The 72,089-nt window shown below is 40.9% G+C and overlaps 1 protein-coding gene and 1 long non-coding RNA gene across 2 annotated transcripts; both read right to left on the bottom strand.

Annotated features, from left to right (window-relative positions):
- Positions 1–6,952: 6,952 nt before the first annotated feature.
- Positions 6,953–23,540, bottom strand: LOC125903639 (uncharacterized). The gene is made up of 4 exons (XR_007451325.1): positions 23,368–23,540; positions 9,701–9,905; positions 9,334–9,459; positions 6,953–7,091 (listed from the first exon to the last, which is right to left on the bottom strand). It is a non-coding gene; the product is annotated as an uncharacterized LOC125903639 (long non-coding RNA).
- Positions 23,541–61,597: 38,057 nt separating this feature from the next.
- Positions 61,598–64,634, bottom strand: LOC125903536 (transmembrane protein 121). The gene is made up of 2 exons (XM_049600514.1): positions 63,592–64,634; positions 61,598–63,307 (listed from the first exon to the last, which is right to left on the bottom strand). The coding sequence occupies exon 2, from the start codon at positions 63,100–63,102 to the stop codon at positions 62,152–62,154; it is 951 nt and encodes a 316-aa protein (XP_049456471.1). The 5' UTR covers positions 63,103–63,307; positions 63,592–64,634; the 3' UTR covers positions 61,598–62,151.
- Between the last annotated feature and the right edge of the window lie 7,455 nt (positions 64,635–72,089).

Genomic DNA, 72,089 nt, shown 5'->3' on the forward strand with positions numbered 1-72,089 from the left:
TTGTTCTTCATACAGAAACTCAGAATATGGATTAACATTAAACCAACAAACCATTATCGTATCATAGAGAGAAACAAAAGACCAACAACAAAGTGTAACAAAACATACAGAAATACGCATGGTGGATCAATTTGTAGGAATAAAGGTTTATTTTTCCAGATGAGAAAATCATGGTATTAAGTATAAATGGTATGCATTTAAAAATTCATACCGTACACTCACACACAGCAAAACAAAAGAGACATTTTTGTTGATTTTTCTTAACTTGCAGCTCGATGTGTTTCTTTGTAACAACATCTGACGGACTCCTGGTGTCTGGTCTTCTTCTTTTTTGTGCCCTCTTTCCAGCAAATGTGACTTCCTCTGGGTCGGTCTCACCCACATCACCGGATTCCTTGTTTTTAGGGCTTTGTTGTGTGAAGCTGCTGGTTCAGGCTGACCCTTTTCCTGAATGAGGAGATGCTCACTTCCGTCTCCCCCACTCTCTTCCTGTTAGATTTTACCACAGATGGATGATGAGAGGCAGGGCAGAAAGACAGGAACGGGGGTTGAGCAGAGCTCACCTGCACCAGCTGCCTCCTGCTTACTGAGGAGTTTATAGATGAGCTGCAGTGCCCCCTCCTCCTCCCGGCTGGCCATCAGGTGTTTCTATAGGGTGCATATCTCCAGAAAGTACTCTTGGAGATGAAAGAATTATCAGACAAAGCACTGGTTATGAGATAACATAAAGCAGTGAGATAAGTATGTTTTCATTATTTATCAAGGAGGGCTGTGTGATTAGATGGCCTCCATTTATCTGCAGGTCACATCAGGTAATTTTAAAGGAAACCAAGATAGCTTCTTTATTAAAATACAATATTCTAAACCAACACTCAATCATGAGAGGAAAGAAAACCAAGGTCATAATAACAGAAAGCTGTGGAATAGGCTGAGTGCATGAAAACTAAAACTTACGTGCAGTGGCCGATAAAAAGAGACATCCACTTAAAAATGTGGAGAAAAGATACACATAAAAAAAACCCTTCATTGTTTGTTGTCATAATAGTCATAGGTGGTCGAGGGCTTGATGATAGAAGGACTTAAGCTCTTTCAAACTTCTTTAGGTATTCACTGGCTGCATTTTATAGCGCTTTACAATTTGCCTCTCATTCACACACACACCAAGGACGCTCCTACTTGTGGACACCAAAATGTTCCATCATTTACTGATGATTTACTGTGTGAATACACGCACATACATGAAAGACTTGTTACTGTTGCCCAAAATGCTGGGAGTCATCCACAGGACCAGTGCAGAGTCTGATTAAAGGACACCGCTCACTGTAGAGAAAGAAAAGTAAATCTCTCAACAGAAGTGGGCAGAATCACTTGAAAAAGCTTTTCCAGAAATCTCTATTCCATCTGAATTACATTGTCTAAATGTAAAGACTGAGTGTTTAAAAGGGCTCAGAAACACTTGATGATTCACTCTAGAGTGCAGAGCCACATAGCTTGATCCCTGGGATTTTGGTGTAAGGAGAGGACATAGAATTGATGATCATGTTGGAGTGGTTCAATGGCACAAATTCAGCTTTTGAAGATTTGTGTCATTTGAAAGTTTCAACATTGCATAGGGTCAGTAAACAGACCACAAAGGCTGCAACACAGCAGCATTGGAAGCTACATCTTTTATCAATTTTTAAATTTGACTGGTATGAACTGTTCCACAATACTGCAAGGTCAACAACAAAAACCACAATGACTAACCCAGACTGCAGTAATAAATTAAACAAAAACTCTAAGAAATAATATGCAGCTCAAAAGAAGGGCATAGGTTTGCACATCCTGCCAAAATATGAACCAGTTTGGGAGCTTCTTCATTATTCGGCACCTTCTCTGTCAGTTTCTATGAATTTTATGAAATATTATCTGTTCTGGCATTGTGCTCACTAAAGGGTGTTCTTTAACACTTTTTTAACATTTAGTCTGCATTCCTGACCTTTAAAAATAACTTTTTGTCATATTTGCAGGCGGCATGGTGGTGCAATGGTTAGCATTGTCACCTCACAGCAAGAGGGTTCCTGGTTCGAACCCAGGTTGGGGGAGCCCTTCTGTGCAGAGTTTGCATGTCAGTGTGGGTTTTCTCCGCATATCCCAGCTTCCTCCGGCAGTCCAGGCCAGTCAGCCCTGTGATAGTCTGCTGACCTGTCCAGGGTGTACCCCTCCTTTCGCCCATTGTCAGCTGAGAATGGGAAAGTTTGCTCTGGCTTCACTTGACTGTCTCCAACAAGCTCACAAATGCTCTCATTTTACAGCTAAACAGTACACTAAAATATCTTCCGCAGTTATTTTTGCAAAAGTTACAAACTGTACTTTTAATGTGTTATCTATTATCTCTATTGCAGCTCACTATATTTTGGTATTACTCAGTTTATCCCGACTTCAATTTTAGCAAGGTCTAAAAAAAGAGGGAGAACATTACCTCCATTCTTGGCTCCCTACACTGGCTTCCTATTAGCTACAGGATAAATTTCAAAAATCTCACCCCCTCTTACATCATAGAGCTCCTCTCCCCATATCACAGTGTAAGAGACCTGAGATTGTCTGACCAAAGACTTAAGTCTGTCCAGAGATCCAGGACTAAGTGTTATGGGGACAGGGCCTTCTCTATCACTGCCCCAAAACTCTAAATTCTCCTCCTCCCACCACTTGCGTCTCCCCCACCACTGAGATTTTCAAGTGTCACCTTTAAACACACTTTTACTCAGTAGTCTTTAATTATGCATAGTGTTATTGTCATTATTGTTGTTACTGTCACAATGTGGTGACAGTATAAAAACAAGGATGCAGTTTTTTGCTATAGGTGCAATAATTTATTGCTATTATCAGTCAAAGTTTTGTGTCTCTCTTCTTTATTGTTTTTGTTTTTCTCTGTGCTGTCAGAGCTATTCGGATCAGCTGTTTGTGTTTAAAGTGCTATATAAATAAAGCTAACTTGACTTGGCTTTTACCTAATCCATGATGTACACGTGTTACTTTATGCTGTCTTTTATTATTTAAAAAAAAAACTGTAAACATAAATCATGAGTCAATTTTATTCTTATTATTAGTGAAAATTCAACACTTCAACCACTTTCTCGTGGTTCATGAATGAGACTCCCAGTCTGTATTATTCTGTTTCTGGTTCTGCAGAGCCTGGCTGTAAACTAGTTAACATATTTCTGTGGCATTCCAAAAGGTCACAGTAAACCCACAGCAACAATGTGTTTCCAGTGGAAATATGGAAAAGAATTAAGGAAAGGTCACATTCAGCAACACCACTGATTAACTTTTCTGATTAGTATGTTAAAGTGTTTTTGGTCCCGAATTAAACTGCAGAAGTTTGGATGTGTGCAGGAAAAGCAGCGATGGGGGACTGCACGCAGATAAAGGCAAAGAAAAAGGCCTACTCCACCTCCCTGTGTCCATGCTGAGCTGATGCAGATGGTCATTTTCGCCAGCTGCCATGTGGCCACATAATGCGTCCTGCCACATCGTCCACAGTCACAGTCAGACAGAGGACAGCTGGTCCCAGCTTGCACTGCATCGACCGCTGTATGAGCACTGCTCCGGCCTGATGTGCACATGCTGAGGAATCACATCTGTGCTGACTCACAATACCTCCACACATCTCTGTATGCATCCATGTGAATGAGCCAGTGCATGTGTTTGATAAATTTCCCTTGATATACAATATGTCATCTGCATCTGTGAAATGTTAAAGTTTACCTGAAACCCCCCCATTAAATTGTACGTTAAATGTCACCTTTGTAGCAAAAACCGAAGCAAATCCTCTGTATTTCAGAGAGCAGTCGTGGCGTACACGGGAAATGTTAACACGCTATCACAGTAGGAATATCTTGCTTGACACATGCTGCACAGCTGACACGCTCACCATTGAAGGAATTCATCAAGAATTCAAAAAAAAAATCTTTCATCCCAGAATTAGCTCGAGGGAGATGAATTAATGTGACGATCATCTCTTTAAAATAAATCAAAACATTTCTAAAATTATCTTAGATATTAATTATGTATTGCCAGCTTTAATCTGATGTGTGGTCATAGATTTTGAATCATAGATGATGTGCGCAGAGGACACTGCCTGCATAATCAGCTGCTGCTTTCACGTCACAGGCTCTTGCAAACTGTTACAATCTGGTTCATTAGAAGTAAATCTGACGCCTTTTTTTACTCACCTACCAGACAAGTCCACTGAAGTTAAGCCCCTGGGTTTTGATTCAAACTAAAACAACTGTCCATAATGTGCTGTAACTTAAACATGCATTCTTGCAGCATATAGAGGTGTGGAGACAAGTCCAGGTTTTGATTCAAACTTTGTCAAAACAGCTTGCTGCATACAGAAGATATTTACATGCAACTCCTGATAACGCATATAGAGGTGTGAAGCTGATTGTTGTTCATTAAAGGCAGCTCCATTTATTTTTTGTCTTTTGAGGATTTTATATCATTATCTACAGTTTGAAAGATGTAGTTTTCAAATTGATTTTCTTATCCAGGTTTGTGGAGACATTTGTCAAAAAGCTTGCTGCATACAGAAGATATTTGGACTGCTGCAACTCCTGATAACGTCAACATTATCTGAAGCTGAGGTTATTGTTGTTCATTAAAGGGCAGCTCCATTTATTTTTTGTCTTTTTGAGGATTTTATATCATTTTGCAGCTTCCTCATGTTTTCAAATCCAAAAGTTTAATTTTAGTCGAAGCACAGAAGTTTTAGCTCCAGAATGCCATTTTCCCATGTGACCTGACATAGGCTTCTGCATAATGTTCATTCATTCATTCTTCTTCTAACCGCTTCATCCTCTTGAGGGTCGCGGGGGGGCTGGAGCCTATCCCAGCTGACAACATGGGTACACCCTGGACAGGTCGCCAGACTATCGCAGGGCTGACACATAGAGACAAACAACCATTCACGCTCACATTCACACCTATGGACAATTTAGAGTTACCAATTAACCTAGTCCCCAATCTGCATGTCTTTGGACTGTGGGAGGAAGCCGGAGTGCCCGGAGAGAACCCATGCTGACACGGGGAGAACATGCAGACTCTGCACAGAAGGGCTCCCACGCCCGGGATCGAACCGGCAACCCTCTTGCTGTGAGGCGAGAGTGCTAACCACCACACCACCGTGCCGCCCCCTTCTTTGAAAATTGTGTGTTCCAAATTAGCTATCTGCTAACCAGCATGGACAACCAGCAATGTGCTGCTGAGGACACCATGTTAGTTCAGTTACAAAAGTCACTCAGTAACACAAACTAACTAATGACCAAGGCAGCATAAAGTCGCTTGGGCACTGGTTTGCGGCGCTGGAAAACAATGAAAAAAAGGCGTCCTTTAATGTTGACATGGTACGCGGCTGGTTGCCATTATAGTTTAATGGCAACCAGCAGCATCAGGGGAAATGCGGCAGGACAAGGACGAAAGTTAGAGCGGCGAAAGTCCGACATGGGCAGGTGAGGTGGTGGATGGGTCCAACAAACAGCCTTTCACCCGAGAGAGCGGTGTTAACGTCCCCTAAGATTAAAAAGCCAATCGCTGTTCTTTTTTCCAAAACCTAACCAAGTGCTTTTGTTGTCTAAACCTAAGCATGCGTGTTTGTTGTATAAGGGAAAAAAAGTCAATTTGCAGTGTTGTACCCACTTAGTGCATATATTTTGAAAGAGACTGTATGTAAACGGTAAATTTCCTGTGAAAACGGAAGTGTATTTTATAAAGAAGACAATGCATATAACAGGTAGAACTTGACACGGTGTCCCAGAATGTTAGCCAACGCACAGGGTATGTTTCATGTTGTATGTGGACATGGAAAGTCAATGACAAGACATTAATATGTGACGAGATCGGAGTGAGAATGTGCTGACCAGGGCCAGTACTGGCCTACGTAACTTTCTGTTTACATACGGTTAAGTACCTAATATCATTCATAGGGTGCTAATTAGGATATCATGCAAACCATTGTCTGAGGATACAATGAGGTAATACAATGATTATATCTCTCTAATTATGTTGAAATATAAGAATAGCATGACTAAATATTAGCTTTATTGTACAGTACAAATGTACTGTAACTAGTCCATACCCATTGAGTGCACAGTTGCCCACGTACAGTTTCACATGGTGTGTGTTTGGGATACAGGTCATAGGAAATTGCAGGTTAAATAGTCAACTGAAGCCACTAAGAAGAGCAATGTATTCAGACAGAGTTTTTGTGAATTTGATAGTACGATTGCTTTATTGAATGTACAGTAGTACCATTGCCAATAGTGGGATAGTTAGTGGGCTAAAACTGTACATTAGTAGTTGAGGTAGCACGTTGAAAGGCAGATAGTTAAAGTCATAGCCTTATAGAAGCTCAGTTTTAGTAAGTTTTCCAACTTTTGCCAAGAGGGAACTTTAGATATTGGTCCCTAGACTATTATGATTACTGAGTTTCATGCAGATCGGTCAAACTTCCTAGGAAGAGATCGATTTTAAGTGTTTTTCAAAAAATTCAGTTCGCATCCTCCCATGACCCTCTACCACTGTGCCAAATTTCACATGGATTGAGCAAGTCAGTGAGGAGAAAAATGTGGAAAAGACGCGCACACACACACACACACACACACACACACACACAGAGTTTTTGTCATTATATAGTATACTAGAGATACAGTAGATACTGTAATACTCCAGTGGGTCTGCAGATTCACAATTTCACACCCAGTAATGTAAGGGCAAAAGACAACACAATGCTAAAAAGGGTTAAAACACATTTTTATTATTTACACATATATTAAAATCGAAGTTAATCTAATGCAGGGGAGGGGGGGGACAGTCAGTTCTTTGATTCCAAAGGGGTTGGGGGATTTCAGCTTTTACTCGCCGAGGGGAGGAGAGCAGGCCAAGGTCTGCTTTTGCTACTTGTTGGTTGTGTCTGTCCTTCATTGTCACATGTAACCATTACGTGATGGCTGACTTCAGACTGCTGCCATACACTAGGCCGGCATCACTCTTCAGCCTTTCTGGAGGTGCAACTTAGCCTTAAGGCTGCAACATATCTGGGAGACCTTGGCCTGCAGATTAAAAGCACACAGAGAATGAGAGAGGGCATTCACATAGTTAACTTTACGTACACACAATTGTAAAATCCCTTTCACTTAAACATGGACATAACTGCAGATTAAAAACACACAGAGAGTGAAAGAGAGAGAGCAATGTTTGCAGCCTGCAGCTTTAATACCCCAGGGAGTGAAGCACCTGAATCACACCTGTCCTCAATCAGTAACTGCCCCACAGCCATTGGCTCACAGCAAGTGATCTCCCTCCACCCACATACACAGACAACCCCATTGCACACACAAACCACATCCAATCAGTGCCTCTGGACTACAGATCAGGTAAGATGAAGGTGCCGATACAGTCTACCCTTTTACAGAAAGTTTTAATAATAATAAAATAGCACCATCCTCCACCTCCAAAGTCCAATCTTCCATGCTAACACTTTAATAAGTCTCCATTTGAAATACCCGCAAAAGAACGCAGATGGAGCTGGCCTTTAAGTCTGGCACCAAAAAGAGACAAGGGGAAAAACTAAAGTGTGAACTGAAATGAAACAAGGAAGTATGTTATAAAAACTCCACCAAAGCAAACCCACCCAGTCGTGTTCCTCAGGGCTAAACTTTAATATTTTCATTTTGAAGACACATTTTCATTTTCAAAGCCAATACTGTAATGTGCATGTACGCTCTGTGCTTGAAGAAAATAACTGGCCTGTAGTCTGTATTTGTTATCAAAAAAGAAAACCTGAAAGGCAGACAAACACAACAAATTAGCCACTGTCTTCCAGCCACTGGGAGTGTGTTTAAACTGTCTCATTATATGTGTGAAATACAAACTCAGGATAAAAAGTTGCAACTGGCTTTTGTTTGCTTTGCTCTGGTGTTGCAGACTTTTGCTTGTGGGAGAAGAAATTAAAACAAAAATAAGTTTCGACCAAACTCGATGGCTGAAATCACTAATAAGAGATGGCTGTAGAGGCAAACAGAAAAACAAAGGCGCTCGAAGACGTCACCTGTCTCTCACACTCTTCGTGTAAGCATCTAATCTAAAACAATTTCTTTTAAAACTCTACAAAGATACACTAACACTGTTACGCATCATCAGTTTCCAATGTTAAATGCATTCTGGGAGTTATTTTGTGATGAGGTGTTGTATTTTTTTTTTCTTATTATGAATCTGCTTTCCCTCAACCTGCCTCGGCCATTTCAATTCAATTAGTGATCTTCATTCCCAGCATGCCTCTGAAAAAGCCACAGGGAATAGAGGTGAACTTAATCCATTTAGAGATACAGTGAACGCTGGTGGATTTTTAATGATTGTGAGGCAGAAAGTAAAAAAAAAAAAACAAAAAACAGGAAAAAAGTCCCTGTTATATTTGAGCATGTCGAAGTTCCGTCACATAAGGACATTCATGGTTGCAACTAAATTATTTCTTAATGTTAAATGTATCCCTCAGTATGCAATTTATGCTGTGATTATTTTACCCCAATTATTTACTGTAAGGGAGAGGATAATTGGCACTTGGAATCATGTCATTTCTAACAAAGTAAAAAAAAAAGGATATGGATCAAATCTAAAATGATGACAAGAACAATTACTCTACCCACCTGCTCACATAACCCACAGCTGCATGCAGCGAGCTCCAGCTGTTCTCAGAGCAGTGAAAAGTGAAAGGCAGTAAGAAACTACTAACGAGCGGACGAAAAGCAGCCAGACTGAGAGAAACTGAGAACATCTGTAAATCAAAAAACTTTATACCAAATGAAGTCTTTGAAACTCTTCCCTGATTAGGTGCGACATGTGGATAGAGCCAACAGAGTGTCAGTGTCTGACAGGACAGACTACAGCAGGACTGCTCATACCACATGTATGTAATCTCTGATTTTAAAAGGTCTTTGAATTACACTTAGCCGTCTCCTCTCACAGAGAAACCTTCATAGAAAGATGAAAAGTCTTAAAGCTCAGCTTACTGTCCTCAGAGACCGTACCAACCTAACCAAAGTCTTCTCATTCAAGAAAATATTGAGAGATATTTAATAAATGAATGAATAAATGAATGAGTGAGTGACTAAGTAAAAGAGTGTGAACTGAATTAATGAGGCGCTCTGCATCTTAAAAAGCATAAGGCAGCGCTGCAGTCCTCCCCTCACCCCTTATTTCTATAAGATTTTCCAAGTATAACTCTGGTTTCCTCCGACAGTCTTTCTCTGAAGTTTTGGCCACCATTCCCGCCAGTAATAATGACATTGCACTCACCAAGTTAATAGCTGGGATCTGGGAACACAGCCATGTTGATAAAAAGAAGCCCAACCGAGCAGAAACCACAAGCAGTCCGACAATCAGCCAGGTTGTAAGAAAAATCCCTCGATAAGCAAAACTTATCTGGATGGAAAACAAAAGTAAAAGATTTAATGTTTACCCCAGCTGTGATCATGCATCACAGTTTACATACTGACTTTGTAATTTAGCTTTGACCTGCCAAACTAGCTACAGTTATTACTGACAGCTCAGATGTACACACTTTTGGTTGCACCACCTGTTTAGAAAATCTGGCAAAAGTCTGACCATTTGACCATGAGGACTTGGTGATAGTATGCCACTGTGTTGCCAGATCAGCACTTACAGTAACTTGGTTTTTGTTACTCAGCCCAGCTGTGTCAACAGTGTCCTTCAGGGGAGCTCCAGTAGCTTGCCTGGTAGAGTGTACTGACTCCTCAGCAGCGGCACAGGTTTAATTTTGACTCGTGGCACTGCATGAACGCATGTCATCCCCTTCCCCCATCCCTCCATGTCTATCTCTGTTATCAAATATGAACAGAAAAAGCCTCCTGGAAAAGAGAAAAAAAAAGCACCTTTCAGTAACTCCACATTCAAAATGTGTTGAAATAGGAAATGGATGAGACATTAACTATGTTTACATGCACAAAATATTCTGTTTTTTGCCCTTATTTTGAAAAAGGTGATACTCCTACTGAGCTGAGGTGTTTACACGGCTAATGAAAATAAATAGTACACCAATATTCTCATTTACATGCAGCTGTGCAAGCTCCGATTTATGTGCCCTAACATGTCGTTTATCACGTCAAAATATGGAAATGAGGAACGGCTGGAGCTACTTGTGCCATTTTGCTTCTTTGCATCATTATGGAAGTTTTTTTCAGGTGGCGGGCTTGTTTGACACCCTTGTTGTTTCCTTTAACCAACTACTTGGAAAGGTCTTTGTTGCGATATTTGTGCATAATCCACAGAAGTTCATTCTATCTAAGTGTTAAATTAGTGATTTGCTTTTCTTTTATATCAGACAAGATAAGGTTTGTTTTTTTTACCTTGACATGTTTCGACGAGTGTCTCCCGTCTTACCACCCGTCGAAACATGTCAAGGTAAAAAAAAAAAAACCCTTATCTTGTTTCATATAAAAGAAAAGAAAAACACTGATATTTGTGCATATCCAGAAACCTCTTGATTACAGTATGCACCTAATGAATCTGATGAACCTCTTGATATCCAAGTCTTTCACAATTTTTAAGGTGTTCCACCTTCCAACCACAAAACTGAGTTTTTCTTTTGTCAACCCCGTCTCACTCTGAAGTCGTCGAAATCCAGTGCTTGGGCAGTGACTTGTGGCATCAGACACCAACAACGATACGTGGGCAGTTGCTATTATAGTTTAACCGTCCCAGGCGGTGTCAGGGGGAATAAGGTTGCGGAAGTCCTAGTGGGGCAGGTGGGAGGGGTCGTGGACGGATCCAACAAACTGTGACTTTCACCCGAAAGAGCAATGTTCATAAGAGCCAAACTCTGTTTTTTTCCCTAAATCTAGCCACGTGCTTTTGTTGCCTAAACGCAACCACATGCGTTATTTGTTGAAGGAAAAAAACATCATTTTGTGGTGTTGTACCGACGTAGTACAGTAAATTTTCTTTGCAAACGGAAGTGTATTTTGAAAGAAGACAATGCATGTAACAGGCAGAACTTGACACAGTGTCCCAGAACATCAGCAACCAATGCACCCAAGGTACCTTGCACATTGTATCTGGACGTGGGAAGTCCATGACCAAAAGTCGATATGTGACAAGGTCGCAGTGAGAATATGTTGCTTTTGAGTATGCTTCTCTATCCCAGCCATGCATGCATGTACAACGTATCCATGACAATACTCAGAGCTGACCATAAAAACCCCAGTTAAGACATACGTTCTAAATGCACATACAGGTCCAAAGAATGCTCCAAAAACCTGAATAATACCAGCATATCCCACATGTCTTAATCTGAAAATGCTACATTGAGAAAAAGGCCTGATTCGGAATATCCAAACAAAACATGATGTTTACATGACCTGTATCAAATACAGAATACTGTCATATTTGGAATAATAGCAGAATATTAATGAACATGTAAATGTTGTCATTGCAGTTTAACAGACAGTCAACAGTTTGAAAATGTTAACTGACCAACAACAGCTAGATATGTAGCAGCCATCTTCAACCTCATGTGCTAAGCTATATCCCGCACCATTTTGTCAATGTAACACAAAGACCTAAAAATAATATCACCAGATTAACCTTCTTCAAAGACAGCAAACAAGCCAGCCCCCCAAGTGTCAAAGTGCCTGTAGTGGTGCACTTCTTGAATTTGTAACTTTAATCCAATAGCTGATTTTTTAATTGTAATCCCTGCAGTAATCACATTACTGGAACAGGTTGCGTTACTGTTGTTGAATTATTTTTAGGACAATATTGACTCAATATTGTTTGACATCACGAACTTCCACTTGCAACTAACCTGAGCTGAATAATTGAGTGTTTAATGGCTGACGTATCTGTCTTTGGAAGAACAAATGGACTTTGGAAATTGGGAAGATTATCACCTGAGGCTTCCGCACTCACAACACTGTTCACAGTCGAGTGATGAAATTCAAGTGAATGATTGTTTCTGAGTGAGACTGTGTGAAAGCTTTCGTGAGGCAAACAAAGAGATTCATGTAACAAAGAGAGCACAGCGGTTGAAGCTGTTATTCGCACTCCAGCAGGTCTTCCTCTGATATCACAGGGCTCCAGACTCAAAGCAGCAGACACTATGGTTTCAGCCAAAGCAACAATGAGCAGCAGACTAATGAACACTGAGCAGAAGGTGATAAACTCCCTTAAGACTTGTATTAGAAGTATTGGTTCCAACTGAATTTTAAATTCAATGCTCTGCGGCTTTCATTCAATGTGATTAACAACTTGGACTAAGGCTCATACCAGACTATCACAATATTGCTCAAGATGGAAGAACTAAAAACAACAAAAAGCTGTTTTATGATCTTGGACATTTATCAGCATAATGTAGCTGAGCGGAAAATAGTCTGTTTTTCAGAGCATTTGAAATAATAGTACAAGATCTTGGTAAATATGCTGATTTGTTTTTCTCTTCTGTTTGTAAGATAAGAAATTGTAACTCTTGGAAAGACAGTAAATAAATCTAATTCTCTGGAACGCTCAAAATACACGGGTCAAGAATTAATAAATGGTATTTTATTAAACATGAGATAAAGTACCTCATGTTGATGAACAAGCTGGAGCTGAAAGTTAACTTTGCTTAAGACTGGAACAGCTAGTCTGTCTTTGACTGAAGTTATAAAATTCACCTACCAGCTCCTCTAAAACTAAGTTATTAACTCAGTGTGTCTAATTTGTTTGATTCATGCACCAACAGGAATCTGTGGTTTATGGGAGTTACACGCTGGAAGTATTCTTGATGATCAAAAGATGATCTGCAACCAAGCGACCGGCTGTTGTTTGCCAAGAAATAGTTAGAGCACAGCATGCAACTTCTGCTAAAATGGTTGCTTTTATGTTACTGCTTATCAACGGTTGAAAGAAATGAAATGCATTGTGTTAATAACTGAGAGGTGTTGGTAGGAATATTTACTCTGGAGATGCCAGCTGTTCCCTCCTCCCTTGAGTCTGCCCGATGCTCCCTTGTTGATGGAAACCAATCTAATTCCCCCTGAGCAATGTTCAAATATTCAAATTTGAAAAAGGCCCCATGTTGCCTCAACATAAAAAGAAAAATAGTCCACAATTAGATTAGCATTAAAGATTTTATTAAAACTGCGTTAACAACAAAAAGTAAAACCGAAACAACAGGAACACTGATAACAATCTCAGGCATAGTCCAAAAACCTGTCCACACAAGCACTGTTATAAAAATCTCCTTTCAAATTCCAAAAACACAAAAAACAAAATTTGAGCACTATTAAGAGCATACCGAACCAACAGGTGATTTTACCACAACCCTAAAGCTAGGCAAAGAAGATGATGTTGGCCAACCAGCACCCTGAAAAAAAGCTATTTCTGGAAGGCTACCAGGGGTGACAACCATGCCTCTCTGCTCCATACTGGAATATACTAGAAGAGTAACTGTACATTTATATGTCATTTTGTAAAAACTCCTGTCATGAGAGTTTAAAGCCAGCAGTTTTTCTGCCATGTCTGCCATTGCACAAAATGTTGCCTCAAGCAGGATTTATACTTGTGTGGCAGCACTATGCAGAGCCTACACCGTAGCCTTTGCATGTGGCCTTCGCCATTGTGAACATTTATACTTGTGCAGTGGTGTGTCTGTGTCACTCTGCAGTTACACCTCCAAAACACTAGTTGGTTGGTGGTTGAGGTTTCTATGAAGTGCTGTTAAGATTAGTTGATTCAAAATACAACTAAAACACATGAAATATGTCTTAATAGACAATTTCAAACACAAGTACACAAATCAGCTTCACTATAACTCACAGCATTCACAGACAAACACTTGTGTTCATCTGGACACATTTTCCCCACAAATACAACATGCTAACGTTATTAGCACAAGTCTATGACATTTTATATTGTTTGAATTAGCCTAGCAGCTAGCGGACATTTCCTCTACTCATATGAAGCCAGGGACAACAGCAACATTTAACAAAGGTAACGTTACAAAATTCAGCTCCATTACAACTCACAAAGTGCACTGACAAAACAACTGTCTTATACAAAACACGTTTTCTAAAAACGGTATTAGCACAAGCCTGTGGCATTTGACATTGTATAAATTAGCCTAGCGATTAGTGGAGATTTCCTCAGCCCATATGAAGCCAGGATAAATCACACACACAAGACTTAAAATGCTATTTTTGTGGGGGCTTTTTGTCTTCACAATTTATTGTTTCGTATCTATAAAATAAAAGTAAATAAAAGCTTTGTATCCACTGAGGGAAATGGTTTCAGCTATTAAAAATAGCCAGGAGGACTGCATCGCCCTGACACATAGTTACATTTCTGGGGAGGTGCATGTCAGGCTACGGCCTAGGGTGCGGTGAAGGCTCTGCGTTGACATAGAGCCTACAGTGTCAATTCGACACAGAAGTATAAATCCTGCATCCTTTGTACCTCACAAAAGATACAACGCCACACACACTGACGTGACAAGCTGAAAACTGAGTTCTCCCTGTCCACATGTCAAAACTGAAAACTGAGTTGCTAAAAATCTTGTTGCTGGACAGAGTTTTACAAAAGGTTAGGTTGTAGTGACCCAGAACGTGTGGATGGAAGGCCAAAAGACAGAAAAAGCTACATCTTGAAATATAACCATGTACATGTGAACTAGGCTTCAAACAAGATGAAGAAGAACAACTGAGAGACACAGCATAGCTGCTGTTTATACTCTGTCTGACTATGAGTGCACAGAGGGAACAATGGGTGAGGGAACATAGACGTGCTCCCCTTTATGCTAGCTAGGCCAGTCGTTAATCTCCCACCTTCAACTCTTGTTCATGCACAGACAAGAACGTGATATTATCTAATTTTAGAAAAGATGTGAGTAAATGTTTTTCCTCAAAAATTTTACTATTTGTTTAAATAGCCATATATTAATTGCCAATTAGAGTTACCTGTCACTTTACAAAAAATATATTTACAATGATAAATAGCAATTCAGAGGCCCAGTGAATGCAACAGCACACAATGTGCTTTAATATAATGTCTGACTCATTTTGCAGCACAGGCTAGATTCAATTTCTTGGTACTTCTTATCTTTCTCATCAGAGAAAACATTAAGATACTCTCCTTTTCCTTCTCTATCTGTCCCTTTCTTCTTGTGTTTCTTTACCTCTCCCTTCAAGCCTCCTCAGTATCCCTCTGTCTGTGCTCCACAGTGGCAAAATGGCTTCATTTTCTTGCCCTCAGAAGCCAAAGGGAATCGATCGTGTGACTAAGAATCCCTCTCCACCACAACTCTCTCACACGACTTAACGTCCGTAATTTAATCAAAGGGACAGCCTGATTACGTTATGCGTGAAATGCCGTGGTTTATGGGCTTACAGTTTGGGCTGTGCTCATTGTGCTGGGAGCAGGGGTCGTAAATAACCTATTTTCTTTTGTGTCTATATTCCTGAATGTTACTATTTAGTGCTGGCACCCAAGCAATTTCAGCTGTGACCTTTAAGGCTTACCTTGTCAGTTTCAGAGTCATTTCAGATAGCTTTCGTCTACTGTAGCAGGAGGGCAGGAAAACATTTGAAGAGAAAATTCAGGTGATGTGTACTCAAGGTTTTGCATATATTGCTTACTTTTGTTTTACACCGTTGGGTGCTTGTGGTGTTGATGGATAAATGCAATTAAATGTGAAACCTTGTGTGCTGTGCGGTCCAATTATTAATCACATTAGTCGTGGAGCTGCATCATTTAAGCACAAATAATTTAATTTGAGTTTCTCAGTCATGGATTTCATTCCAAACTTAATCAGGGTCTGAGCGATCACCTAGTGTCTCTCCAACTTGCCAGCATCCCCCGTGTTTAATCGGTTAATGGACCTTCCAGTGCGTGCTGATTTAAATATCAGCACAGAGTGTTGGAAAATAAATAAATATTACACGTTAAGCTTTCTTTATCATCTAGGATTAGACTTGCATTGCTGCATGTACTGTATTGTGTTGAGGAATGATTTGGAAAGTGGAACATAAATAAATTAGGTGATTAACATCAACATCCCAAGGTGCTGCTTTGCCAACAATGTGCAGGAAAAAAAAAATCAAATGATATGATCAGCACAAATTGACTAATTAATCCAAAACGAAATTAATTCTTAAAAATCCCTCCACGTTATGATACTCGTAAAAAGTAAAAGCAAACCCATAATGAATTTATATTAGGTCTCAGTGGCTGTGATGTGAGTGGTGTGTAATTGAGTGTTGCTTGCCAGCTCTGCTTTAAGGTTCGATTAATAAATATCAATTTTGTATCCTTAATTTATGATGTCCAAATAGCTGCTAGCGATTCTGGTCAGGCACCAGGACTGTGAGTGGCCAAATGGGTTTGAGAAAAGCAATGCGATTACAAACAGTTCAATATTGGCATTTCAAACTCACAAGCGCGCCGTCTCCAGTCAGAGGCTTCCTCATGAAAAAGATTAGATTCCTGAAATACACTGGGGACCTGTGAAGGTGAATCTTACTGATGCACTTGAATGAATTTATTTAAAACTTGTTGACTTTTCTTCCTCAGGATTCTTTGTAAAGAACAGCTCTTATTTTGTTATAGGCCTAACACCTTATTGCTCTAGCGTTCTTAACTGTATCTCACAGTGTCTCCGATATTGAGGTTTTGCATGAAGGTGACAGTTTGATGATTTTATTAAATCACTTTTTCATATCCATCTTGTGGTGCAGATGTTAAAACTGCAGTAGGCAGTTTAGTTTGGCTTCATTGGGCAAAAATCTCATAGAAAACTCTCAGCACATTGTGATTCAAGTTGACTGAGAGACAACTAGAGTTCTGCACCTCCTCTTGGCTGTGTTTTCAAGCTTAGAAAATTTTGGCTGTGACGAGAGATTTTGGCCAATGGCAGGTCATTTCAGAGAGAGGGCGATCCTTTTTTCAGTTGCATGTGCACCAGTGTTGTCAACTTTTCTTCTTACAAGATTTCTTTTTCTGACAGTCTTTGTGATTTTTCAACACATTCTCACTCCGACCTCATCACATATGGACATTTGGTCATGGACTTTCCATGTCCAGATTTGACGTGCAAGCTACCCTGGGTGCATTGGTTGTCAACGTTCTGGGACACTGTGTCAAGTTTTTCACAGGAAATTCAACCTTTACATATAGTCTCTTTCAAAATAAACGCACTACGTCAGTACAACAACGCAAATTTCTGTTTGTTTTCCTCCAACAATAAACACCCATGACCCTTGGCGCCTTAACTTTCGACCATGTCCTGCCTTGTTTCACCCTGATGCTGCCGAGCGCCATTAAACTATAACAGCAACCAGCTGTGTATCATAGAGAAGTTAAAAGATGGCTTTAGTCACTGCCCAAGCTCTGGATCTCGACAACTTCGGAGTGAGACTGGGTTGGATTTATTTTTTGTTTTTTCGAAAATGCAACTAGTGACACATTTAGCAACTTAAGGGTGTATTTTTAATCCTGTTTTTTTTTTTTAATTGGGTGGGGCCTTTTCCAGATTTCTTTCTACTTGCTTTATCTTTGCAAAAATGGCTGCTGACATGCTGCCATCACAAGTTTTCTGCATTCACGGCAAGCACCTTGAAAACAAGCAGAGGTGGGTGTTATGCCTAAAAATAACAAACATGACGTAAAGCTCATTTTCCTCCCTCAGAAATTCAATGGTTATTTCTATTCAGATTACCTTCCTTCAACAGTCACTTTAAAAGCGTCCCCATGTGTGCAGAAGTGCTTTTTTAAACATACAGCCATGCGTTCCACACTCACTTAATGCCTGCTGATAATGGGCCATACACCCCAAGGGATAAAAGGTGGAAATGGCTCCGCTTTTCAGGGTAACCGCAACATGCAAGAGAGACATGAAGAGGGATAAACTGTGAGTTTCCGGAGGAGCATATATTGCGAGAAGGCTTCCAATGTTGAAAATTGACTTTGAGTGATTGGAGCCATTGTAACTCAGCTGGGCCTCCAAATGGACCTCATAATGTCATACATCCCAGCAGGACACAATCACCTGGCAACACGTTGATTGATAGCAGCAGGCGGCACTCCAGCGCATCAGCTCAGGCAGATTTATCCATCATTGGAATTTGGATTTGATAAGGTGGTTGATAGGAGAAAATACCATTAGAGTACAGGGGGATGCAGCTGGGTGGGCCGCCGGAGGGAAGGCTCAAATGAGAGACAATGAGAAATCCAGAATGGGTTTATTAAGAATGGCTGATATTGATGAATATCTTGTGGGAAAATGTCAAATACGTAAGAGTACACTGGAATGGACATGATGTCTGGAGAGGCTGATGATGTGTCGTCTACAATGTGCAGTCCATTCTCCAGATTTTGCTTTTGTCACACATCTATAATCTCTCAATCATATTCACCGGCTTTATTGCATAAGAAGAAGAAGAGTGCTCACTGTGCAGAAATCTGCTGAGGTTTGTCTGCCTCCAGGGCTGTTTGCTGTGGAGGGTGACAACTTAAATGGCTGATATAAAACCTGACACAACTAATCTATCATACATCCCCTGCCTGTCTGCTTGAAATTCCTCTTTTTAAAGGATGGTTTATCGTGCAGCCATAAGTCATGGTGTACAATTTTGCTGGCTGTGGCCTTGTGTGTTTACAAGATTGCATGTGTCGTCTCGATTTAGAATATCTGTAAAACGGACATATCTGATCCTGTTTTGACATGCAATCTCGATGTTTGGATTACCCAGTAGAAGAGGAAATAACATCACTAGGTTTATTTATTTATGTCTTAACATGGGGAACACATGACAGATGACAGATCGACATGTCATGGGTAGCATGTCAAAACATCTGGAAAATTTGAAAAAAAAAATCACAGGTTGGTCAGTATATAGATAAATGGCTTTGTACACTTTGTAAATGTCTGAAAACCTTCTATTTTATATGTGTCATTGGAATGTTTCTAATGTGACATAATATATTAGCTGACTTGGCCATCAGGCCATGGAAGGATTGTGGGTAGCGTATCACTTAGGCAAGACGCCTGCCGAGCTGTAGACCACTGCAGACTACTGTTCGAAATCAACAAACAGCAATACTATTTTTTTTCTGGTGACCCTTTGTGGTGTTTGTGGCACTAAACCTGGAGTTTTTTTTACCAACACATTGTGGCATTTCCCAGGGATGTTTGATCCATGGAACTGGGGCATTTCCCAGTGGCGTTTGTGACACTAATCCTGGGTGTTCTTTATGGAACCTTGGGGTTTTTAGCAGTACCTTGAGGCATTTTCTGGAGGTCTTTGTGCCACCGAACTTGGATGTTTTTTACAGACACATCAGAGTGTTTCCGAGCAGCATTTGTGGCACACTACCTGGGTATTTTTTTATCGAGCCTAGGTGTTTTTAGCAGCCCATTGCGACATTCCTCAGCAACATTTGTGCCACCAACTCTGGGTGTTTTTCACCAACAGATCATATCTTTTCCCAACTGTGTTTGAGCCACCAAACCTCTGTGTTTTTCATTGATCTATCCCTGGTTTTCCACCAGCTTTTGTGCCAGACACATTCTCACTCCGACCTCGTCACAAATTGACATTTGGTCATGGACTTTCCACATCCACATACAACATGCAAGGTACCCTGGGTGCGTTGGTTGTTGATGCTCTGGGATACCATGTCAAGTTGTCTTCTTTTAAAATACACTTCCGTTACACACAGTCTCTTTCAAAAGAAACGTGCTACATCAGAACAACACCACGAATTGACCTTTTTTTTTTCCTTCAATAAAAACACATGGTTGGGTTCAGGCAACAAAAAGAGGGGGGTTAGGTTTAGAAAAAAAGAACAGGGTTTGGATTTATAATCTAATAGTATACGCAAACACCACTCTCCTGGGTGAAAGCTGGTGTTTGTTGGACAAATCCACCACCCCTCCTGCATGCTCCAGAGGACTTTCGCTGCCTTAACTTTCGCCCTTATTTCGCCGTGTTTCCCCCTGATGCCGCCAGGTACCGTTAAACGATAACAGGCACGGGCCGCGTATCACACCGACCGTAAAAGCGCCGTTTTTTGTTTGTTTCAAATGTCGCAAGTCACTGCCGAAGTGCCGGATTTTGACGACTTCAGAGTGAGACCATGCTCTTATGCCACCAAATGTGGTTGTTTTGAGCCACAACATGATTTTCAAGTGTTTTTTGTACCTAAACCTAACCACACCTACACCACAGTGTTGTTAAGAAACCTTCTGTTTCAATGTATCTGCTACAAACAATATACAAATGTAACATAGTCGTCGTTTACAGAAGTGTACAACATGTTTTCTGGCGATCAGGTTGAAAAAGTCTCCCTCAGTTCCCTGTAAAGGCAACAGTGATGCTAATAATCCCTTAACATCCATTAAGGAAGAAAAGGGCAACCAGGTTCTTTATAACAGCTTATTGAAAGCTGGCTGAATAAAGCAAGTGAAGTTTTATTGAAAATCACTGCAATAGTATCAAAGGCAGCACCTTACTGTATCTGTTAAAAAGCCTCAAATTGTCATTGCACTGAAATAATTCACTCCCTGCCACCCAAATGACACTTAAGGCCAGTTGTTTTCTTTGTTTTCCCTGCTGCCTTCGACAAACCCATTAAAACAAGTTAATCATCCGTTTTTATACCACAAAGCATCAATTAATCATGTCCATCTCTTCCTTTTACTCCTTTACAGCCCCATTAAACCATATACTCAAGCGCCTGTCATTAGAATACTCTGAAGCAAGAAACACAGAAAAATGAAGAGATGCTCATTTAAAATTAGTCTGGGTCACGATCTAGCCTGATAACTTAAGAGCAACTGACTGTTAGGTTACATAAATCTCCCAAATTGAATCACAATTTTTTTCATTGTACAGCTGCCGTACTCCAGTTTGAAAGTATTGACTCATTTTGTATTTTGCTCATTGATGTGTTGGATACTTTATTGTCCCCCAAGGAAAGTTGTTTGGGATTCCCAGCACTGCTGATCCACTATAATCACATATGGCACACACGCAGCATTGAATCATTAAGAGAAAGAAATGGACAAATTGTACATCACACATCTGTTTTTCACTTCATGTATGGTAGCATTTGCACTTCACAGCGTGTATCAGCATTCCCAAATCTGTGCATGCTGCAAAAATGCGCCTCAGCAGTGAGTGCACAACAGACACCACTCCTGTATAAAGATGTCAGGGCAGCCACAACCAGTCACTGTCACTGCCCTCACAACACGACTGTCAGCACAACGCTGAAACCTCTTGTCTGCATAATGCAACACCCACCGCCCTGTCAAACACAACTAACCTTGTCAGGTAATGTGCATTACCATGGTTACAGCGGTTTGATACTGCTTGTGTCTCTGCGATCCATGAATGGAGCACAGGAAACCTTTGTCGTAACACTGATTAACATTTAAGATGCTCTGTTTTCACCCTCTGATGAGTTCATCTCCCCAGTCCGCTTTGAAACGATACTTGTAGTATAAGTAATAGACTGTTTTCTTATTCCTTCTCTTCTTGTCTGAGCACCAAATGATGCATCTGATCATCGGGCTGAGGTTTAATGGGAAAAGAAGATAAATATAGACTATTTTTTTAAGTGAACATTAAACTTTGACACTGCAGTGATTTCATCAACCTCTTTCATTTCTCGAAATAATTTAATTCTCCTCACATTTGGTGTAGAGAAATAAACTTTGACTAATGATGAACAATTACCATGATGATTCCACAGATAGTGTGCATGTTTGTTCATTTTTCAAAAAAAGATACAACTGTTTTTGACATATTTGTGGAGACTGGGTGGGCAGTTTCCATGGCAGTGCCTGGTGTTGCAAGTGGTGCTATTAATATCTGTACTGTGCTACAGACTGGAACATGTTATAATCACAAATCATATGGAGCTTTGATATTTCTCCCTTATTTTCAAGCGTTGGTTTTGAGCCTTTAGTTATTTTGCTGCCAGTCCCCTTTCGACATCCACCATTTCATGTGTTTAAGTTTGTATTCAACTCCAAAAGTGGAGGCTAGGCTAACTAGCTTCCACTTTCTGTGTGGCATATAAACTTTATTGAAAGTGAAAGTTAATTAACCTAACATGCAAAGAATGTAACAGAGTAGGGTTTTACTTTTTGGCTCGTTTATTGTCAGGTGTGCCTGTCCTACCTGACTTCCGTGTTTGTGGCGTTATCCACAGTTGTGTGTCTCTTCACGGTCAGGTTTTCTAGCTAATGTAAGGTATGCATTCTTGCTGACCTGCTGAGCTGCATGTTCATAGTGTGTCTGTTATGGTGTTATATCTGCCTACGCTCCTTGTGTTTTGTAGTGTAGCTGGCTCATTTTTTTGGCAGTAGATTCAGAGAGTCCGCTTCGAGTCTTTGCTTAATGCAGCTTTGCTGTTTGTAGAGGTATGCTGGTTCAGGTGGCTTCTGTTTGGCCTGCAGCTAAGTGTAACTCTTTTCTTGGTCTCTGTTCTGTTTAATATTAAACCAGACATGGCCTGGTGGTTCTCATACTCCCGCTGTCTGGGAAGCTGCGTTTCCACTCTGTGGTACGTATATGCAAAGCTGCATTGGCTTGCTTATTCAAGTGTAACTCCCAGTTGGTTACTTAAGTGTTTCTGTGCACTTTGTAGGCACTTCTATGTCAGGCTGTGCATCGTTGTTTCACAGTCCTGGCTTCCACTTTCTGGTGTAATTGCTGTTTTGTCTCTCTCTTCACGTCTTTTGTGTCTATGTGGTTTTGTCTCTACTGCTGTGCATTTAGACTGGCGGCCATTTTTAAAGAAACATTGTTAAAATAAATTAGAATTTGTATTTTTGGAATCCCATCTTCTGTTAAAGTGAATTTATACCTGTGTGACCTTTTGAGTCCTCAAGTGGTTACATCTCTGGTAATATCCTTGGGATGAAATCAGAGTCCTGCACGGGTCCAGTTTTCAAGATCCGCCCCGACCCGGCGACGTACAAACCTGGACCCGAACCGCAAACCCGCGCATCAGGCCAATTAGTACCACAACCCGGTCCAACCCGTTGAAACACGACCTGCAGCCCGATCTGTAACCCGGATTTACAGTAATCATTTTGGGTCATATTGGCTGAATATTGAACAGCATATCGCCACAGTTAAGGTGCCAGTAAGTAAACAACAACCTGAATGAAGCAGCTCTCACAATAAAAACCTGACTTCAGCTCCATCATCAACCCTCTGTGTTCTTCTCCCATACGAGTGTAAAAGCACTCGTTTGTTACGTTTAATGCTTTTAAACTTTTAATCTATGTAAAGGAACTTTACATGTATAGCCTAATAATAGACTTACTTTCAGTCCAGAGCGACGTTCAGCAGTTACGAGCCATCACGTGTTTTTAGAATCCATCGAGGAGAGAAGTAATCCATCAGGGAAACACTTCAGAAACATTATAAAGTGATAGTTGTACGTTTTATCCATTTATTTCTCAAATACCTAAATAATTTGGAAGTGGCGCTTGTTAGATGGTGGCAGCCATGTTGATTCTGTTGTCCAATCACAAATTGTGTTATTAGCTGGTGAAACGTGTGTAAACTGCTGAACCAATGACCGCTGCGAAATAGCGGAGGCGATCCTCAGAGAGTAAATAATGACCAAGATAGCTATCAGTAGTTTACCGAACTAATGACTGATGTGTTTATCTAAAACCCGCGAACCGACCCGCATGCTATTTTTTCCACCCAGATCCGAACCCGGGAAAAAATGTTTTTTAAAAACCACCCGCAAATCAGCTGTTTTTGCAGGTACCTGGAGTGCAGGACTCTGGATGAAATTCCCCGAGATGCCATTTTCAAAAATACTACAAAACAGATAACCTCCCCTCCTGCTACAGAAAAAAATTCCACTTGATATCACTTCACACATTATTACAACCAGTGGCATCTCTGTAACTTTATAATTTGGCACACCAAAACCAAAAGCCATAACTGAATTTCCCTATACTGTAGTTGAAAACTATGGCAATTTGGAGCATTGTTTAGCCATCTTCCTGACAAGCTATGCTGATATGGTTGGTATATCAATGGATGCTTTAGGTTGTCTAGCTCCACAAGACACTAGCCTTCTACCATCACTGACTTAAAAAATGAGTCCACCGCAGCCTTCAGACCACATGATATCAGCCCAATTATAGTCCGAGCCAGCCATCGTATAGTGTCAGTTTGGATGGTGAATGACAGTGAGTGTCTTTCACAGTAATCAATTGTTTTATTAAAGAGGCAACAGATAGGATTTGGGTTTTGTCAGCAGTGTTGCTCGCACTGCTGCAAAGACCAAATTGACCGTGGGGATCAGAGATAATCAATAAAATGTAGGCTGTAAAGCCACCAGTATACCTCTATGTATATGTAGAATGAGAAGGTGTGCGGACACTAAACTAAATAAATGAGAAAAGAGACCGAGCAACAATTATTAGATTTATCCGAAGAAAAAAACAAATAGTAATGCAAATAATTATAGCAGAATGCACAGTACCAGTACAAACAGCTCACAGTAAATTATACCAATATGCACAGTATCAGTACAAACAACAGTGGACACGTAAGGGATAATGTATAGTGAGCTGGTGACTGTTGAAAAATAACTCCCGACAGGGGAATGGAACCCCGACACACAGTGGAGTTATTTTTCAACAGTCACCGGCTCACTATACATTATCCCGCTTAGAACATGGCTTACTACTAAAACATTCAAATGTTACAACTGGCATCAATATTATTAAACTGCTGGCAGAGTGTATTGACAGAGGAGAGGCGTTCACCAGACAAACGGGAGTGGAGGAGAGGATTTTACTCCACTTGTCCCGGTTGAAGAGGCTGGGTGCCCAGTAGCTGCGGCAGCGGCGGTGGCGGGGGGGTGGGGGTAATCACTGTCCAAGGGCTGCCGTAGAATGGCAACGAGGATGTCAGCCGACCAACACTCACTACCCGGTCCCTGGTTGCAGCAATTTGCGATGCTGGCCAGCTAGAAATTGACTAGCAGCCAGTACAGTACAGTCCTCTCTCATCTAGCTAACATTTAGCCGTGTTACTTACTGATCCATTAGAAAGAAAGCTAGCTGGACATCAGTTTTGAAGCCTCTTTGGTCACGGAGCTCCCTCCATCTCTCGAACGCCTGACTGAGGTTTACTCTTGTTTTTCCTCTTCTTTTATCACTCTCCTTTTTGTGCATCCTCGCCTCCTCAGACAGAGGGGCTTGTTTTCTTTTGGGAGGCCGTTTTTTACTTATCTCCAAACTTTGTCCGTCTGCCATTGTGCTCCTGACTCAACTATCTCATGCCCAACTCCTCATAAGGACCAGCTCCAGTCCCTGATTGGCTGACTGACCAGTTTGGCAATACATGACGCGTTTCCTGCCGTAAAGCAGATTTTTTTCCACGAAAATTCGTCAACGGTGGCAGAAGCTTATTACAAAGATTGCAAAGCCATTAAATAACCTATGTAAACGTCTGATTTTACTGTGTATACTACCCTGTGCAACCCACATTATTTTCATAATGATATATATAGGCAAAAATGCTGTCTGTTGCTTCTTTAAGTGTAGAGTATATAATAGACAATCACTTACTACATCCTGGCAGAAAATCTGTCATGTTTGATTTTTGTTTTGTTTTTGTCTTCAGTGACACTGTCAGTTTGACCAGTAGGAACACAGATCAATCTGCTGCCATGGACAACTGCACGGCAACACCACCTCAGCTTCATTAAAATTACTCTCTGGCCTACCACGACTGAGTAAAAAAGGAAAAATGCTTTCGTGTGATAACAGAGGCACTTCAGCAACCCACTGAGTACTGCCATTATTATCAAGCTAGCAAAGAATGTAAATTCTTCTTCTTCATTCTTCCCCCAGCCCCCTTATTTCAAAAGCTGCAGAATCATTAGTGGCTCCTGTACACACAGAGTTGTTTTTGTTCTGCATTATAAAAAGGAGGGGGCCAAGCTAGCATTAGCATTCTCTGTTTCATGGGTCCAGTTTTGGTGATGGCATATATTCAGACTGTCAAAACTCAGCAGGGTAGTCCTGTGATTCCATTCCCAACACAGAGCAACTAATGTATGGAGTGATGGAGTAATGTAGGCAGCGTTCATCACAGATTGGGTTAAGAAACAGCTAACAAAGTGAACCTTCCAGCTGCTTCAAAGTCAGTGTGGCCATTGGAATGGAAGTGATAAACTATTTCTATGCCAACTCTAGCATCATTGATGCATTAATTGCAATTGCAAATGTAAGGCATTTTTTTATTTTCTTGAATTGCAGCTATTTTCACCGCTGCTTGTATTTCAGAGGCTATAGATGGCTGAGTTTTAAAGCTAAAGTGATTATACTGGTATCATATGAAATTAGAGGTCCTAAGGAATGCAGTGGTATCGACTGTTATGGTAGCTCCTCAGTAAAGGGGATAAATAACGCACCAAAGTTAAGCTAAAGTCAGGCGAGGAAAATACAATAACATTTTCACAGAGGTCCCTTGACCTCTCACCTCAAGTTATCTGAATAAAAATGGGTTCTGTGGGTAACTACAAGTCCCCTCTTTATCAACTTCATTATAGTCCCATAAAATTTTGGGCACAAACTGTACACATTTTCATGCAATGTTTATTACAGATTTATGACTGGTAAAACTTGACACACAGTGCTGAGCTGCATCTCAAATTAATCTCCAGGTTTCCAGCTTTCAGATTATACATACCACTTCTATGTAGCATACTGTTTACCCGCTATCTCCCCCATAAAGATCCACTGTTTCCTCCCAAATAAGACAAAAATGGGTCTACAGTATGTGGGTCTCAGAGGGTTGATTGCATGCTGCTATTTTGTCTCTTTGACCATATGTGTGTGTGTGTGTGTGTGTGTGTGTGTGTGTGTGTGCGCGCGTGCATGTTGGGACAGCATCAGTGTCTGCCGCAGCCGGAGCATGGCAGAGCATTTGATAAATCTCTGTAGCTCACAACAGACTCAAAGTAAAGTTGCCAGCATGTGATCGTCTTCAATCTTTCACTGCTCAGGTCAAATACATCTCACAGTCTCTCCCTGCCATCACCGGCCTCCATTTCTCTCTGAATTTCATATTTGTTCCATTTCCCCATGGTGCCTGTTTTCTTGTATTTCTCAAGAGTGAAGCCATCACGTTTTCTCATCCACACATGATGTTACACAGCGAGCGTCAAGCCTTTGTGCTGAAAGGAAATTTCGTACAGAACTCAGATACAGCGTAACAGTAAAGCATCTTTTTTCTATCAACACAATTTTACATTTGTGTTTAGCATCAAGTCTATTTATTTATTCGCTGTCAGTCTAAAACAGATTTTTACATGCACAGCCACCAGTTAAACTGTAATGGGGTTTGTGATGAAGGAATGAAATTGTAATCACATGGAAGCAGACAGGAAATGGAGTTATGATGAGCAATAGAAAAATAATGAAGAACACAAAATGTGATCTGTCTTTTAAATGTTCTCTTGCAGCAGCGTAGTAATTGATTAAAGATTTGTAACTTTGGTTTTTAAAGCAATGAAAAAGATGCCACTAAAGAATATTCATCTGATGGGAGTACAACTAAAAACACATTAATTTCTTAAAATCATTACATTAATGAATTATTTAAAGGAACATTAAGAGTAATGAGATCCAGTAAACCAGTCTAAAACACTGTGTTTTAATGAGATATTTGGGTGCAATAACTTTTATAGAATACATATAGTATATCTCTTTTTTTATGTGGAAGGTTTATTTTGTTGCATTTAGTTTTTGGTCTTTACTCAGATTCACACGAAGCAATTTAAAAAAGCAGCTCAAATTAACACTGAGCTTATTTGTCGGACAGATTTTTGGTAACCTGTCTTCCTGCCAGGTTAGATGTCTGTGGAGAATTTAAACAAAATTAGATTCCGGCTAAGCATGATGGATGCGTGTGCTCTCTGGGGTGTTTACTAGTAAACATCACATTAGAAAATCAATATGAACATCATACCAGATTGTGGTTCGCCCTTAGTTCATGTAGTTATGCTGTTAGGCTTTCAAACAAGGCTGATTACAGTGTTTTCAGAGCCCGAGGCAGAATTTGATCCAAGGTACCCCAACCTCCAAATGCACACGACTGTTTTTAAACAAAGGAATCCTTTCATCATACATATCCTATTTGTAGTGGTATCTTTACCCACGTCAGACCCGACCATCTGCCGGCCTCTGCAGAGCATCTGAGGAAAGAGGGTTTTGACTAGTCTGACTGCAGGCAGCTGAGGACTCGCTTTGTTTTTCTGAGCCGTGAGCTCCTGTTGGTTTTTTGCAGCTCTTCACAGTTCACAGCGTCCTGGAGTAAATGTAGTTTGAGTCACATTCGGGGGGAATAGATTCAGCCCACAAGTATGACACTCAAACATTTTAAAACAAAAGCACTGTGGATCTGAGCAGCAGGTCTGTACATGCAGGCATCGCTATAGAGATTACATAAAGTGTGACGGAACATTTTTTTAACCTCTTGTCGTTTCAAATGGTTTCTCTCTGTTAATAGTGCTTTGGGCCTTTTGCTTCCTGTATTATGAGCTAACTGAATGTGGCCAAAGGGTGTTTTAATGTCTCTGGCAGGAGCAGTCTGGATTTTACAGTATTTTCGCATAATGGCTGAATCCATTATGAAATGTATTTGTCTTCCTAAGTTAGTTACCTTTAATAATTTAAATAAGCCTAAGTACAAAGCCACGACAGGCATCACAAACACAAAAGCATCCCAGAAGAAATGCATTTAACACCAGAGAACACTGAAAGAAAACAAAATCTCTCTCACACACAGTCACACACAAACCAGAATTATTGTCAGTGTGGTTTATATTCCTCTGCGAGCCACGTCTTACACTTTATTTAAGTTTATAAACTGTGCATTCTGTATCTTTATATAATGTGGTTTCTCATGCATGTCTCATGTGTCATTATGTGGTTTCTTTATTAAACTAGATATACAGCCTCATGGCTGTGTGCCTCCGCAAACCAGCCAAGTTGCAGTTTCAGTTTACATCCATGTCTGTGCACACTCATATGTAGCCATGACAGTAGACAATGCCTCAAATATATATCCAACCAAATGTCTCCTTCTCTGTAACTGAGTTATGATATTGACCAAAAAAGTGTTTTTGCAGAGCATTATGATGTCACGTTGACATTGACCTTTGACCTTTTGGATATAAAATATTATCACCTCATCATTTTAGAGTAATGGCAAAAAACATGTTTTATGAGGTCACAGTGACCTTTTGACGTTTGACCACCAGATTCTAATCAGTTCATCCTTGAGTCCAAGGGACTGAGATATTGTGTTTACAAGAATGAGACACAATGACACAGTGCCCCTGACCATTGAACATCAGATCCTAATCAAGTCCAAGTGAATGTTTGTGCCCAATTTGAGGAAATTCCCTCAAGGCATTCTTGAGATATCACGTTCATGAGAATGAGACAAAGCAGGTCACAATTATCTTGACCTTTTTCCCCACCAAAATCTAATTAATACATCTTTAAGGCCAAGTGAATTTGTGTGACTTACCTTTGACCACCAAATTTTAATCAAGTCATTGTCCAAGTGGACATTTGTGCCAAATTTAAAGGAATGTCCTCAAGGCATTCTCAAAATATCGTGTTCACGAGAAGGGGACATATGTACAAATGGACAGCCATGGTGATCACTGGCGTTGAGCCATAAAAATGTGAAACTAGTTTTCTATGGGAACAATTTGTTAGATAAATAATTAGCGGCAGTTTGGGTTTTTAAATGTTACTTGAGGAAAAAACGAGGCAAATGAATTGGCTGGCCTCTATCCAGCACATTTAAGAACTCTTTGTTATATTTGTTAGAAGTGCACAAATCTTAGGTCACCGTTTACTGTCATCTTTTTAAGAAACGGTCACAGATGATGTAAACACCCTCATTAAACCCAAGGTTGGCTGCTGCCCTGCTTTTAGTTCACAGATGTTTTTACTATGCATCACTTTATTGTTATCATTACAAAGTTATTATTTACAAGAGTTTGTAGGCCTCGGAGCAAACTCTGAGCACTCCGAGTAGAGAGAATGAGTGCTGAACTACAGTGTGAGTCATGGCCTCAGTTTGGCCCACAGCACTGATTCAGAATTTGGCACGGGACCTGTGCACAAACTTATCAATAAGAGGCTGCAGATTGCCAGCTCAGAACTTTCTTTCCCAGCTGAGTTTTTATCTCAATTATTCAGGTATGGCTTGTGATTCCCCCTAAATCTCTGGCAGCTGAATTCAAGGAAAGGCCAAGTGGGATAATGAGTAAGGAGCTAGGCGCTCTGAAGCTACCAACACTATTATTACTTATTCTGCCTTGACCATGGGCAGTGCAGCTTAATTTTCTTTCGATTTCTGAATGTTTTGTAGAAAGTTTGCCCGCTTGGATGTTCACAGAAATGTGGGGGGATTAGTAATCCCATGCCGTCTCTCCCATATTTTTTTTTTAAAGTGCTGTGTCTCTCAGGGACATGTAGCCTTGACAGGCACAGAGGGGCAGACAGGATCCTCAGAGGACATGCCCTTTTATGTCAGTGGGAGCTGGGGATGGAGAGAGATGCAGGCATGGAGGGAAGTGCGGGGCGGTTTTGCAGGGAGGTGGGGAGCCACGCTACGGCAAGCCAAGCTAAATCTCCACCCTACTTTGTATGCATGCCTATGCTCGCCGGCTATGCATAGTGCAGGAGGAAGGCAGAATTTGTCACCCAGCTCAGGAAATTATTCAGAATTAGTCAGACATGTTTGATATCCTGGGATGCACCTGTCATTAATATGGTGTATTTACATACAGGATTTGAAGGGAGAAGAGAGAAAAAATAGAGGAATGCACTTAATATTTTCTAAATGAAGCACCATTGAGAAAATATAGTAATCCCAGTAAATTTCAGAGACGTGAAACTGTTACTTCTTCCTGCTCCCTTTGTGGCTTGTGGGTGAATAAAAATATGTTCCACAAATTTGATTAATAAAGAGCGACCACAAAATTATCACAGACATCCAACAGTGATGAGGCGTTTTGGCACTTGTTGCTTGTAATTTCAAAATGCTACTCAGGGTCCCTAATCTATTTATTTTCTGCAAATTCACTCATTAATGCCTGTAAGTGATCCATATATCTGATAGAAATTCATGATACGAGAGCAATTTGCATGATTGCAATGTCAACACTGAGGTCCAGCCACTGGTTATGAATATTTATGAGGATGCATAATTGTCAAGGTAACCTCACAGACTAGGCTCACACGTCTACTGTGAATACCACCTTTGAATGCAAGACTTGGCTTCGTTTCTGTGGCTCAGTTCAAAGGTAACCGAGGGAGAGGCGCTGAGTATGTGGCAATAAATAACTGGAATGGAGGGGTATGGTACAGCTGGAGACCATTTTCAATTATTTATTGGTCAATAACATCATATAATGAAAAAGGTACTTGTTATCAAAAAAAGAGCAGTGCTTTACCCCTTCAGTCCCACTGGCTGGGTGAGGTGTGATGGTAAGGGAAGGTGGGAGGAAGAGACCAATGCAAGTGTATGCCCCCCTACCCCCCAGACCCCCCGCCCCCGCCTCTCAAAATGTTTACTTTCCAAAGTGAAAATGTGTCCCTTAGAACTCACATGATAGACCAATCCTGTGGACAATAGAGTCCACACCAGACAGTCTGCAGCACTGTCAAAAGAGACTTTGTTGCTCTTCAACAGATAATGGGAGACCCGAGGCAGCACCCAGGGTGCACGTTTGCTGATAATCACACAGTTTCTACTCCAGAGCTGTTATCACTGTAAAGTTCAATATATGTTGGATGAACAAAAACTCATCGAAACATTTAGTCCATTAAGTCAGAATCCCTTTTTTTTCTCATTGGAGTTGCTGTAGCATTTAACACTCAATAACTGTACAAGACAGATTAGTGCTGTGGTCTCTGGATAAAGCAAATGAATGTGCTCGCATTGTTGCTTATATTTGAACTGCAATGCATTACATTCTGTGAACTGCTCTGTATTCTGTGTTGTTTAACCTTGACTGTACATCAAGTCTGTGTTGTTAGCCTCACTGCCAGCAAGGCTCGAGTGATAGTAATGTCAGTCTGTTGGTCGCTCGCTCCACTTTTTGAAATATCTCAACAATGACTGAATGGATGTTATGTTCATGCACTTCTCAAAAGGAGTTGAAAGAAGTGGTGACCTCCCGCATCATAAGGTCAGATCATGTACATAAAACTAACAATATTCCCAGCAGCCTTAGCTGTTGCTATTTTAACTCAACGCACCACTGGGCTTAAAAACTTTGAGCATACTTCAATACGGCTTCTATACGCACTGCAATTGGTATGTGTTTCACATATGCTAAATAGACAACTGCGTAGTGACTTCTCAACAACAAGAAGAGCTCCTTTGTTATTTCCCCATCAATATATTTTTTTAATCGTTAACTTGTCATGAATACTTTCACACAGAACACAATTTCACACAGAACACAAATATGCTGCAAAAAAGAGGTATAATTCTTTTAATTTTAAATTGAGGTCAATTTTTATGAGCTCTCGCACAGCGAATAAATCAACCAGTCGCGTCGTAGTGTTACGACAGTGGCAGACCTATTGATCAACTGTGTTTTTAAGCATCTTGTATAATGACAAATTATCAGAAAATTAATATCACAAATCCTCATACGAGATCCTGAAATATGTCCACAAACAGCTGTGGTAGTGCTCAAGCTGTTGTAAGAGGCGGTGGTACTATCCCCAGCCTTCTCTACTCTATAAAATGGGATGTACACAAAATTTTCAGGTCATAATGACTGGATGATTTTGTATTCATAGATTTTTTTTTTCTGAATAATTACAAATGGAATCTAATCAAACTTTATACTGAACAAGTGTTAAATATTAGCGGGCGAGTATTTTGCATTTTTGTGTCGTTCAGTCATCACGCCACTGATGAGTAAAGGCTTTAAATATTACAGTACACTGTACATGAAACAAGTGTCTACTTTGCTATTTCTAGCACATGTGCACTTGTCGGTGCACTTGTAGTGTATACAGGGGCTGCACGTCCTTGCTGAGCTTGGTAGACATGAGCACGTAAAAACATTTACATCACAATGTCACAACCACAAAATGGCCTCTAAGTACAGCCTCACAGAGCCATAAAACCTATATGCTACGTCTTTAATGATAGCGTAGGTAAGGAAAAACAGACTGCAATTGTGGTTGCAACCAATTTATTTTACTGAAGACAGAAATAAAGATACACAACAACACACACACTGCATATTACAATATAAACTTGTCCATCCGGCTCGAGGGTCCAGTGCTTTCAGGAGCGGGTTAAACACTGAGTACCCTGCTTTATGTAAAATGCTGCTTCAGAGGCTTTCCACCCCAACCAGATTACAGTTCTCTGAAAAAACAATGAATACTTAATGTGGTCATGTTTAAAGGAATTGAACATTGTAGAAAAATAATATCAACCAGCAGCGTCAGTACAAAACAATCTGTATCAGACCTCTATCTGAAAATAATATTGGTGGAACCCTATTGCTAAGGCACTGTCAAGACATTTGATTTGTAAATGGTTTGTTAGGCAGGGGATAACTTAACCACCTTCCTTCATAGCTCCCACTTTAATTTGGTGTAGTGATGTCAGCATTACTACACAGGAGCAGAAATGTATTGAAATGCATATGTAATGACAGTGAGTAGTAAACTGAATGTGGAAATACTGAAACATATAGTTGAGACACACTTATTTTTCCTAAGACATCTCAGGCTGTACATGTAAATGTTTGTACTTTGTCACACTGAAAGAAAAGGAAACATTTAAATAAAAATAACAAGAATTATTGTTATTTATAAGTGCAATGGTTATGCAATGGTTTTACTGGTCTAGCCCACTGGAGATCAAACTGGGCTGTATGTGGCTCATGAACTAAAACAAGTTTGGCAGCCCTGGTCTAAACCCTGCTGTGTTAGTGTAAATCAATGAAACAAGCCAGAGTTTGGTTATGAATAAAGATCAGCTTGTGGCCTTGACTATGTTACCACGAAAGAGCACAAACAAACTTCTCATTAGAATTCCTTACTGGCCAGAATCTTTCAGACATATAAATGGGGAAAAAATACATTTTTATTTACACCGAAATTACTGTATCCAGTGCTGTTTTTTAATGTCAGTTGAACCTCAAACGTTAATGACCTGCCATAGCCACAGCTAATGGTAACAAGCTTCTGAAGACTTATCTGCACACCAGAGCACTCATATATGAAACCTTTGAAAACATGTTTATGTTAACCCCCCGAAACCCATCAAAATGTCAACTTAATTTATTTACTATGCAAAAACATAGAGCATCATGCTAATCCACAGCAGTAGCAGTAACTGAACTGCCATCTTTTAGCTTTGAAAGTCCCACGTATACATATAAATGAGAGATAGCAGCAAACCGATATGTGAAAGATGTATATGTATGCAGATAAACTCTCCATCGAATATGACAGAGAGAAATGCGGTTAACTAGTTGCCTGATTGGCTCTCCTTTCTCACGGGCTGATTATGGTCTGCAGTAATAGTTTGATTTTGAAAGTAACCTTGGAGCAAATCCATCTACACTCAGCACGGTGAGATTGCATGCTTACGAAACTAATACAAGTTTCTTGACTGACATAAGAATCTGCAAAGCAATACTGCGATCACTTTTATATTGTACAAGTTTGCTGTATAATTGCCTCGCCTTGCAGAACATGATGGAGACTGTTTTTCTTTTTCAGCTGGTAATGCCGCTTTATCATCGGGACAATGTGTTCCATCACAGCAACCTACTTGCAATGAATTCGTGACAGAGACGATACACAAATTGTTACAAAGCAGAGAGATATATTTCTTGTTAAACTGTTGATTAATTAATTTCCCGCGGGGAACAACAGATAAGAGTTCCTCTTCCTCTTGAGTGCTTCAAGCAGTTTTATTATATACAGATAGGGGCTCGGTTGATACTTTTTAAACTGGCACTGCAGAAGACATTTAGCATTTGCTGTTTATTATACTTTAAGATGACCTTTGCTGCTCTGTTTCTCTATGTTGCATTGTTTACTGGAGACAGTATAGGTGAATAGGGTAAAAATATTCTAATTAATAAATACCACCATGAAACTTCCCCAGCTGATTACTTACAGCAAGACAGATATTTTTCATACTACAAGTTTTCTGAAATGTCGTATGCAAATTAGGCATAATCTAATTCAATATGTGCTTTTTGCATACATTTGCAGAGCAGAAATCTGCCCTCAAATAAACAGCTAAATGTGTATTTTGGATGTTTTCTTTCCACTAGTCTGAAAGAGGACATGTCATGGAAGCCAAATAGCCCAGAATCTCAAAGTTGACCAGTGCATAAAAAAAAAAGAAAAAAGTTTTTGCTTGATGTGTCTTGCCTTTACTCGAGATAAAATCCAATATCATTCAGGATCTGTTATGCTGTGCAAAATGAATTCTAATGAACCCCTCAATTATACTTTTACCTTGATGCATTGTTTCCATTTTCTGTATGGACAAACATCATTATTAGACAAAGCACGGGAAGCTATATAAACACTTGTATCCTCCTGTTTTTTGTTTTTTTTTTGTTTTGTTTTTTATTTTTTAAATGTTTGGCACACACCAAAAACTGCTTACCAACAACAAACCCAGTATTGCCTCATGCATTTTCTTAATGCTCAATTTGGCTGCAAAGCCTCAACTATAATTACACAGGAAGCACTGACAAATATGTGGATATGCCTTGTTGAATTGACCAGTGTTTACTCTGGTCCGACTCCTAAAATATTTACAGCCAATGAATATGAAAGCAGGAGACGTGTCCATCTCTCTCTCGCTCCCCCGTGTCGCGAAGACTTGTTGTAATGTAAAACTGTATCACTGAAGGGAGAAAACAAAGCAAGGTTATGGTCAAATGTAAAGTGGTGCAGGGTGCTTAATGTCGGGACATTAGTCTCTGTCAGAGCTTGGTTAGAGGGAGTTGTGTGCAAGGCTGTGCTATCTGGAGAGGATCCAGCCATGTCAGCAGGGTGAGAACAGGCTCATTTACCTCCAGTCAGATGCTGCCTTACATCACAGGGCCTCACTTAAAGCTCTGGAGGGCTTAGACTCTGTTGACTCTTCCTACGTCTGACCAATTAGCAGATTTAGACTGTGGACACAGAGGATTAAATATATAGGATAAATAAACAGAATTTTTTTATCAGTGTCATATTTCCATAAAGAGCCAAGAAACAGTGGACACTGAGGGGCAGCCATGGCAGAAGTTGTTTGTCTTTCACAGAATTGCTGGAGGATCTGGGACTGAAAGATTAGGCCACCACCAAGAATTCCTTCATGTTGCATCACACACTCAGGACAGATAATATGTCCTCTCAGATTTTTCAGAATTTATTTTCTATTCACACATGATGTTTTATTCATGATATAGCTGTCACTTGTCAGCCAGAGTTCACCTCCTTCAGACAGATTTGTGTGCAACTGCGCTGCCACGTTGCTTGAAGGGATTCTACTGTTCTCGCCCGAAAAAATATGTTCTGGTGTCATGCAAATGTTCTGATTTACATCATCTGGAGGCCATAAACTGACGTACTCCTTAGTGTCAGGCTGAATACCTCAGGTGACGCGGCGCCATTCATCACAATCAATTGTGTGATGATTTATTTATTTATTTAACCTTAATTCACCCATGTACAAGTCACGTCCAGATTGAAATGTCTTGTTCAAGAAATGATTGGCCGAGAACGCAGCATGAAGACTGAAAAAAAGTGACACTGTTATTGTTATACCCAGTGTGTTTGAACTGGGGGAACTGTTTTCATAATTATTTGCATAATTAATTAAGTAATGAAGAGTAATGGAGGTAATTTTACCAAACTGTACTGCCTAAGACCTTCAATGTTACTTCCATCTCCACCAACAGCATCTCAATTATAACATGTCATAGGATAACGATTTGTCAGACACGTCCTGAAAAACAGAGAAGACAGAGCCATTGAGGCAGTCAAACTTTAATTTCTACTTTCAAACACTTCACTGTTGGCATGTTTACGCTGGACTCCAGTACACCATTATTTTGGCATCTCTTTTTAAAAGTGGCCACTGAGAACAATCCGTGAATCTCAGTTTTCAGGCTTATATTGTGTCTGTGCAGCGGGTGTGCTTTTACTTTAGAAAGTGCTTGAGAAGAGGGAAGCAAGTTGGCAATTATTACAATTCCTGTGTGATAATGGTGAGTTTGTTCTTAAGAGACTGTAATCATACTCTCCTCATGGCTGACAGTTTTACCCTTGCTGCCTATTTAGTATGTATGCAAATGAATAAAACATTATATTACAGCATTTTAGCAAAAATGGTGCTTAAACCTTTTCTCCGAACACTACGGAGATGCAATCCTCTAATTAATGTTGTTTGGATGTTACCGAATAAATTAATTATGACAGAGCTCTTGGGAAAACTGAGACTCCCTGTTTCCACTGGAGTCATTCAGATGTAATGTTGGGCTTTTTCCTGAGAACCGCAGAGTCAAGTACTGTGGAAATCATCAGCATGTCTGTAGCACATTATTAACTGCACTTAGGGCTTTGTGAAAAGCACCATTATGCCACAAAAGTCTTCACACAGTCAAAAGCAAAACACTGTATGACTTTTTTAGACTGCAGGCAAATAGAGTGTGCCAGGGCTGACGTCAAAACCCGGAAGTTTAGCATCGCGCTGGTTCCTGGAAGAGAAAGTGAATGTGATTTTTGCATTGCATTTTGGATTATGTCAGAAAATAAGCTCCGTGGCTAACACAAGTTTATGATACTTACAGGCTTTGTTCAGCAAGATAATCTTCACATATGAACACCTTTCATACCGCATTTGAAGCTTAAATGCGATCGCCAGAAGTAAAAAGCTAACGTTAGGCTTTAACGGACTACTTGACTACTCCACGGTCGCATGACTCTTGACGTCACCGCCACTTAGCTTTCAACTGATTTCGTCCGCTTTATTTTAAAAACATTGTATAATGGGGAAATCGAACTGTTCAAGCTAAATAAGAAGCTGTGATGGCAGACTGCCAGCACTCTCGCCTGTTCGGGGGTGATGACGTTTAATGTCCCCGACAGAGTTTGTAGTCATATTGAGCAACTTGTTAGCAACCGCCTTTTTTACGACACGTAAAAGCTTCAAAATTCATAAGTATGGTATTCACTGATGTGTTTTATGTCTTAGAAATCCCATTCAAAAAACGTGTTGACTTTTAGACGAGAGAACTGGAAGTGCTAAAAGCGCTAACGGAGTTCCGGGTTTACTGGCACACTCTATTGTCTACTTCAGATGATGGTGCTGTGCATGGTTAAGGAGCTGTATGCGGCATTCAAAGTAAGCTATGATTCAGAATTTGAGCTGGGATTGTCTACCATGCTCTTAACATGGAGGTGGCTGAGCCAGCAGCTAGCAGCTTACAGTGCTAACAGCAAGAACAGTGCTAACAGAGCTAATGGTGTTAATGTTGGGAACCGGAGAGTTTGGCGTTAAGCTTCTGCGCTGCCATGGGCCAGGATGGCATTATCAGCGGTAACCGCCATGCATCCGGACAGTCTACAACGACAAAGAACAAAGAAGATGAGATTGCAACACACACAGAGGGACTGTGACTTCATTCTCATCTCAAGACACCGTTACCCCACTATATCTTTAGGATACAGGTCCAAAACTAGAGCTGCTGCAATCAGTGTTTTTATATTAACAGTGGTAAAAGGTATCGCTGTAGTGACCAACCCACAATGAATCAACATCTCCTCTACAGAGCTTCTTTCAGCTCATTGTTTTCTGGCACGCAACTTTATTGTTTTGGTTCACTCTCACCACGTATAGCATCTTTTACAGGCACTGCCGAATGTTCTGATGGCCCAAAGTTCCAAAGCACTGTTGGTCCAAATAATGCCCCATTTCCAACAGTCCGTTATCCCAAAAACAAATGGTCATTGCTCTGAAGCCAGCCTCATCCGCCCCAGCAGTCAGCAGCCTCAGAGTCAGCAGCCACCACTCCAGTGTCTGGACTCCATGGGGGGATTTATTATGCTGCCACTTAGATGTTCCTTAATCTGTTGCCCCTCTGGTGTCCAAGCAGCAAAACAAGAAACATCTGTTAATCTGTACACTCATCTTTGGCATTAAATATTATCTTTACTTCATTCTACTGTCTCTCCTGATTGAACTCAATCACAATAAAAAATGTTCGCACTTTACGTCTCTGTAAACCGTGGATATGTTACATTTATTGTATTTTGTAGTGGATATGTTGGAACTTAAGGTCTCTCAACAGTGATGTGGTGAATGTGTGGTTAAGTAGCACAAAAGCTGCAGAAAAAGCAAGGAAATGTTGGTGAAAAATACCCAGGTTCAGTGTCTCTAACGCTGCTGGGAAACTGAAACTAACTGCAGGGAGTATGTATTTTTGGAGAAACAAGACTTTGGAGCAATGAGCATTTGTTTTTGGGATAAGAAGCTGTGAGAAAAAATGGCTTTGGGTCCAATGGGACATTTTTCGGACTAATGGAGCTTTGGAATTTTGGGCTGTCAGAACAATGGCATCGCACCGTCTTTTCCAGCCACATAAGGCAGCTGTTTTCAGCAAAAAGCTGAAAAACCCTTTGTACTCTATTTGCCCAGCTCCAAATGAAAGACTGACAAACTAAGTGGTGAACATAATGGAGCATCTAGCTGCTAAGGAGCCAGATATTTCCCTCGGGAGATGGTGGAGAACAAAAACTGAGCTGAAAAGAATAAATAATGGACTTACATTCATCAGGTTTATTTGTACAGAAAGCAACTGTTTGCTAATGAGCTAGCCATATCAACACATTTGTTTCCAGCATAGGTTCAGTGTAACATACTTGTTCATCCACAACCAAAACACTGTTGGGGGAATAATTTTACAAGATCATGTCACCATTTTCACATACTTATTACCAGAGGTTGGCAACATTACCTTCCATTTGCTGAGCAATGCATCTTAATTTAATTGGTGGGAAACATGACTGATTGGTGACACTGTGTTACAGTAGCTGACACCTGATTCGTCAACATATGATGAGGTTGTTATACAGGAGCAGCAACTCAGCAGTTTTCCCAAAGGTCATTGTGTTGTCCTTGTCATTGGCATAGCTTTGCTAATGTATATTGCACTTAGCTTTGGCCATGTATGGGCATGTATGAGCGTCATTGAATGAAAAATGGTCTTGGATTATTTCCAGGTGGCTGTGCCGTTGAATTACCTCTCAGGGCCTAAAAGGATTGAGCATCCTGCTCTTGTCAAAACTGCACCTACAGATGCATTGTTAATTTAATTTGTAATTGATTCTTTGACACGCTGGTGTGGATAATGACTGCTCTGCTTGCTGTTAATAGCTGTCAGAATGTCTTTGCTTAACGCTTTTGGTTACATTCAGATAACTACTTAACAAGATCCGATTTCATAATGTCTTGTTTAAGAAGGGTACCACTTCTATACACTTGAGAGGTGTCCTTTATTTTCTACATAGGTTTAATTGCTTTGCACGCTTGAAGTGCCCATGAAACTATGGATGGATATGACACAATGATTTTACACAAGTAAATACCATCAGATCAGGCGCAGCTTAAGTGCCCCCAAAAACAATTTAGAAGACAAGCAGAGAGCAATCTTAGCATCTCAGTGCAGATGATTTGCAGTACCATAGTAACTCCATCTCAATTCCATCTGAATAAATCTATAACAGGCCATTCATGAAAATGGGAAGCCCTCTATTAAAGCCATTTGACAAAGTGGATGCTTGCCTGAATTCATTAATGCCAGGGGCTGTTCCTTAAGAATACCGATGAACTCTGACTTGATGTTTGGACTTTGCCAGTGGCCAAAGAAAAGCACAGTTATATTTTATGTTAGAGTTATTAGTCTATCCCCAACAGCCCTCTGAAAATGTGTTTATTCCTAATAAATGTGCCTTTCTGCGTTATCTGAATAATGTGCTTGTTTTGTTCGTAGATAAACTGCAGGGAAACAGCTCGCAGTATTGTGGAACTTTATCACCAGTGATGTGGGACATGAGGGACACAAGGAGCTTTTGAAATACAACTGGTATTATTTTTTAAACCTGACACTGTTGGTATTGACCACCAGCCCTGTGTTGCTGCTCGAGTGGAGTTAATTGTCTCCAAAACATCTTTTATACCTCAGTGAGAGCTGTCAGAAGTGTGTGTGTGGCCTTCATAGTCTGTATCCTCCCTGGGTGCTCGTGCGACTCCCTCACCGGAGCAGTGAATTAATCTGCTGGTAGTGAATCATCATGTTGCCCGCTCCCTGGCATTGGTTCACTCTAATATCTAGTTCAACATAGGTTGGCTGACGGCAAGAGATATGCTAATTCAATACCCCCTTTTTTTTACACATCATAAATAAAAATCTTTTTTCAAGCCTGGATTTGTGGAAAGTCTGCTGCTGTTCTGTGAGATAGTTTCTCTGATTTTGCAAACATCCACCTAAAATGTTGCGCCACATTTCTGCATTGAATGAGAAGGACAGCATGTGACACCCAGCAAACACAAAACCACACATGACTAACCATGCCAAACCTTAATGTTATCTGGCTAGACCAAACCATATTTTCTCTGCCTTTTATGATGGATGTCAGATTTCTGCTCATCTACTTAATAAATGAAAGCATAAGAGAGAGAGTTGCAGAGGATGATTATTTTGGGGCGCCTTTATAGCTCTCCCCCTTCACGCTGCCTGCGTGGTGTGATTTGTAGAGAGATTGAAATGAGGCTGGCTGGTCGAGCAGAGACTCGCTCTTGATTTACACACACTGTTAAATCACACAGACAGCTGGCTGCCGCCGCTGCCCACCGCCCCGCCTCAGACACAGATCTATCTCCGTGCAGGAGCCCCTCCAGATTCAGAACCTTATGGCAGCTATAACACACAGCCCAGCGCCGAGTCCCAACTCCAGCCTGCTGTTGACAATGTTGGATGCTGTGCAACAACTGCCAGTAAATGATTTCTGGCCCGGCATTGCTCAAGAGGATATTGGACCAAAACCCGAGAAAGAGAGGGAGAATTGGTGACAGAGAAAACAGAGAGGTTCAGAAGGACTTGCTGGTCAGGTGGCCATTGTTTGTGCTGGCACGAAAAAATATCCATGACTGAAAGTACAAAGACTCTGCAGTCCCGTCTCCCAGAGGAATATGGATGCTTTTCTTTCAGTGCGGGAAAACAATTATTTGTTTGACTGAATCTGTTCTTTGTGTCTGCCTGTGCATGTGTGTATTTGGATGGAGAATGAAGCCTGGTCCCTGTAGGAAACTTCAAGACAGCCGATTTTCACATAAAATCACAAAGACTGTCCTTTAAACTTCATTATATTGCAAACTTGCAGATAATATTTACTTATCTGGCAGTCTTTTCACATTGTGTGGGCGCTGTGGAATCTACACAGATAATTTTGATATAGACATTTATTCAGATTGTTCAATAAGATCTTCATACTAAGCCAGGATGTAGATGAATTATTAAAGACACAAACTAGAGACTTTGGTCGCACTTTAAGGAATCAAGACACTGCATGAGACAATTCAGGAGAATTTAACAAGCACATCAATGTCAGCGATAATGACTTGTACACACAAGCAGTCAGGGTGACTCAACTCATTAAATTGCAATTTGGCATAGAGCACACGACCCATTAATTCCATTTTTACTACGCCAAAGAACACAAGATTAGCTTTTCAATTATTTTTATTCTATTCAAATGGGGAATCCTGTTTTTTTTGTTAGCCAAAACATTGCACAACAGTTTCTCCAATTCAGGAGGGAACATTATGTCATCTGGCTAGAGATTTTCAGACTGATTTTATCATGACTAATCTCGCCCGCTGAATTTTTTAAAAGCGGAGTTTTAGGAGTCGGACTGAGTGAAGAACTTTCTTGGCTCTTACACATTAAATGGACCATTACAGTCACAGTCATCATCAAGTCTTCACTACAAAACTGTTAAGTTGTATTTGTAACATTTGCACAGTATTTAATCTGTAATTGCTTTACAATGTAGCCTTATTCATAATGGTATAATTATTTAACCATTAAGCTCTCACTGTGAAGCTTAGAAAGTCAAAGAGTTCTATTTAATGAGACAAAACGCGTTAAAATCTAAAATGAAAAGTAATCAGTAATTACATATTAAAATATTCATCTGTACAGCTGTACATTTGGCTTCTGTAAGCACTGCTGTAATTGTTCAACACTGTATTATTCTCATCTGTATCGTAGTTTCCCATGGTGTCATTTAATTTTTAGTGTCTGTTTGTGCCCAGGTGGGAATAGTAAAACTACAGCTCTTTACACCCATCACTATAACACATTATTATGGATCCCACTGTGTGCTGTGATTGGCTAGTACTCCTCACGTTGACTTATCAGCGTGGGAAGCGGTTTTGACCAGGCCACAGTGCCTGCATGAGCAGCTCGTGACGCTTAACATGTGAGGTGTTCACACAGACCGCGTTGCTGCTGTGGCACCTCTGCAGAACTGACTGCTACTATTAGTAGTGTATTTCCACAACTAAAAGCCAGTATGGAGCCATTCCAGCCTCTACATTCTCAACAACACAGTCCTGCAAATATTTCACAATTAAAAACCTTTTGTTAACAAGTAAAGGGATTCTGTCCACAGAAGCACTGTCAGAGGGCTTTTAGTTTGAAACAGAGACAGAATGTCTTGAGTAACAATGAATGTTTATATATTATTCATGTCTATAACAGATATAGATGTTAAAACTGTTGTGAAAGGTGGCATGATATCAATATGATTATCAAAAGACCATTTTCACTGTATATTTTTGCTGAAAGCGTGCACAGCACAAGGAGAAAAATACGCCAGACTGTGAATAGCTAGATGTTCCACAGCTGAGTAGCATCTGAGCCCTGCCGGAGAGCGCTGCTCACGCGGACAGTGTGGCTGCTCTAACCTATGAACGTGGGAACCTATAAATCCAAGAAGTTTCATGAAGCACACACACTGCTCACACAGGCAGTGTGGCCCAAGCATTGGGATCATGGTCAGGAGTAATACTAGCCAATTTAAAATATTCCTTAAGGTTTAGGGTTAAAGGAAAAAAAAATTAAAATGCACTGCCAGAAAGTGACATAGTTAAAAAAGAAGCGACACAGTCTGTAAAGTCTTTCAATACAAAAACGTTACTTTTACTGTCTCTGAGGGGTGAGCATGCAGAACTTTTCAGCTGTGTGTTCTGGGCAAGAACAATAAACCACCAGTTTATCCAATTTCTTTGAGTGCGGTGACCCATTTATTTTCAAATCAATATATATATATATATGCTCACCAAAACACAGAAGGATGACATCATTGTCCATATGTAATCATAATTTCATTCAGCAATTCACTTTTACACACCAATACTTAAAGCTTTTCAACATGTTTCCATAACATGGTCAACTTTTTGCTTCCACATTCCACATTCCACATACCTGATTCTCATCACTTGGAGCCTACCTATATGCCCTTCACATAACTGCATCTATTTTACATGTAGTCACCATTATCTAAACACGAAACAAAACAAACACAAAGAATGTTATTGTGGCTCCAACACACAGGACTCAATGTTGGCTTATTATTTTTAGACTTAGTTGACATATAAGTTTCAGTTTTTAGGGTGTATAAAGCTGCTGAATGCACAGTGTGTGCATAAACTTTATCAGAATATCTGAATAGACCTGATCCTACTATTGTCATTATTCAACATTGCCAGGATGGCTAGGAATATTCACCCAAGTGTAAATAGCCACATTGGCTATTTACACTCAGATGCAAATAGCATTGTTGGCTATGGACACCCAAGTGCCTGCCTCTGCCATAATGCTTTATACACCCAGGTGTAAATAGCCACATTGGCTATTCCACTCTGGTGTAAATAGCTTTGTTGGCTACGTGGACACCTGGGTGCAAATAGCATCTGCCTTGATTTCATGTAATGGAACTGATAAAAACAGTTCTAAGCAAGTCAGACCATTCTGCCATTCCTGAATGTTGAATCCTTTGATCATTAATACATGTTGCATGTTCAGGAATTGCACCTCATGGAAAAATAGGTCATCTATAAGGTAGCAGTATAGAAAAGGAGCTCAACCTCCCCTTGAAATTTCCAGCAGTAACGCACACTTGTTTTCATGCCAGCACTGATACCGAGGCTGTCATCACTGTAACAACAAAGCCACCCTTCCACATTATACAGCTGTGAAAAACCCTTATTTACCAGATACCATATTGAGATCACTCAGAGCTCGCTTTACACACATAATCACTGGCGGAGCCTCGTGCACCAAGCAGGAAATAAGTTCCCCCGCTAGATTCAACGTTTATATCCAAACATAGCGTTGCATCTCTTCTGCCAATGCAATCATTCAGTAGTTTATCCAAAGTATTCTGGCCTTTGACGTGGACTGAAAAATTATATTTGACATGAGACTCAATCTGGACAATGATCTGTCACATCGAGGCTCATTTCTCATATCAGAAACGTTGCAGCCAACCCTTTTTTAATACAGGCTTAGTGTCATGGTGGCTTATTACCTTATGTGCTGCATGGTTGGCATGAAGTACCTGCTGGCAGCTGAACTGAGGCTGCTGCTGGGGACTTTTCTGTGCCTAATCTTATTAGTGGAAAAGGCCTCTTTTCTTGAGGCTACTATATGTTTCCCAACTAATTCTGTGTCACCCTTGAGTGACAGTGTAATGGTTAATAGATTTGACTTACAGTGTCAGGGAGCTGCATGAGTACAGGAAATGACACACACAAGATATTCATGTGTAACTCTTAATTACAGTTATTGCAGTAGGATGTTGCTTTAAATAGTCTCAGCAGCTTGACTTGTTTATGACAAACTAAAAGAAGTTCAACTTTTTGGGAGCACACATTTGCTGTCTGGCAGAGGGTCAGATGAGAAGATTGATACAACTGTCATGTCTATATACTAAACATGAAGCTGCAGCCAACAGCTGGCTCGCTTAGCATAAAAACTGGGAACGGTGAACCAGCTAGCCTGGCTCTGTCCAAAGATGTCATAAAGCCCATTAATTAACACATTATACTTTGATTATTTAATTTCATGCAATAACTGAAGTGTTAAAATGACACGTTGCAATATTATGTGGGTTATGTGATGGACTATTTCTTGGCTATGATCAGTTACTTCCACCTATTAGCACTGCAGCTGCACAGCATGCAGATGCAGTGGTCAGTAACTTCCATGAACTTTACCATATTTTTTGTTTTAATTTGTTGTCTTTTCACCTTTGTTACTAGAGTACATATGGTCTATGACAGAGGCATACTGATAAGCATGGAAGAAGGAAGGACAGGGATTGGATTAAGCGAAGCCATGATTGAGACGATTACTGTCCAGGGCATCTTCTGACCACCCAGCCACATGAACCAGACCAGTGATCACCCCTGAAAGAGAGCTGGGAAAAGAGCTGGGCTGGCCCATCTTGGACCGAGGGCTGTTCCACCGCCCAGCCTGCTCCTGACTGACATGTGCGGATGCAGGAAAGTGGAGTGAATGAAATAGGACTCAAGCTGGCCTAGCAACGGGAGATCAGAAACTATTGTGTCCACATCTTTGCAGAAACCTAGCTTGACAATGGCATCCCAGATCAGGCTGTTCCACTTGATGGGTGGATCGTGTTCCATGCGGAGAGAATGCAGGATTCAAGTGGGACGAGGTGAGGCGACCTGTATGTTTGCATCAGTGATACTCAAACCTGCACAAACGTAGTCAAAATTGATGGACAGTGTTTTCCTAATGTTGAATTTTTAATGTTAAGATGCCGGCCATATTATCTGCCCAGAGAATTCACAGTGTTTTAGTTGCTGCTGTTAAGATTCCTCCTGATGCCAGTACAAAAAAAAACTCTACAGGAAGGCACTACTGCTTTTGATTTGTTTTCCTTGTGTAGCATAAAGAGACTATAACTGCATTTCACTGTGCAACCCAGTGAACCTTGAGTCTCTGCTGGTTACCTGGCTACTGCACAAATCTAAGTAGGGTGATTTTCTTACTATTGAGCAGAGCAAGGCTAGCTGTTTCCAGTCTCAATGCTAAGACAAAGCGACTGGATGCTGGCTGGAGCCTTCAAGGACAGATATGAGAGGGATATGGATCTTTTTATATGGCTCTCCAACAGAGAGAAAATAAGGAAATTTCCTCAAATGTTGAACTCATCGTTGGATGCATATATTTATGGCAACCTACAATCTCAAGATGAGCATATAAATGTTACCTCTTACCTCATAAATTCATGATATACCAATAAACATACGTCTATTAGATTGACACACTTAAACAGAGAAAGGTCATTAACAGAAATTCAGAAATCATCAGCATAAAATCTCATTTATTTTTCTGTCTCATCCGTCTCATCCTCTTTACTTATCAGCTCTGAGGTTCTCGTTTGTGACCTTATCTCCATCACATTACATGTCCATCCCCCACTCTTCATCCAGCCTTGCTTCATCTTGATTCCCTATTTTCCTGTCGCTAATTAGGTTACACAAGCGCTGGTTCATGGAGGAGCTCAAATGGAACGATTAAATCCTACAAGGTCGTTTTGGTGTCAAATCTAGAAGTGCACCATTTGTGGAGAAAACTCAACATTAGACTTGTGTTGAGACTTCACCTACAGCCTGCTGTGAACTGGAGAATATATTGCTCATCAAAGCATGAGGTGCATGATTGCCTCCTTTTATCTCCACTATTTTATCAGCTTGGCAACTTGGCAGTTTAATATATGCCTCCTACTCATTGTCCAACAGTTTCAGAATTTACGGTTTAATACGCTTATAAATAATCCCCCTTGTGTCCACAGATACAAAGAAGGTTAGCGAATGTCACTACATGGCCATCGATACAGAGGCAGGTTCGGTGATGGCGGGCAAATGTCTCCTGCCCTCTCACTATCTTGGCTAAACAATTTCCCAGGAGACATCTCTCTGAGAGGGGTCAATCCTCTGCAGTGAGCTTGTGACTCATCATCCGTCTGCTCCTGCCATCCTGGTGGCCACAATAAAGCTCAGCCCACTGCCTCCATCTATGTAAATTCTTTGGTCTGCCTTCTGCGGACACCGCCGACCCCTGTCCCCTCCCCCCCCCCCACATCCCTCATTGAACTGCAAGCTGCTCCGTCTTCCTCTATCTCTCCCCAAGCCGCCCCAGCTCTCTCCAGAGGCCACTTTATCTATACCACCCTGGCAGTCTGGCAGTATATATTATAGCCATTTACAACCAGCTGATACACCTTTGACTTTTCATTTCACATTAATAAAGTTGCTCTAATCATCAGCAGGCTCCAACCACATCTCTTTAACGAGGGTCAAAAACTGTCCGCGTCATCAAAATGCCTTGTCCTCTGAGTCTGTTTAAAGTTGACAGATGTTTCCACACTACTCTAAACAACTCTGCTGTCAAGTAAAGGCTGTGCCGCATTACAGTCACTGTATATTTTATATATCGTGTATAAAATCAGTTGCAAGTGCTACTTAATTGAAATTTCTGCTGCTGTAAGTGTTTTTTGTTTGTGTTGTAAAGTGTTTCTATTATGTTGTTTTTTTCTTCAGGACCCTTTTATCTTGAAAATTTAAAAAAAAATCTGTTTAAAAAAACAAAACAAGAAAAGGAAAATACCTTTATTAGAAACTGATTTACTTATTACTTAACTTCCTTTCCAGTTGTTTAGAATTTATATTAATTCTTATATTTAGTCAGTCTTCTGCTGGCATTGTATGTTTCCACAAACCACGGATACATTACATTTATCATGTATCGTATCAAATGTATTGAACCGTAACTTACCGTGTCATATCGCATCATATCATATCAATGTTTCTGCAGTGACACAGTTCTGATTACATGTGTATGAGCTGACTTTGTCATCAGTAGGTGGAGGGGATGGTGGGTGGTGTGGCACCTCGGCAAGATTGGGCTGCTTTTGCTCACTCTTTGCACTGGCTCCCTGTCCAGTTTAGAGTTCAGTTTAAAATCTTATTATTTGTTTTTAAAAGCCTGAATGGCTTAGCTCCATCCTATCTATCTGAGCTTGTTCAGCTTCACACGACAGTCAGAGCACTGAGATCAAGCAACCAGCTGCTGCTGGCCTGTCCCAGAACTAAACTTAAAAGCAAAGGTGACAGAGCCTTTTCCGTTGTGGCGCCAAATTTATGGAATACTTTACCATTCCATATAAGGGCAGCCCGAACTTTGGAACACTTTAAATCTTTTAAAAACCTACCTCTTTTCGCTTGCTTTCACCTCTAGATGAGACAAAGATGTCTTTTACAGCTTTTATTTGTATTTTACCTGTACTCTAGTGTTGATGTTTTATTTTATGTTTTTTTGTGGTTTTTGCTATTCATTCATTCTTTGGATGAACTGTACAGCACTTTGGTCAACCGAGGTTGTTTTTAAATGTGCTATATAAATAAATTTTGACTTGACTTGACTTGACTTAAACTCTTTGCAATAAAGAAATAAAATAAAAATTCACATTCACTGCCAGTTACATTCTGTTTTCTGCATCAGTCTTTTCGAAAAAACTTAAGTGATGCTTAAACTAATGGCTGAATGTACTGGGATTCACTTACCTCTCATGTCTTACATTTTGTTTGGCTTTTGCTTACCGTTTATGCATTTTAGTATGCATTTAGTCTCGCCACCAGACAATCAGAGATCTCCGCCTTCTGATAGTCTGGGGACACTCCTTTCTAAAGTGTGTTTAACACACCGGCGAAAACGGCCGGCAACAAAGCAACGCCTCTTGCATTTTTGAAAAGGACAGGCCTTCTCGGAAATGTGCGCTCCTCCTTTTCTCGTCCGCAAGGAAACAAACACACAGAGAGCTTGAAAATGGATGCCGAGAGATTAAACTCCATTTTATCAAACGTGTGCTCATCCGTGAAGAAAATATTTTTTCTAGCGGATGTCTTAGTTACAACATGATTGAGCTAACTGGAGTAGTTTCATGTTGTATCCGACAACGGGAGGCTTTTAACAGATGACATCCTGATGTTAGCTTTGCTGCTAGCGTTAGCTGTCCCTGTCATCTGCAGCCACTGATGCTTTCTAGAAATCGTTCTAGACATTTCCCAAAACTGAATAAATACCACAGATAGCAACACAAAACTGCTTTGCTAGTTCAATCATGTTATAACTAAGATATCCGCTGGAAAAGATATTTTTTTCACGGACCGAGTTATTACCTATTACAGACACTGCTAACGGCTAACAGGGCTAACAGCTAACGGTTAGCCCAGCTAAACGTGCACACAGAAATAGTAATGTTTGTTCAGTCATTGTGTTTATAGATTTTACAAACATCAGATTAGTCCAAACGGTGATACAGTGATGTGAAAAATGTGATATATAGGCAATATATATAGCTAAAAGCTCTGCTGGTTTTCTACCCGAAGTATTTGTAAACAACAAGGCGATTCCCTCTAACGTTATAGTCCGGCCAGACGGATGAGTCATGGCCTTGTAAAAGATTATGTTTGTTTCTTTCAGTTGGCGAGAATGTGTCGCCGCAAACGCGACAAACGCGACAAACATCCACTAACTTTGACGGCGTTTTCTCGCGCACGGCTAAGCCATTTTGTACCGCTACACATGTTTCTAGTGGGACTATGTTTATGAGCACAAGAGTTCAGCGAGCCACCGAAGGACCGCCCTGCAGATTTACTATTGGTTCTGCAACTTAGGGAATTTTTTTAAACTCTGAAATTGTATCCGCCCATCTAAACACAAAATCAGGGAGAAAGTCATCAGTCTTTAGTTAAGCAAAGCGTCTAAAGACTGACTTGTGAGTCTAGTATGCATTTGCTTACTTATAAAAAAAAGGTTTATATGGTATATGTTGGATTTAGTTGAATTTAAATGCTAATTTAAGGCCTATTATGCCACATGCACTGATAAAAACTTGATGACTAGTTAACTGGTGACTTGAGCCCCAGACAGGTGTCACAGACTAGAGAAAGTGTATTTAAAAAGTTGTGACACTGCACCAATGAAATGATGGAACATTAATAATTTGTGAGTTTTTCGCATGACAAGATTCATCAGGAGCCCAAGTCAGTCAGTTCATTCATCAAACACAGCCCTCGTCGAACATAGATTGAGTGTTGCAGTGTCCCCAGGCTTTGCAACCGCAACAGCTAATCTTTCAGGATGAGAAATATGGTTACAGTGAGACTGAGGTAAGAGGCTGTTTTGTTAAGTTTGCTGTTAATTACAGCCTAACTGAAATCAAATCACAGTTAGTCTTCACTTTTGCTGTCAAAACTGATGTCAAGGTGATGATTTTTTAAATATTATTACATTGTGAAAGAAAGGAAAAAAGTTACTTGGGTATGTGTCAGAAATGCTTCCTTCTCTCAAGAGTCTGAGTGGGCATGCTGAGGACCAGAGGCAAAGAGAAACAAGTTTGTGTTTGAAAATGTAGCTTAAAAGCCAAGGATAATCAGAGAATAAGGACCAGACATATTTAACATTTGCAGGTAAATGTGTAAGCTGGTTAATGTGCTACAGCTAATGACGAGCTAATTAGCCACCTAGCCTGCAAACTGATGTTAACAATGCACTCTCCCCAGTTGGCAGCTTGTTTAGCAAGCTAAGGTGCATCCTGAGACATAGGTCTTTAAAAGTTTTCCATCTACATGGATAATGATCCAACAACATTCCTGTTAATGCAGTGAACCTGAAGTATATAATACTGATTTTGTTCTTGGGCACTGACTATTTGTCAAATGAGGACATATGATGTGATTTACAAAACAAATATGTATAATATACAAATAACAAAAACAAAAAACAAGCTAATTGATTTCACTTAAAGGTCCAGTGTGTAGGATGTAGGGGAATAAATTAGCAGAAATGGATTAGCATATAATTTCTTTAGTGTTTAATTGCCTGAAAATAACAATCGTTGTGTTTTTCGTTACCTTAGAATTAGTCATTTATATCTACATAGGGAGTGTCCAGGTCCTTGTTCACGGAGTTTGCCATGTTCACTGTCATGTTTCTACAGTAGCAGAATGGACAAACCTCTACAGGGCCATTTGTGTTTTTGCATTTTAACCTTAGCCACTGTAGTTAGCCGCCGCTCCACAACCAGAGCATCGGAAAAACACAGATTTTTTTTTTTTTTTGTGAAACTGCTTTATTCACTGTTTTTACTGGTTTAAATCAACTGGTACATTTGTTTTGGAGAGGAAAAGACCTCTGCAGATAATTCAGCTCCTGCTTAAAACATCCTGAACAATAAACACTTGAAGGAATTCTAATCGGGAGAAGTTTCAGCTAGTTGCAATCTGCAATCCTCACCACTAGATGCCACTAAATCCCCCTTAATCTTACACATTGGACCTTTAAGCTAAGTGTGGTTAATGCTAACGAAACCTTAACCGACCTTATTTACTGAAACCTACAAAGCAGACTGGATCCGTCCACTTTTGGACAAAAGACTTGAGCCATGTGGTTACCCTGATTAATAAGCAGCAGCAGCAGCTGTAGGACTGCAGAGCATCTGGACCTGTCTGTTTGCTCACATATGAACATGATGAGTGAGTCAGTCCTGTTTCTGCTACCGATGAGGTTCTTTGTCTTTGTGCTTAAGTCCAAAGTATTTTACACCAAAATCCTTCCCCGAGACAAAGACAAAAAACACATTCAGTGCACAAACCACAAACCAATTCTTACTGTGATTGTCTTGCTACACTACAGCCATTATAAACTATTAAAATTAATTTGAAAATGAAATATTTAAATACTCTACACACGGGAGTTTTAACAAAATTCAACAAAACACCCATTTTCATTTGCTCTATTATTTCTTAAATCCCCTCTACAAATCACTGGCTCCTGGGTGGAGGAGGAATCACTGTATAATTGTGGATTAATTGGTGTAGAGGACTGCAGCCCAGTGAGAGTTGGAAACCAGTTTTTAACAATTATCGGTTGAACAGAAACACCGGGCTCAACAGTCTGAATTACTGCTCCTCTATTGATTCCTGACTCATTTTCATTTTCTCTTATTCTATAATTTCATGTGGCTTACCATCCCTTTGTGAAAAAAAAATGTTCAGCCGCCTTAAATATGAGAAATGGTCTTTTCATAGTTCATATAGTGCAGTGGAAATTAAGGGCATGAAGGTTGAGGTGCAGTACAATATTCACTGACCTTTTAGATGTGTTTGGTCTATACCAGCTCATGAGAGAAATATCTGGGTCTTTAAATGGTTGACTTTCTTTACCAGCCACCAGTTTGCTTCAGCTGTTTTGTGGAAACAACTTGTAGGGTTTCTATTAGAGCCATGAGACTCAACCATTAAGTCTACCTGCGGGCCAAAAATGAAAAGACCAAACTGATATTGTCTCAGCTACACAGATCTGCACAGTGACTGGCAAAAGGCCTTATTCACAGCAACAGTTTCTGACATGTCATAGCATGAAAAGTGTAGGTGTAACTGACCATTTACTGAGTGCTTGTCCACATAAAAGGTGTTTCAGCCACATTTTTCACGCAGGTCTGACGGAACAGATACGATTCAATCCAGCTGTTTACACTGGCGCTATCCACATATAGAGCCAAATCATATTTGTACACCTCAAATCTATTTTCTTTTACACACAGTGATTGTGTGTCAGACTCTGCCAAAACACAGGTGACTTCAATATGTGCCTGAACACATCCGGCAGCTGTTATAGAAAAGCTAAGCTGACGCTGCTCACACTAAGGTGCTGCTGTTATTAGTTATTTTGCTATGGCTGTCAAGCATTCGGTTCTGGCATATAGCACAGGCCATTTACAATGACAACAGTGGCAGATTCACAGCTCAAAATACTTTACTTTTTGGAATGATGGATCCTTGATTTGAGACAGAGGCAGACATTAGCAGGCTGCTGTCGGTTTTTCTGGATGAAATGACCAGGCCCCCAGGACAGCCGTTCAGCCTTGCAGCAAATTCGTCCCAATGGCAACTCGCAGTATTGCTGCAAAAAAAAATCCTCTGCAGCCCAGAAAGCATTTTCCCCATAGACCACCATTGTAAAAGAGATGTCTGTAAAACTGTTGGACACATCAAACTGCAAACAAGGTCAAATATGACTCTTTCTATTCAGAATTTTTGAGCATTGGTGATTCTATATTTGTAAAAATTTCCTTACTGAGGAAAGTGATTTAAGAATCCAAGAAGTCATCACAACATAAAGTTTATGAGCCACGCAGGAACTCGCGGAACGGGCACTACTACAAATATTCAGTGGACTGCATACTGAGGAAGTAAACCCAGAAGCTAGAAAACCTTTTTGGCATATTCGTCAGGCGAGCACCTCAATTGGAACGAATAGGCCAACCTGGTGTTTTTCTGAAGTCATCAAATAGCGGTGCTTGGGCAGTGACTTCAGGCGTCAGACAGTGATGAAAAAGGTGTCCTTTCACATCAGTATGATATGTGGCTGGTCTTCGTTACTGTGTAACGGTGCCCGAAGGCGTTGAGAAAACACGGTGGAACAACAACGTAAGTTAAGGGTGGATGGGTCCAACAACCACCCAGAGGCTGGTGTTCACATCCTGTATGATTGTAAAGCCAAACCCTGTTTTTTCAGTTCTAAACCCAATCACGTGCGTGTGTTAGATAAATTTATCCACATGCGTTTGTTGTTGAAGGGGAAAAAAGTCAATTTGCAGTGTTGCACTGACATAGCATGTTTGTTTTGAACTTTTACAATGCCACTCGGAATGAAATTAGAGACCAATTTTACAATACATCAAACAAACAAAACTAGAATTGACATTATTACTTATGGTTAGAGACAATTTTGAGTTAAAGTTAACTCAATAAATTTAAAAAAATAAAAGATCTTGCTGGTTATTTTGAGATTTTACAGTGCAACATCAGAAAAAAATGAATTATAAAATCTTACTTCTTAAGCCTTTGCCTATTTAAGACTTTTAAAGATTGATTTAAGACATTTTTATACCAACTAAGGCTTTATATTTGGATTATCTAGTTAATTTAATGCCTTTTAAGACTTTTTAAGGATCAACGGGAATCCCCCAGACATAATAGGTGTATTTCACACCAGACATTTTGAGGTGTCACAGTAAAAGCACAGGTGTTGCTAATTAAATTAACGATGACTCTGTTCTATTTAAGTGTCCCAGTACACATGCACAGCACCAGAGCCCTGAAACTGAAGAAGCTAAAATGGAATTCAGCGATTATTCATTTATCACTTATTTTATATCAAAATGTCTCCTTTAAAAATCTAAGACATACAGTAAGGATAAGCAACGTGTTGCTCCGTCTTTCTTATATACTTATCTTTTGGCCCTCTACTGTAGCATCATAGCTTTTAAGAGGTCAGTGATGTTTGCACAACCTGCTCATATTGAGACACACAGATGGATCGTGCATTTGGAATGACAAACATATCGGTCAGCAAAATATTTGCTGACGCTTTCAAAACTGACAGCATGAAATAGAGATTCATAACATGTGTGACCGGGTTTCCCGTTGATCTCAAAGTAATAGTTCAGGGGTTTGACATAAGGTCCTTTCTCACTGGTGATAATCATGCATGGACTCTACAGTTTACAGATTATTTGGATATAGATGTTTCAGCAGGCTGACAACCTGTCAAATACAAGTAAATAACATCTTAAACTAAAAATTAAAGCCCTTTTCCCCATCCCGAGGGAGTACATTTTACAACATAACGCTGCAGTCTGCTCTGTATTATTTATCATGTAAAACAGCCCTTGTTTCTCCCAAACAGGCATGCTGACTCAAACATTCAAGATTCACAAGTGATTGGCATACCACGTGGCTGTAATGTTTAACCCTTTCTTGGCGAGTCCTAACAGTCCTAAAACCACCACATTAACAGACATTTTTTTTAAACTAATTAATAACTATTGCACAACACAGTGTGAGTTCTCTTACCCAGGATGCTCCTGTATTAATTGCTAGGGATATCCCACCTCCTCTGTGAGGCTTCATTTAATCTTTCAGGGCCATTCAGGACCCAGCAGAGAAGCACCCCCAATCAACAATAAATGCTTTGTCATAATTGTCTGGCTGTAGTCACTGTCATGCCAGCTGCATGCTGTGGAAAAATGATAATGCCAAATTTGCCTCATTAGAATACAAAAATAATACAGTCATTCCAACAGTGGCCCTCTCCAATAGCAAAACAAATGTAATCAAGTTAGAGCTACCGACTGGATAACAGTCAAATACCCACCATTAAAACTCTATTACAGGATACACAAGCTTGTCACTGAAGCACTCAGCTAATAAATATACCATCTCTATTTGCCTGAATGTGGCTTTTCAATAAAATCCAGGGACGTTTTGGGCTTAGATCCTGTTGCCGTGGGCAGGATTGTGGGCATGTAGCACATGAAGGTCACAGCCACAATAGTGGACAGTGGTAAGAAATCATTGCTGTTTGTCGTAAAATTTGCCTGCACTCACCATCTGTTTCATTAATGCCTGTGGTGGCGTTTTTGATGGCCATTTCCTCAGCCTTGGGCAAGATGCTGTTCCAAGGTAGACAGCTCATCAAAACGAGTGGCAGGTGTGGAGCGGACTTGACCAACTGCAAGGGTTGGAGCTGACAACACGGTGACAGGTTTAATTCTGTATCTTAAACAATAAACCAACATGAAATGAAAAATGTCTTGCAGTTCGTCTTTTCTTCAAGAGTCTTTTCATACTGTATATTAGTCCAGGTGACTAATAAGTGCTTTAAAACATAAATGAAGCCACAGTCACAGACAGTGATTAGTGTTTCCTTTACAATAGGTATGACACAGAGTAAATGTTCTTTTAGGTCTTTCGGGACTTGACTAACACATTTACATATAAAATGGTTGCCTGAGAAAAAGCCCTGTAAGCAACTGAGAGAATCTTAAACCATCTGAATCTTTTATAGGTCAACAGCGCCTGACAAAAAACTTGCAGAATTGCTCGGATTGAAATGCTAAATCTCAAGAAACCGCTAACAAGTTTAAATATTGAAACATCTCTCCATAATTCACATTTTACATTCAACACTTCACAGCGCTCGAAGCGACCTGCTCTCATCTCTGACACCTGGGTTCCCTGTTGGGTCGACTGAAAGTTGCTGGCAGTCCAGCAGGGTGACCTGATTATTAGAAAGATCATAATGTAGCTGCGAGTCACAGGCTTGATCCTCCGTCGAGTTCACACTTCACAGCTGTTGTTAATCCTCGCTGAACTGTGCTGTGCATGAGCAAGATAGTGAAACCTCCGCTGTTACAGGGGCGCCTGCACTCTGCACTCAGATCTGCTCTCATAAAATGTATATATGCGTGTCTAAGGGGTATGTGTGAGGGAGCAGTTTTGTAATCACACTGGCTGTAATTTGGTGATTGAGTACGTGAGAAAAAGAGATAAGTTGCACAAGTGTTTTGACTGAGGAATAGATAATTGCGACTGCTCAGCAAAATAGTTCAAGGATGTCAAATGTTGCCCAAAGCTAATGTGCACATCCTTGGAAAATTAGCGTATGTATAGAATGTTTAGTAGGAGCGAGATGAGTCTGAAACTCTGCAGAGGAACTTCCTGACATTTCTGTGCTTATGTGAACAGCATCTAAATTTGAGATTAAAGCATTTATTATCATGTGAACTGGCTGCTCCACTGTTTGAAAGGTGCACTGCGCTTTAAGTTACAGCATCACAGCGGAGCATTAAATACACTCAGTGTAGCAGCATCGCACATTTCCTCTGCTTCGCCTAAAAAAAGCCCTGTCGTTATTTGTTTTTAGAGAGTGGTCCTTTTAAATCTAATATCAGTTACCCTCCAGACAAGAGAATCAATACTTGATGAGCATTAATTTTCTGTACTGGTTTGTTCTGCTCGTGCTCTAACATGCCTCCCATGAAAAATACATTTGTTTCCCGGGCTCTGTTGCCATCCAAGACCGCCGAAGGTCGAGCTGTGAATTTACTGCAGCCGTTTGTCTTGCTTGCTTGGCACAGGCCGCTTTGTCAGTGTTAATGTGGTAAGTGTGGAGGTGCATCCAACAGCCTTCCCAGTTTATTAACATTCGAGAGTGCAAAGCAAAAGAACATGGTCATCTGGATGAATGCAACATTCATTCAGGGTCTGGCAGTGCGGGAAGGCTGATGTGAGGTGGGGCGGGGGGGGGGTAGATTGGGTTGGGTAGCTGCCCAAAGGCACACTTGTGGCCTCCAGGGGAGTGGATCATCATTTTGTTCTTCAGACCATTTGTACACGGTAGAAACACACTCAGAGGAACACTAGTTTCAACTTAAAAGCAGAAGTAGATTAAAAAAATGATGAACTGGGACATTAATATTATTATTTATATTATTTTGCCAACTTCAGATGGAGTAATAGCAGATTAATACTGTAGATAGAGTGCACTGCCTGACATCTGATTATGTTTGATTTACTACTAAATAGTCTACAGACTGTACAGCGAGTAAAGGCTTTTGCACTGAGCCAAAACGACTTTATTATTCCTTCTTCAGCCATCTGGTTTTAGTGAGTGACTGTAGTGCATCATCTGGTCGCACTCGTGGCAACCCACCCAGCATCCAGTCGATGCACAACTTCAAACACAAATGCACTGTTATGTTTACGTGTGTTTCCACAGTGTACTTATGTAAAGTACCACATGTATCATTAAAACCGCACATCAGAGTTGGAACGCATGAGAATGTCCTTTGCAGGCCGTCGCAGTGGTTCAGTTGTCACATCCCAGCATGGGGGCCTTGGGTTTAACTCAAGTTCGCATAATGTGCTTCCTGTGTTCCCATGATGCTCTTTTTATCCTGCCACAGTCAGAATACATGCAGGTCACATGAAGTAGAGACTTAAATAATGTGAAAAAGATTCAGTGTGTTAGCTCTGCAGGGGTGCTCCTTTCCCTCCATACATTGCATGATGGGATAAGTGGACTAATATAAACCATTTTACTCATATAAGGTTGAATGGCAGTTGTTGAGGACATTTTCTTCTCCACATTTTCTGCACCACAAAGACACATGCAGGCTTGAGACTGAGTGAAGATGATCAAGGCAGTGTGCCATCATTTATAAGAGCAGTAACAGCATTGTGTGCAAATTATGTAAACCTTTTATACTGATGGTGGAGCGCACTAGAATGACGTTGTGTTTTTTATCAGAATTCTTACATTATCATCCACACAATCAAATCTGCAGTGCAGCCTGTTTTGGCTGAAACATTTCCTCATTGTTCATCAGGCTAACTGGATTCATCATTCAGCACATTCAGTATAACTCCAAAGGATGAATGTTTTCCTTTCATTCCTACAGTTCTGTAAAAACAATACAATCCAATAATATATTACAGTGCCTAAATTGCTGATGTTGCAACTTTACGAGCCATCACCAGACAAATAATGCTGGCTACAGCAGTCCTAATGTGATCAGCTGTGTTTGGGGCACAGAAAGTTGCTCTCAGGGCAGCTTTGGGTTTTAACAAACATGGACAGACAGTCTGCTTGAAATTATGCAAGCAGTTACTGGTGAAACACAGATTATATGATGACAAGTACAAGAGAGGAACCTTTTTGTAAAACTGTAGCTCTTTTTTTCATGTGGCACCTGTGCCAGTATGATTATTTGCTTTTTAAACGTATCCTCCTACAACAGTTTGTATGATATTTAATAAATCATCGTCCCTTGAATGACACAAATGTACTTAATGTAAAGTTACTATGGTTAGGAGTAGGAAAAGAACATTGATGACCTACCGTAAAGGTCCACTGTGTAGGATTTAGGGGGATATATTGGCAGAAATGGAATATAGCATAAGAGTATGTTTTCTTTTGTGTATAATCACCTGAAAATAAGAATCATGTTTTCGTTACTTTAAAATGAGCCGTTTATATCTACATAGGGAGCAGGTCTATGTCTACGAAGATCACCATGTTGCATTGCAATTTTTCTACAGTAACCCAGAACAGACCATCTTAACACCAGCGCTAGATGGGGCCATTTGTGTTTTTGAGTCAGCCACCATAGTTAGCAGCCCTTTTGTGACGAGTGTTGGAAAAACACTTATTTTTGATGTGAAACTGCTTTGTTTTGTGTTTTTACTGCTTTAAATCACCTGGTCTGTTTGACTTGGAGAGGAAGAGACCTCTGCAGATAATTTGGATCCCAGTAAAAACCTCCTGCACAATGAACACAGTAGGAATTCTAACCGGGAGAAGTTTCAGCTGGTTGCAATCTGCAATCCTCATTGGTAGCTGACACTACCCTAAATCTTACACACTGGACCTTTAAAGTTCTCTGTTTTAACCTGCCTCCTTACAGGGACTGTTTCCTTCTTTACTTCTGTCAGCATATTGGTCACATGATCGCAGCCTTCACAATTAAGTGGGTCATATATGAATTACTGGCTCATGATTATGTGGATTATACATGAATTATGGTGCATTACTTCTCGTAGAAAGACATACAGTGCGATAGAACAGTCTGGCTTTTTTGCACTATATCATATCGTACCACCCGACCCTATTGTTCAATATCTTTGTATCTCTGACTTTGTTGAGCAATGGCCCGCTCCAGTAAAAATCCTCCCTCCATTTCTCACAGGCTTTCTCCTCCTTTTAAATATCATTCTGAGATTTTTTAGAAAGTCTTAAAATGTCTTTATCACTGAAAAGCAAAAAATAGTGGGAGGCTGTGACTCAACTGGTGTTTGATGGAAAGCAAAAAGATTGCTTGGGACAGAAAAAGATTTGTCATATTAGAAGGCATGATGTTTTCTTGGCTGTTGTTTGGATTCACATCACTGGACCAAAGTATCCATTTTGTCCTTTTGTGCGAAGAACAAAATGACAGTGCTTACTAAGATCTGCCGCTGCCACTAAGCACAAGCACAGATAGTCACCAAGCGCCTGAGGAGGATATTAAACAGGTTTCCTTATTTGGGAATCATTTATCCATCTGCAGTGTTGCCCCATGGCTGTGTATTCTGTCCTATAGCTACGGCACCATAGTCACCCTTTGCAGTGATCAAACTGTTTGTAACTGCACAGAGAATTTATTTCAGATGTCCCCCTCGTCGCTCAAAATAAGCAGCCTGGAATATAACGATCACACTCAAGATGAATGACATAGCAAAGGCACCACTTCAGCAATTAAGTAGCCTCTAATTGTAGATTGAACCAGAGCAAGGGAAAAAAAATCATTGTCTATTTTCTTTTTGTAACTCATGTTAATTAAAGGATATTTGCTGAATTTTAATTAAAAATTGAAATATACTCAATTGGTCCAGTGACTTTTAAATTATTTCATGGAGGGAAAAAAAACCTTTTACAGCCAGTGAAAGAGCAGGAAAGCCTTTATCTTGTACACAATACTTTATCAAAGAATCACATATAAAAACACACTTCTTTCAAGAGACAGCTTTAACTGTTATTTTCATTACTTTGATTCCCCCGTTGGTTGCTCCTCCTGACTTTGACGTGTTAAAGCCCTCGACTACTAAGAACATTCGAGCAACAGAAATACACACACCACAGCACACAGACCCTTAGGTTTAAGATTAGAATGCAACACACACAATTCAAAAATATATCCTCTAATGTCGCAGTAGTTGACTTTTTTTTTTATCTTTTGTACGATTAGAAAAAATACACAATTAACTGGATTCATTGGAGGAAATGCTTCAACAAAGTCACAAGTGATAGTGTATTTTGCACCATGACAGCTTTGGATACAGCACTGCTCTATCCCCACGAAGCGTCTGCAGTGTCCTGTGTGCCGTGGAGCTCCTGTGCGTTCACATGAGTGTTCACATGCCCTAAAAGGTGTGGAACGTTGTGCCCTGCCAGCGTCCTGAGGGTCATATATATATTCATATTGACATCTCCAGGATTCACCTCGCCATTCTGTCATGTGTGTTCACACGTCGTCACCTCGGGGAGGGGCGTCTGGTCCTGCATGACCACTTGAGGAGGGGTGGGGGCAGGGCGAGCGTGAGCCACCGAGTTTTTCTGCAGCTCCACCCCAAAGGCAGGAGAAGCGTTCTGCAACTGTCTCCTGTACTGCACAAAGCTGCAGGTCTTTAGGATGATGGCCAGGATGTTCTTCCCTATCAGGATCCCAGAGACCCTGGCGTCCCTGTACAGAATCATGTTCCCCCCACGGATGAAGAGGGTGATGACGTTGATGGTCACCAGGCTCAGGATGGGGTACAGGAGCATCTTGTGGGGCACGATGTTGATGCCCTGCATGCTGATCTCGCTCAAGGACACGCAGGGCAGCACGAGCAGCAGGATGTAGCAGTAGAAGAACATCAGGCCCTCCGCCCACAAAGGAAGCCCCTTCTTTTGAGGCTCCCACAGGTTGGCTTGGATGTCCAGTATGTCCAGCAAGTCCACCACCACCCAGAAGAGACGATTACGGATCTCCTCGCGCTTCTTGAAAGCACGAACATACTCCATATGGTCGATAGCAACCAGCACCACAAACAGCACTGGAATGCAAATGGACAACAGCAACGTCAATGCTTTCCTTGCGAGAGCGTCCAGGCTCTTCCTGTCCGCTTTGTAGTTTTGATACACAAAGTAGACCTTGATCTCCAGCACAAAGATGTAAAGGAACCAGAGGATCATGGCGTAGCCTCGCTTAGCCGTGCGTACCTCAGCGCCCACCCACACCGCCACGTAACGCAAGACGATCAGGAAGCAGATGTCTCCCACCATCACCATGATGCAGATGCCAATCTTGCGTGGCCCGTGGTTCTGCTCCACCAGGTAGGCATCAATCAGCGCCATGCTGCTCATGATCAGGATGGTGGACAGGCACACGTGGGGCTTGTTGGTGGGAGGTGGAGGTACCATCCTTGCCTGGGCGAGAAGAGGAGGAGGAGTGTTGTTGAAGAGGGAGTGCAGAGCGTGCTCAGTTTGTCCAGTGAGGAGGCAGATCAGATAGTGCTGCTAGACAGCGGTGTTCCCCTCCATTGCTTCTGCCTTGGCCAGAGTCCAGGGTGCATTAATAGGATTCACACAGATCACTTCAATCAATCTCCGCTTGTGCCCAAGCCACCTGCCGGGTAGACAGTACCCCTCATTTAGTAAATTATGTTCATTGGCAAATGGTCTGTAAACATACAGGTTCGCTATTGAAAAAAATCAATAAATCTCAGGGTGTGCGTCTACCTTTAACACCCTGATAATCATTCATCAATCACAACACAGCAGTTTAATCAACGAGTTGCATTTTCTGATATTAAAATAGAAAAAGAGCTGCTGCGGTGTGTTCTCATTCCGACACCCTCATTTTCATACAAGCTTAAGCCTTCAGAGATAAAAATCCAGCTGAATACTCACTTGTGTCCCTCTTTGTACTTTATCCTAATGACTGGCAGCGAGCGATCATCCATGAGACTGCACTGGGAGATCACAAAGCCCATCTGTAATCCACAGGAGAAGAGAAGAGAAAACGCACGGGATCCTCTCCTTCTCTGACAGACGTAAATCCACAGTCATGGATATATTTCTTTCTTCTTTTTTTTTCTTTTTCTTTTTTTCTCAAGCCAAAGAGAAATCCAAAAATATTGCCGCCATAATCCACTTACTTGCTCAGACTGAATCAGGAGGAGGCATCTTAATGGTCACAAAGACCGCTCTCAATTTCTGCAACTAAGAATCGAGGTTATATTGTGTTGTGCTTAGATAGAGGCTTTAAACCTCCAACTCCCCCCAAAAAGAAAGTTATTCTTAGAAGAGAAATCTCTGCAGTAAGTCCTGCTTAAAAGAGAATTTCCTCCCCAGAAGTTTTCCTTTCCATCATCCAGCATCCATGAATGAGAAAATGTAACATTTTGTATCTGCTTTCCTTTGTAAGTTTGTGTGTTTCAGAAGACGGGTGAATCTTTAAGTGAAGTGTGTTTTCCTCTGTGTGTGTGTGTGTGTGTGTGTGTGTGCAGGTTTCAGCTGTCTCCACGCTTCGTTGTCGCTGTAAAATGCTGCCCCCCTGGCGAGATCCTGGCTGCTGCACCGTTTTCTCTCTCCTGCTCAAGCAGCTTTTGCCAGAGACACCAGGATCAACAGCGCCAGTGGATTCCCCTGTCTCCACTTAGCGTGCTCTGCCAACACCACCAGCGCTGTGATACTCCAACGGCGCTCGCCTCTGCCCGTCTGCCTCTGTGCACTTCTCAGCCCTCTCTGCGAAGTCAGAGAGATGCTCCTCTGGTGCGTTGATACACTCCTGGGATGAGCTCTCTCTCGCAGCTACCCTCCTCTTCCTTCTCCCTCTTCTGCTCAAGTAAAGGCACTTGCTGTGTGGAGGTGACGCTCAGCAGACCACAGCTGCAGAGCGAGGGAGAGAGAAAAGAGGTAGAGAGAGAGAGAGAGAGGGAGACAGAACACTTTTCCAGGGGGTGGAGGAAGGCGGGGAGAGGAGAGGGGGGAGGAAGAGGAGCCAGCCTTTTGCAGCTTAGCTGAATGCACAACTTCTCTCTCTCACCCTGTGTTTTTTTCCCCCTCTCGCATCCTTCTCTTCTTTTCACATTGTGTCTTGTGCTGATATCCTATTTTCTCGGGCTGTTTCTTTTTTGGCTCCCAGAAAGAGCCCTGGTTTCCTTCCTTCTTTGAGAAGCCCATTAAGGCGCTCTGCATTTTTTTCTCTCCATCGGGTTTGAGGTGCAGAGATGAAAAGTGATCCAAAGAGGAGAGGGAGAGAGAGAAAGAGGAGTGGAGATGCTCTCCAGTATGGGATGTAAAAAAGCCAGCTTCCCAGCAGGCTGTGTGTCTGCAGTCTGGGGAGACATAGGGGGGAGGGAGGGGAGAGAGGGGGGGGTGAGGCGTGCAGTGGCTCCTCCTGACAGAGAGCCTTTCTATTGATCTACTGACAGAGCAGTGAATCAGGAGCCTGAGATGGGGCCGCAGACCAAAAGAGATGAGGGTAAGGGGAGATGGGGAGGTAGAGATGTAGGGAGAGCGAATAAGAAAGGAAGAAAAAACTGAGATGAGGAGGCCGAGTGACATGATGAGAAGAGAAAAAAAGAGAGCAGGAGATGTGCGGGGTGGGACTAAATGTCAAGGGAACATTTTTATCCTCTGAGATGTAATAATGCCTGGGCTGGCAGATAATACTCATGCAAAAATGTATAAAGGTGGGGGGGAAAGGTTGGTGTGTTTGCTCTGCCATGCAGTATGCTAACACCACTAGCTCTGTTTATCCAGCTGGGCCAATTAGCGATAATCCTTCCTCAGAGGAACCAAACTGCTTTCATTACTACAGTATGAAGCCATTTACTGCTCACTTCATGAATTGCGGTTATTGAGGAGTCAAAAGTATTGGTTTTCTATGCCGTGTGGCTGCACTTTTCATCCGACTGTGTAATGACAACTAAACATAATTGCGATCAATCATGCAGATTTTTTCGCAGTCATGAATGGACACGGTTACAGATCTACCAGCTGCGGATCAGCTGACAGCCGCCATCATGGCTGCTTACGACTTCTATCATGCCTTTATCATGGAAACATATGGAGGCTTCGTGTCTGAAAACCCAGTCAAGTGAAACAGCCATTCACCAAGCCGCTTTCTTATTGACTATTTCCTCTGGATTTATCAACCATAATTGAGCCGTGACAAGCAGAGTGATGAGTTGGATCCTCCATCGCACAAAGTCCACAACATTTCTTTTGCATTATAAAACACACGGCAGGCTTCAGTTTAACACCAGCCGGTGCTGAAATGTTACTGCAACACATTTAACAGATTGTTAGAGAAAGTGGCAGCGGTGGTGAGGAAGCTCATTGTGTAATGAAAGGTCACAGGTCTGATCCCTGTGACAAGCAGCGCACCTGTAACAACCAAGTGTCCTTGAGCCAGACACTAAACTGCTACCTGCTAACTCATTTGCTCAAAGTCACTCTGGGTAACAGCATGAATTGTGTATGTAAATGAGTGGATGGCGTGTCTGTTGCACAAGGGAACAGCCCTGTGATCTTAATAGCTTCACTCCCCCCCTAAAATCAGTATGGGAGAATGATACAGCACCTCTATCATCCACTTTGTTATTCCTCCCACATCCCATCCACTAATCTATAATTTATATCTTCATTTACATGCCTTTTGTAATACACAGTGACGTCCAAGACTATGATAACCTCTCGATTAAAAAGGGCATTTAACCTGGGCTCGGACTTTGATTCACATCAGCTGAATATCTTCATTTGCACATGCTCAGCATTTTGTCTTCCTTCACTCTGTGTTTATAATTCATGAGAGTGGAGGAAATCACATCACTGTCTCTTAAGGGTATTGTCTATTTTAGATGGAGCTGATTTATGCACGTGGTTTATTACTGTTACTGTGTGTCAGAGTTCTCGGTCCTGATTAATGTAATCATGCTGTTATACCAACACAAGGCAATATTTTATGATTTACGATATTTCAGCCAACAAAAGTACATCCAGGAGTCTTGTCTGTCCTCTTCTGCCCCCTGTCCTTGGTCCATCAGACGTTCAGCCTCCTACAGGGGACTGTCCTTGGCTCCTGGACAGGGACACTGCATCATCACCGCTCAGCACCGGGCAGGCGAACACACACCAACAGATAGGAGATGATAAAACACCAGCTACACTCTCTATAACATAGAGCACCTATACAGAAAACAATCAGAGCACTCAAAGTAAGGAAACCATGGATTGGCTACACCGTGGCGTTCTCATCCAGGCTTTTAGAGTTGAGAGAGTGGTTTTGAAATATAAAATGCTCAATTTGATCTCTTCACCTTTAAATGTGGTATTTGCCTTTATGCAAATATTTGAGCATGCTTTCTCGGAGCATAACGCATTCCATTTTCAGAAATGTTCCCTTGACAACCAAGTGCAGCAGCTTGAGAAACGTGTTTTCTCATCTTGTCAGAAAAGATATCATGGGGGAAATTCACCAGCGTGCTGCACCTTGAACTCAGCTTAAATAAGGCATAAAATATGTTTTGTAAACATTGTCGCCAGAGTAAAAACAAATTACACCTTAACATCGTAGTAAGAGAATTGAGCTTTCAAGTGCGGTTTCTTCTTTTGGCTGATTGCAATTGCTGCTTCAATCAGTAGCCTATTCTTCCATTTCCCTTTGTGCAAATGTCTACACAGCTTTTTATCAGAGGATTATGTCTGCGTAATAAAAAAAAACAAAACAAAACAGTATGCCCATTTGATGAAGATTTTCTCGTGCAACTTTTTACACACACATCCCACACTTTTCTAACACAAACCATGTTTACTGCATTAATGTTCCCCCGGAGCAAGCTGAGGGGAGATATTAATGTGCACCTAAGTGCTGCAGGTAGTGGCATAATTACAAGCGTATGCATCACTGAATTAATAGGTTGATTTGATTTCCTTTGTGTTTGGACTGCACATGATTTACTTAAGAGTCAAGAGTGAAGCATGATTAATCTCACCATGCCATGCCACACTAAACCTAACGGAAATACCTGCCAATTAGAATTATCATGAGGCTTGTCGTCGTGCTTTGACACAGAATGTAGGTGAAATGTTTCTATCTTCGTCTCTGCGTTTGTCGTCATTATTCGGAGAGATGGGTGTTAAGCAAAGAGTTTCAGTGTCACAACACTTGTGATTTGCAAGTGTTGTTAGCGGGGGAAAAAACAAAAGTAATGGACACAAACATGGATTAATTGCTTGGCTTTGGCAGCCGGGATTCAGTGTCAGCAAGTTGTGAAAAGATTGGGGGAATTTACATCACCAAAGACAATTTGTACATGAAGCATAACAGTGGAAATAGGACACATAAATCACATTAGCTGTAACCCTGAGTCTGCCATCGATTACCTACAGGAAAACAAATGGGGGCGTTAAGGCTTCCCATCCTTAAACATCCCCATCAGGGTTATAACCACCAAACGGGAAACATGAAGTGGACAGGCTGAGCTGCTCCCCATGGGGCTATTAGATCAGAGACTGGGAGTAGTCAGGGGGGAGATGACCCTCCACCCACCAGACATCCATGCTGGAGGAGATGCAGGTCATTCTGCCCCAGCAGCAATATTTTCAGCAGAAGGGAGAAGGAGTGCTGGATTCTTTGCTTCATTTGACATGACATCAGGTCAAATGTGAGACAAAGGCTCGTCAACAGCTCTTACAGAGGATTGATGACTACAAAGCAGACCTGGATCTAACAGTATTTGCATTTGATTGATCTTGTTCAGAGTCCCATGTGGGTGGGCTGTGCAACAGAGAGGCAGAGAATGATTGCCACATTATTACCACAATCTGGAAATCAACGGAGAGACATTTTGACTTACATTTATTCATTCAAAAAACCTTCTGACCTAACAAACCCAATCCATTATGAGCAAAACAAACACCAAGAATAATCTGCAAAAACATTAAAGGTTCAAGTGATGTTATATAATTTAAGGAGGCGTCTCTCCAAATGCTACCTGGAAACACACCGAGTGACAGAGCTTATGATCACTCCTCATGAGCACAGATTTGTTTTTATATAAGCCTCCCCCAGTGTGAGAACAGTTGGGTGGAGCATCATCATTCATGGCTCATAATACCTTTTTCGGCTGAAACGCAAGTTTTAGACATGCAAGATGAAACACATGTAAATAATGTTTTCTGCCACAGCCCATCCAGCACAAAGAACCTGTGCACAAAGAAAAAGAGATAAATTCACTTGACACCATTAATGAATTAGGCATTAGCAGATTTATGTCAGATTCCCTGAGCGAGTTGAGTCCTTCGCAGTTTGTATCCGCAGTTTTTATTAAAAATGAAAATAATAAATACCTTCCTGGGACATTTGTTTTATCCATTTAGGGGCAGTGCTTAAAGGGACAGTTCACCCCAAAATCAAAAATACATATTTTTACTCTTACCTGTAGTGCTGTTTATCAGTCTAGAGTGTTTTGGTGTGAGTTACAGAGTGATGGAGATATCAGCTGTAGAGGCGTCTGCCTTCTCCCCAGTATAATGGAACTAGATGGCACTCAGCTTGTGGTGCTCAAAGTGCCAAAAAGCCCAGTTCAGACCAAAGATTCGCGACAAGACAAGTTGAATCAGACATCTACTTGCAATGGGCCATTCTGCAACGTTGTAAAAACCTGCCAGTTCACACCAATGCAACTAGATGAGACCGTGTATCATCATTATGCAACAACTCTCTGTACTTGTAATGGTTCTGATTTCCAGTTTTTCAAGCTCATTTTGTGACTGAATATAATTTTGAAATATGAATGAGGATAGTGATAGTGAGGTACTGGCTACAGCTGCATTTGTAGTTGTGATGAAATGGCGAAAAACATAAAGCAAGCATCAGATGGACTGTATTCATGATATATGTGTCAGAATAATATAATTAACCAGTGCCAATTAGTTAATCAGTGAGAATGTGTGTGTGTGAGGGGGCATAAGCACATAAAGCAAGCAGAAGCAGCGACCCACCGTCCGACACCGGCACACAGGACAGAAACAGAGGGGACAGAACACCTGCCGCAGCAAGCGAACACACCATCTGCAGTCATTTTGACTTGACCAGTGAACTTCATTACAAGCAGACTGGCTGTAGAAACAGGTGATGTACCTTACATCCTAAAACTATGGCCGGGGATTTGACCAGCAGAGTTGCAGATGACACCATCAGCCAGCTTGAGTCGAGCTCCGACGGCCAGGTTACACTGCTGCAACTTTTCTCTGCAACATTCTAAAATGGTTTTGACGTGTTGTGAGTCTTTGGTCTGAACTGGGCTTTAATGTACATCACCATGGTCACAAGCACAAATCTCTTGTTCATGAGTAAATGCATAATTGGTTGTGATTTCTGGAAAGAGACAATGCTGTTGAGGTTTTCAAATGTAATTTCTTGGTGCTTTGAGCACCACAAGCCAAGTGCCATCTAGTTCCACTATATTATAGAGAAGGCAAACATCTCTACAGCTGATATCTTAAACACTCGGCACACACCAAAACACTCTAGACTGACAAATAGCCCTACAGTTAAAGGGAAAAATATGTATTTTTGATTTTGAGGTGAACTGCTCCTTTAAGTATTCAGTACTGACAGATGTAATAGAAGCAATAAGTTTTGTTTTGTTAGTCCTTATTAATGGCAAAGCCTACGGTGGCCTGTAAGTGACAGAATAATAAGTCATATCCACACTATCACTGTAAATTCAGATCTAAGTGCTGCCATTCAGTGACTCATAGCAACACAATCCACCACTGAGCAGCTGAAAATGCAAAGAGGAGAGCTGGGGGATGAGGGGGTTGGGAAATCCCGATGGGCGGAGAGATTTGGGTCGAAAACAGAGCAGAAACTGGGTTTTAGAAGCCAGAAAGCTCTGCGCCTGATTAAGTGATTGCTGGTAGTGAACAACCTTCAGCGCCATACTACATATTTTAGTAAACATACATCATTTTACAACCTTCAACAAACCATGAATTTGTAATATTATAAATACTGCCGGTGCTTTTAGGTTGAGGGACCTTCACTCTTCTCCCAGTGGCAATTTGCTTTATTTACAGTAAATACTGAGATGATAGTGGCAGTAGAGTTAGTGTCACTCAGGGATGCTGTGTTTTGATGAGCTAATTAGCAGCATATTTTCCTAAAAGGCTTTTTGTTAACCTGCCTTCTCTCCGCCAACACGTGGAATACATTTTGATGGACTCTGCAGCCACACACAGAGTGATGTAGATTGTAGAAAATGAAAAATAAAACTGTGGGGGTTGTCAGTCAATTATAATGACCATGACCCTTTCAATGAGGTTACTGGTTTCCTTTCAGGTTTTTTGTATACTTGTGAATCTTACTTTTGAATGGAGCTGAGCAAGAAAACAACATTGTGTTATCATAAATAAAGGCAAACAACAGACTGTAGTGTATGCCAATGGTGGTGTGTAGGACAGTGATTTGTCTATAGCTTTATTAGACCTGAAATCATTGATGAATTTTCTGTTTGTGCAAGCCCCTCTGTGGTTTCCGCACTCTGATTAATTGAATACAGAGCAACTGTGATGGTGCCATTTACCCATAACGCACATTTGCATGCTCCCTTGAGGTTGCTCGTGTACACAGAATCGCATAGCATTAATTAAACTATCCACAATCATAACTATACAAGAGATGATAAAAAATGTCCATGTGCACTGCCTCTTTGTCAAGGTCATTGTGCATGCAGCACTATTACATACCAGTTGTTTTCTTTTCATGCTGCTGCATAGGCACTTTATGTAAATGTTATGTTTTTCTGCATGAGCTCTTAAGTGATGACCCAGTATATGCCCTAATAAACAGAAGTTAAAAAAGGGATCAAGAACTTTAAAGGGACAGTTCACCCCAAAATCAAAAATACATTTATTTTCCTCTTACCTGTATTGATTGTATTTGACAGGCGATTTTGTTTTTACCCCTTGTTGTCATGTATGTTTTCTGTGTTTTGATTATTCATTCATCTTCTAACCGCTTCATCCTCTTGAGGGTCGCGGGGGGGCTGGAGCCTATCCCAGCTGACATCGGGCGAGAGGCAGGGTACACCCTGGACAGGTCGCCAGACTATCGCAGGGCTGACACATAGAGACAGACAACCATTCAGGCTCACATTCACACCTATGGACAATTTAGAGTTATCAATTAACAGTCTTTGGACTGTGGGAGGAAGCCGGAGCGCCCGGAGAGAACCCACGCTGACACGGGGAGAACATGCAAACTCCGCACAAGGGCTCCCACGCCCGGGATCAAACCGGCAACCCTCTTGCTGTAAGGCGAGAGTGCTAACCACCACACCACCGTGCCGCCCGTTTTCGGTGTTTTATCGCACTTAATTGAATGTAACATGGCT

Source organism: Epinephelus fuscoguttatus, linkage group LG16, assembly GCF_011397635.1.
Source record: "Epinephelus fuscoguttatus linkage group LG16, E.fuscoguttatus.final_Chr_v1".
Taxonomy (NCBI): Eukaryota; Metazoa; Chordata; class Actinopteri; order Perciformes; family Serranidae; genus Epinephelus; species Epinephelus fuscoguttatus.

What these genes read in the sequence shown, in the direction of transcription:
- LOC125903536 (XM_049600514.1), bottom strand. Translation starts at nt 63,102, where the DNA reads ATGGTACCTCCACCTCCCACCAACAAGCCCCACGTGTGCCTGTCCACC.